Below are 72089 nucleotides of genomic sequence, written 5' to 3' on the forward strand. Positions count from 1 at the left end.
AATGTCCTGGCTTTTTGCAATAATGGCAGAGACCAAGAGGGTTTTAATTTTGTTTAGGGGCCTCCATTTGCTAGAGTTGAAAATTTAGGATTTTCGTGGTCTTACTTTAGTTGAATCATCCAGGATGTGGGTGAGCTGGTTGGCTAAATTAACTAAATCTGGAGAGGGTGTAGTTTCCCATTCTGTCCTGATCCTTTTAACTAGAAGAGAAAGATCCTGGTTCAGCTCATTAATTAACATAGAATTAAAGGCTACCCAAGTGGATTCAACATTCAAAGGAAGACCAGAATTTTTCAAAGACAATTTGGAGTTGGCCATAATAATCATGCACAGCTCATTGGGCTTCTGGGGACAAGCCTGAATTTTGTTTCTATCAGCGGGGTTTGAGAAAGCCCTAGCAATTGCCAAATGGAGTTACCTGGCAATTCCCTGATCCTGATCATATAATAAAGCAATGGTGATTTTTCTCCAGATTGTAATTTTAAAGACTTCTTGAGATCATCCCAATTAGCAGTTTTCATTCAGTGTTGGGCCTGGCCTTCACTGACAAGCATACGAACTAGCTGATATAAGTCAGAGAAACCAAGTTGATATGTATGAATGACTATATTAAATTCCTCAGCAAATCTGTGGGGAACCTTAGATACTTTAGGAAAAATTTTGACTGTGGCTCATAGTTTTAGTTCAGGGAACATAAGAAATTAGGGGTTTAGCATTTGGATTCTTAGAGAGTCTGATTTCAAAGGGACAGGTTTTAATAGATTTAGGGGAGGAGGAAGTGGGGAGATCTTTGAAGAAAAATGGAAGTTCAATGAGACATTTAGAATGAGGAAGCAGAGGGTATAGAGGAGGTGAGGATGGCACAGAATGGAAAGAGGAAGATGGCACCAGAGACAAAGAGGGTGGGGGAGAGGGAAAAGAAGCCTCAGAAGCTTTCTTGTTTTCTTTCAATAGTTTGCTTTCATTGGTTAATTTAGAAATGGTATTTTGTAAAGAGGAGATTCTATTTTTGAATGCATTTGGAAGCCTCCAGTTTCCGATTAAAATAGGGATCCCATTCGGTCTGTTTAATTCAATTTAATTTAATTTATTTAGCATCTTTATTGGAGTATAATTGCTTTACAATGGTGTGTTAGTTTCTACTTTATAACAACGTGAATCAGTTATACATATATATATGTTCCCATATCTCTTCCCTCTTACGTCTCCCTCCCTCCCACCCTCCCTATCCCACCCCTCTAGGTGGTCACAAAGCACCGAGCTGATCTCCCTGTGCTATGCGGCTGCTTCCCACTAGCTATCTATTTTACATTTGATAGTGTATATATGTCCATGCCACTCTCTCACTTTGTCACAGCTTACCCTTCCCCCTCCCTGTATCCTCAAGTCCATTCTCTAGTAGGTCTGTGTCTTTATTCCCATCTGTTTAATTTTAGAGCTGCAGTCTTCTAATTTAGTTCTGAGAAAAACAAGTTTTGGGATGTTGAAAGTTCCCCATAATGGCCACTGGAGTTGTAAATTACTTTTGGTTAAGTTGGCCCATTTAGCTAAAAATGTACATGAAGAGGGACTATAGTTTTTGAACATAAAACTAGCTGGGATCCCAGAAGGAGGATCCTCCTGGGAGAATTTAGAGAATTGGGATCCCATACTTTAGAACCTGAGGTTCAGAAAACAAATGTGGACTCACCAAAAGGATGATGCCTTAACAAAAACAAAAACAGGTACTGAATTAAAGTTGGAGCACTTAAACAAAAGGAGGTAGCTCAAATATTAGAGGAAACTTACTTACTGAACCAAAAGGAAAAAAAAAAGACTCAATGAAATGAAGAGTGCAAAGGGCTCAAGTGGGTAATCCACATGATTCTGGATAGTTTCTATTGCTATGTTGTTAGTTCCTTAGGGATTCATTGCCTACAGATCCCACTTCTGACACCAAGTAACATCAACCTTTTAAACAAAAAAGGTAAGTGGTTTATCCAGCAAAATCGAGTTTGTTAGTGAAAAACGGAGGAATTGCAATTTGGAACATGAAAACCATGGTGAACCATACGCAAGTATAGAGAACAAAGGAGAGGAGCATTCTTTATAGAGGAAGAGGAATTTGGAAGGGGCTGTTTTGAACAAAAGCTCATTGGAGGGAAGTGAGAGTTTGGGGTTGTGGCAGCCTCTCATTGGCTGCGTTGCTGCTGGGAAAGGAGAAAATCTTCCTTCTTTCTGCTAGGGTATGTCAAGTAAGCTGTGACAAGTGGTGTGTGAGAATTTCCCCTTCACGACTTCCCAACTCCCTTTGAATAAGGTTTTCCTTTATTCATTTTCATAATACCAAATACAAATATTCTCTTTGTGCTCCAGAAAATATGAGGAAACAGGACCATGATGAGGAGATATATGGAAGATATAATGAAGTGTCAAATGGAACTTCTAAAGTAGAGGAGTATAATATAAGAAATGAAAAATGCACTGGATGGGATTTAGAACAGATTAAACAGTTTAGAAGATAATACCAATGAACTTGAAGACATAGCAATAGAAACTATCCAAAAGAAAGCACCATGAGAAAAAGACTAGAAAGAAATGAATAGCCGTCTGGGATATCAAGTGGCCTACCATATGTACAATTGGAGTCCCAAGAGGAAAAGAGAGAGAGAGGAGGTGCTAGAAAAATATTTGAAGAAGTAAAAGTTTAAATTTTCCAAAATTGATGAAAACGGCAAAACCACAGTTCCAGGAAGCTCAATGAATCCCAAGTGGAATAAAAATAAAGAAAACTATGCCAAGGCACAGTATAATCAAAATTGCTGAAAACCAACAATAAAGAGAAAAATGTTAAAAGCAGCCAGAGTTAACACATACACACATATATATATACAGAGGAACAAGGCTAGGAATTACAGCAGACTTCTCAAACTATGCAAGCCAAAAGATAATGGAGACTCATCCTTAAAGTACTGAAAGAAAGAGAGCAGATTTCTTTACCCAGCAAATATATTAAAAATTGAAACCAAAATAATTTTTCAGAAAAGTAAAAACTAAGAGAAGTCATTACCAACAGATCTTCACTACAAAAAGAGTTAAATGAAGCTCTTCAAGCAAAGGGGAAATGAGACCAGATGGAAATTTGGATCTACCCAAAGGAATGAAGGGCACCAGAAATGATGAATATATGGGTTAATATAAAATACATTTTTTCATTTTTTTGGTTTTAAACATAATGGATGGTTCAAGGCTAAATAATAATCATTATTTGTGGGAAGATATAACATATGTAGATTTTCCTGACTATTCTTGTTTGTTTATTTTTCCATATTAACTTTAAAATAAACTTTACAGCTCCAGAAAAACATATTTTTTGATATTTTTATTCAAATTATATTAACCTTATACATTAATATGGGGAGAACTATCAACTTTATGATATTTAATTCTTAGCCAAGAATGTGGGAGGTCTTTCAATTTGTTCAGGTCTACTTTGTGTTTCTCAGAAGTGTCTTGTAGTTTTGTTTTTTATACATTTATTTATTTTTGGTTGTGTTCGGTCTTCACTGCTGCGCATGGGCTTTCTCTAGTTGCATTGAGCGGAGACTACTCTTCATTGCAGCGTGTAGGCTTCTCACTGCGGTGGCTTCTCTTGTTGCGGAGCACGGCACTCGGACTTCAGTAGTTGTGGCACATGGGCTCAGTAGTTGTGGCTTACAGGCTCTAGAGTGCAGGCTTAGTAGTTGTGGCACACAAGCTTAGTTGCTCCACGGCATGTGGGATCTTCCCGGACCAGGGCTCGATCCCGTGTCCTCTGCATTGGCAGGCAGATTCTTAACCACTGTACCACCAGGGAAGTCCTCTTATAGTTTTCTTTAGATAGATTTTGTACATCTATTAGGAAACCTAAATCTTAAATATTAGGAGCTACTGACTTGTGAAAATGAATTAGAAATGTAGACTAACTACCTCTGAAATTAAAATACAAATCAAAGGGGAAGAGTGGGGTTGATACTGTAAAGCTTGATTTACATGATTTTCCAAAGAAAAATATTTTTAATATAAGGTGAGCATTTATAAAAATAAATGAGGTGATTAACAACTATAATAAAATGGGAGAAGAAATGTAAAACATGCCTTTGTACCCTTGAATGAGCCATTTTCCTTGTAGTTGGTCTATTTTCTACTAAAATTAGCAATTTAGGTACTGTTTTTCTACTTTTTCTACCAATTACTGAGAACGGTGTTGAAGTCTCCAAACATAATTGTGGTTTTGTTTCTTTTTCCTTTAAGTTCTATCAGTTTTTGCCTCAAATATTTTCAAGATCTGCTTTTGGTGCACAAACAATGCTGTTAAGTCTTTTTGGTGAACTGTCCCTTTTAACATTACATACTGCTCCTGTGATATTCAGTGTCTGATATTAAAATAGTCATTCTGGCTTTATTTTTATTGGTACTTGCATAGTATATATTTTTTCCATCTTTTAACTTTTAAGCTTTATATTTAAAGTGGGTTTCCTTTAGTCAGCACATAGTTAGATATTAATTTTTAATCAATCTTTAAATCTGTGTTTAGATCATTCGCATTTAATTTAATTATTGATATGGTTGGATTAAAATCTATTACCTTGTTATTTTCTCTTTGCCCCATCTCTTTTTTGTTTCTTATTTTCCTGACTTTGAATTAAATATTTTTATGATTCCTTCATATCTCCATTATTAGCTTATTATTAATACTTAAAAAACTATTTTAGTAGTTACCCTAGAGCTTATAATTTACATCTTTAACTTATCACAGTCTACCTTCAAATATTACACTGCTTCATGTGCATGTAAAAACCTTACAACTGAATACTTACAATTCCTCCCTCACAATTTTTGTGCTATTTTTGTCACACATTCCTTTACATGTGCTATAAACCCACAATAATTTGCCACTATTTCTATTTTAGACAGTTAATTATCTTTAGAACAAATAAAAATAAGAAAAAATGTCTCATATATCACTTTATTTTAATCATTTTGTAAGATCTTCATTTTGTTGTGTAGATACCAATTTCTTTCTGATGTCAGTCCTTTTGCCTGAAAAACTTCCTTTAAGATTTCTTATAGTGCAGGTCTGCTGGTAATGAATAATCTTCGTTTTGTTTACCTTTAAAAAAATCTTTATTTCTCCTTCATATTTGAAATGGAGATATAGAACCTAATTTCCCACCTCTTGGGTGTGGGCCAGACATAGTAACTTGCTACTAACAAGTAGAATCAGATGGAAATGACAACGTGTGACTTGAGAGACTAGTCCTAAAAGGCCCTGTGTCTTCTCTCTCACTGCTTTTCTCCACAGTGGGTGACAAAACTACCATGCAAAGTCACTCCTGAATTTCTCACCCACAGAAACTTGGTGATAAGAAATATTTGTTGCTTTAAGCCACTAAATTTCAGGGTAGTTTGTTACACAGCAGTATATAATATTGGAGTTCTCTGGGTTTCCTGGATCTGTGGTTTGATGCTTTCACTATATTTGGAAATTTCTCAGTCATCATCTTTTGAAATGTTTCTTCTGCCCCAATCTTTCTCTATTCTCCTTTAGAGGTTCCAATTATATGTATATTAGACTACATTATATTGTTCTACAGTGGTTGGATGCTTTATTTTCAGTTTTAAAAACTTGCAAAATCAGCCTCATCATGCCCCCCGCCTTAAGTCACCAATCCAATCTGAGCAGCAGCCCCTTCTCTAAGGGACTCCATGTTCCTCTAAGCTCCTGAATTTTAATAATTCCAAACTCTTCCCTTTGTTCCCGCAGCCCTAGAGGGGTTAGCTGCTTCCTGAATTTGCTAACACTGTGATAGATTATTGTTTTCTTGTTATCTCTTCAGTTAATTAACAACTTATCATAAGTAATAATTTATTTTAAATTTTTCTCTGTTCAAGTAACAGGTATGTTTTCTAAACCTTGAATGAATCACAAATCAGTATGGGAAGTCCCAATAAACCAATCCTCAAAGCTGGGATTTTGAAACTGGTTTATTGTGTCCTTGGACTTGATTGTAGTACTGAGCTCCTTGCTAATAGAAAGTGGAATGTTGTGATCCGTTGCACGACATGGCAACACAATTAGTCAGTTTTACTCCAACTTCTTTGATTGTGGAAACTTCTGTTGGAAGAAGCATCTTACAGAACTGGTATTCAGCAGAGCAAACTTTGGGAAATGCTGGCTTCACCATACTTCTCTATCCAATGATCCTCCCTAAACACATCACTGCATGTTCAAGTTCCTGCTCCTGTTTTATCTTAATTAAGAATTTGTACTCATCATTTGAGCCTCAAAATCAATGTTTTACATCAAGTGTTTAGAGCTTTTCCTGACACTGAATCCAAACACCTCCCCAAAGGAACTAATAGGTTGTATTGCTTTATACATATCTCTAATATGATCATTGTCACATTATATCATAGATGTTTGTTTACATATATGCCTCACCCATGAGAACTGGAGCTTTTTGAGAAATATCCTTGCCTGATTCATCTTTGTACCTTCAACATGGTCAGAGTGTCTGGCATATAGTAGGTACAATTAATTTGTATGGATATCATTCGTGAGAAGGTTATGGAGACTAGCTGTATTTATTCATTAAGAAAAATTTGAGCACTTTGAATTTGCTGTTCCAGAGGAGAATAAACGGACATGCTTCATTATTTGAAATGAATTGTTTGTAGCATTCTTACTACATGTTACAATTTCCCCTCAAGTGTAGGAACTTCTTTTTTATTTTCCATTTTACAAATCTGTTCGACTTAGGCAAATAAATTCAGCTCCACAAGCATATACTGAGCAATTACTCTGTGCCAGAAACTATGCTAAGCCTTAAGTATACAAACATGATACATATAAATTCTCATAGCTCAGTGGGGAGACAGATTCGTAGTCAAGTAAATTTCAGTATCAATGTGATAAGTACAATAATGGAAGCATATATGAGTTGTAGGAGTTGTTTAGCGGAGAAGATAAGGTCTTTATGACAAGGAGTATGAGGAAAAACTTCCCAGAGATTTCTGAACTGGAGTTTTTGAAGGAGGAATAGGAGTTTTCCAATCGGATAGGAGGCAGGGGCACAAATAAAAACATGGAGGCAAAAAAATAGTAAAGCTTTCAAGAAGTAAAAGCAGTTTTGAGAGCATTAAGCACCAGATGGTTTGTGGCAGAAAATGAGGCTGGAAATTTAGGCAAAGGCCAGATCATGAGAAGAGCCTTAGATGCCATTCTAAGGAACTTGGGCTTATCCATCAGGTGATGGGGAGCCAGAGAAGGCGAATTAAACTTTTCCTTTTCTACATTAGAAAAAAGGTGTATTATACCATCTATTGAGCACGTATATCTCAGGCACTTTGCTGGGCACTGGTTTATTTAATAGGGCTGTACCTTTAAAGCTCTTCATAAAGGACATTTTTGTTGATAAGGTAGATAGCCTAGATTTCATTTATCCTCCCAAGTGATTCTTAGGATGAATTTTCAGGACAGTTTTTCTAATTCTGTTGCTAATGCCAAGACCAACAGTTTGAATTATTTCCACCAGGCAGAAGATTTTTCAGCAACCCACTTTATAAACTGTAATTAGTTTTCTATAAAGGGTAAATTATTTCCTTTACTCTCTAAATTTCAGAGCTTTCATCATATTTTTCTTACACATTATTTTCTATATGTTTCTATATAAAGTTAGCCCAAGGAAATCCACATCTTTTCAGCCTACAAACTCTTCTATTTAAATAAGTTCCAAAATGAAGGTAATAGGCATCAGGAAGGAGTAAGAAAAGTCCCTGGAAAGAAGAAATAATGCACAAAAGAGTTAAATTGCAAGTATTAGCTAAGTAAGCAATACTATAAGTGGAAGTCTGCATATTGAAACAGAATCTCATAGAGAATTTATATAGAGATCAAATGGCCATCAATTAATTCTATATTAGATGTTCAAGGGAACAAGTAAAACTTGAAATTTCAAAATCAGTGATGGCAAAGGAAAGAATGAGCAGTACCTTATTAAAGATGGTATTCTTATAATATACAAAGCAAGTTCCCAAATGTGTCTCATACCACTGGCCTGAATATTTGAAAAAAAAAAAACAAAAACAAACCTCACACCTAGGTGAAAACAAATAATCTGAAACTAGTTGCTAATATGTTACAAAACAAAAACTTTTAGTTACCCCATTAGAATTATTCTCTAACAAGAGAACCAGAGGCAAAGAAAATTGCTAACATTGCAAAGAATCATTAATTTAGGTTAAATATGGGGAGGAGTGGCTTGAAGGAGAAGGTTGCTCAATTTGGGATTAGATATTGTGAAATCTTTCTATGGACATCTCTAGACATAGGCTGGATTATAAACTGTATATCCTGCTGTGAACAAGGGAGCAGACAAGATTACTCAAGATCCTGTCGCCTGGTGATCTTTGGAAATGAAAGCCTAATTAACAGGCTCCCTAGAGGCAGGTCAAAGGCGTTCTTTTATCCCTACTGCCCTTAATCCCAGTTCCTTGATGCCTTATTCCTCCCCCTTTCATTCAGCGTACTCTAAAACTGAATACACATTGTGCAAGTTTCCACCTCTGCTTCTTTTACTGTAAGAGCATTAGACGACTGGAATTAAGAATTTTAAATCCCTCATCTCTAAACTGATGATATTTATTTTTTTCAAGTGTTTTGGAATAAAGTTTAACACTAAAAACTTTCTAAACTTTTCAATTGCACAACAAAATTTTTAATGTTAGACTCTGTAATACTACAAAGTCTTTCAAATATCTTTTACCAAAGTTATCTGATAAGTAATACTTTGTCAAATTTCAATTCGGATTGATCTCTAATTTCAAAGATTGTGTTGCATGCGATTGCTTACTTAGTTAAATTCCTGTTAGAATCATATTGACAGTGTTTCCCTTCTTTGAAACAGTTTTAGGATGAGCGTCTCTACCGTAGTACGCAGGGAATAGCAACTGATTTACGAGTTTTTAAACTTGACAGAATTATTTTGCAGATTTAAAGTAATTAATATCATTCCCTTGATGGTAAATGAGGCATAAAAGTTTTTTCTTGTTTTATATCCTCTTCCTCGCATGAAAAATTAGTTATGATAACTAATTTATGTTAAATTAGCGATGTTAACTAACTAATGAGGGTTCAAGAAGCTAACCCTCATTAGATAACGACTCCAATCATTATCTGAAATACTGTAGCTAGCCTCACGCAGGTTCGCAGTCATCCGCTCAGGGTCCTCTGCGGAACCTTGTAGCTGCACCTGATTGGTGCACGTGCTTGTCAGTCACATAGAGGGGGCGGGTGCTCAAAGCCCCGCTCTAAAAGAGACGCAGTGCTTTTACATCATCGCGCAGCGACCAAAGCAGGGGAGGGTGGGGTGGGTTGTGAGGGCTTTTCGGTGCTGGCGGGGGCGGCCTACGAAAGTGTCATGGCTACTGCCGCTGAGCTTAGTCGCCCGACCATCGGTGACAGGAGCCTAGAGCGGAGCTGCAGCCCCAACCTCTCCCAAGAGGTGGTCTGCGAAGTCTTTCGCTCCTTGCATACCCTGGCTGGACAAGTGAGTGGTGGTCTGTGGGAGAAGGGGTCTGGGAACCGTCTAGCCCCTCCCCCCTTTTTTCCTCGAGCGGAGGCAGGGGGCAGCGGAGGCCTGCGGGGTGTGGGACCCGGCGCGAGTAGCCGAGGCCGGGGGAGGAGCTCGGGCCCAGCCGTCTGTGGTCTGAGTGAGGATGGCCGCGCGGGTTAGTTCACGGCCGGTTGCAGGCTAGATTTCCTTGCAACTCTTCTCCCCAAGAGTGAGTGAGGCTAGTGTAAGTGAAAACCCGGCTCGGAGATGAACAGGCTTGGAGAGAATGGATGCGGAGAAGCTTCTCTGAGGGTTTGGGAGGCGTCTGGCGCTCAGGCTCCTTTTACTTCCAGTTCATTCATTATAGAAATTGATAGGTTAGTACGGCCTGCGATTTCTGGAAAAGCTGTCTCTTCGCCTTTTTTGGGTGATTTCCTCTTATGAGTCACTTGCTTTTGTTTATTTCTTTTTTCCTTCTGGCCGTTGCTTGCATCTCTTCCCCTTTAAAACGAGGAGGAAGAGAAAAGGAATTAATCTGAACTACTCATAGCGTAAAGTTGGCTGAGTTATCCGTGGTCGATACTGCTTGTATCACAACTGTTGTTTAGTAATTTAGCTATTAACTAGTTTAACTGGCTGATAAATAGCTTTTGTAGAAATGTCATAATAAAATCGGGTTTAAATAAAGGTACTCCTTACACTCAAGTCACTATTTCGTTTCATGATGTAAAGTGCAAAGCAAATTTTAAATGAGAAACAACTTGAAAATATGTTTGTTTGCTTTTAAAAAACAGATGTTTTTAATCTTAAGGCGGAATTAGGCATTTATGTTGAAGATAATGGTAACTTCCTTTATGAAAATAGAGCGTTTGATTTGTGAAAATTATTTTTAAAAGCCTTGGGTGAATGGAGAATCAGTCTCTTAAAACGTTATTTAAATATTTTTTAAAATCCTAATATTTGTTCTAACTTAAAAAGAGCATTACTCTAAGTTAAACATTCAGTTTGGTTTAATAGAACGATTATTAATAGAGTCGGCTAAAAGTTTTAAACTCACTTGTTTGTCAAGGACTTAAACTTTTTTTTTTTAAGACTTGGGGACACATTATTTCAGTCTCAAGACTCAAGACCTGTAAATGGTTTAAAAGTTTGAGAACTTTCTATGGCGTGGACATTGGAACTTTAAGGTTTTTTTTTTAATATCCTAATATCAGGATGAAAAAAGTTTATACTCACCTATAGTTTACGCAAGTTTTTTTCCCCCCACTGATGAGATACTTTTTAAAAATAACATTAAGAAATAAAACATTTCTTTTGAAATAGTTTGTATACTGAATTTTTAAAACTCATTAAAAAATTTTAAACATTCAGATATTCTGTAGGTAAAAGTAGAGATGTGATTAAAATTTACTTATGTCACCTGTCAAAAATGTTTAGAGTGAATATTTGGTGAGTTTTCATGACAGAGTGAAAGGACCATTTATACAAGTGTCAGAAAATAAGATCATCTCATCAATTAAATGCTAGCCAACTTGGTAATACTCTCTGTATTTCGAGATGTATTGTTTAAAGAATTAAAGCCCGAGTACTATACTTATAAAATTGCCCTTGGTGGAAATCACTATTTCCTTTCAAAACCAGTTTAAGGAATTTTTTAAAATGTATGTTGTAAAATGCCTACTTTATTCTGTATAGTATCGTGTTATTAGCTCTCCTCAATAGGAAACAAAGTTGAATGTTTAAAAAGTATTTTTTATCTCAGATTTCCAATTTTCTAATTTTAACTTTATTGCTTACCTCTGGTTGGTCCATTTTACCAAGCTGAAGAAATATTTATTGTTAGCTTGGATTTTCATATTAATTTAATAAAGTTTTTACTGAAATACATATTTTAAATAGGCCATATTAATGGCAGACTAATACATTTTTGACTGAATGGTTTACAAGTTCTACAGTGTAAAAATGCATAGAATTCATATTAGTAACAGGGAATTTGTTGAATAATAGTTGGATGTATTGGGATAGTTTTAAAGTTAATTTGTGACATTATTATGTGATTTTCTTAAAAGACCAAATATCTTTAACTGCACTTGAAAGCTTACATAATTTTGCTGAATTGAAATGAGAATATGATCCAAACATTAAATTTAATTTCTATAAGTTATTATTTTCTCTAGAAAATTTGATGCTTTGCTTTGGTTGAGGATTTGCCTGCATTATCCCCAAACTGTATTCATAAATTTGTTATAGTAAACTATAGATCCCTTGAGAACTGTAAAAGTATAGTAATAGTTTACTTCCATGCATAAGTTGTTGTCTAAGGAAATCTTTATAGGCATTAAATAATGTAAATTAAGATTAATGTGGTTATCTTAATATAAAACCTTAGTTAAAATAATGTAAACTAATTTTTGCCAGTGCAGCCTACACAAAACTTATTTCTTTACACTTGTCTAATATGGACTTTAAATATTTCTGGTCAAAAGGTGGTAAACTTCTGTCATGTAGCGTTCATTCATATAGTGCCTTTTTTGGGAACTTTGGATCTTTTCGGTTCTGTGTACATTGGTTTATATTTTTGTTTTATTACAATCACAATTTATAAGATCTGTATTTGAACTAATGTAACAGTTGTCTTTATTTTGTAGAAAACATGACTAATTTTAAATAAATGATTTTTGAAAAAATAATAGTTAACTTGATTCTGCGATGTAGTATATCCTTATAAACACATGTCCCTAGAAAAGTTTACGGTGATTCACTTTTATTCACTCAAAAGACTAGAGATGGAGGCTTTCCCTCTAAAATCTTCACTCATTTTGATATTAATTTTATATTCAGGTTCTTGGTAGTTTTCTATATACACTATTATTGTAATAGGTCACGGATAGCCAATTTATAAGAAATTTTCATACAATGAGCCCTCATACTTTACTAGAAAATACTGTTTAGCAGTAAGTCTGGCCTTTCCATCCAGTCTCTGGCCATTTATTTCACTACTATGGAAAACTATTTGTTTTTCAATTTCAGATTTCCGCAGCTAAATAATAGTTTAATTTTTATTTGAAGTAGATAAACACATTGCCATGTATCACTAGACTTTATAATATGTATGAATATAAATGTATGAATTGATTTTTAAATTATTTTTAAAATTCGTTAAAATTGAAAACAATAAAAATGTGATTCAGAAGACATCAGAGGAATGATATGTTTGTTATGTATTTATGTGCATATTTAACAAAAAGAAATGTATATATCAGAACTTTCATAAAGGTACCTGCCCCCTCTGTTTAATGCTCTGAGCTAGAAGCAGTAGGATTCTGAGTAGGACAAGACTATTTTCACCCCTATCCAAAGTTTTTTAGATAATGAATTATCGAAAAAGATGGTCCCGTTACACAGACCCAAGAATAGAATTAGAGTGAGGTGTCATTCTATTTTTTTATGAAAATTTCACGTTTTTTGGCTTTTTAAAGTGGTAACTAGGTGTAGAGCATTTTTATGTATGATTGAAAACTTGAGAACTTTGAGCTAAATGGTGTGTTATTCTATAGAAATCTTATTTTTGGACAATCCCATGTGTACAGCTTAATCTTGTAATTTTTTGTGATGTTGCTGGTTTGCCCCTTTGAAGCTTAACATCAGAGATGATGTGGTGAAAATTACAATCGATTGGAACAAGCTCCAGAGCCTCTCGGCATTCCAGCCTGCTTTGCTCTTTAGTGCACTTGAACAACACGTTTTATATTTACAGGTAAATTTCGTGTTAAAAATGTTAACTCGATATTGAGACTAGAAATTAATTGTAGTTAAATTGTAAGCTGTAGTATTTGTTAGCTCTATCTTAACACTGTATTAATAGTGGTATTAATAAAAGGTTACTTTGGCCAGATTGGATCCAAATCTGTTAATTTACATAGTGATCAGACAATTACAGGAATATAGCCCAATAGGCTGATGTGGATGTGAAGATTGAAAATGCAGTTCTATTCAATTCTAGACTTGCACTGAAAATTCAATACAGTTGCATCTATGGTAGGTTATAATTAAGCAATAAGACACGGCAGGTGTGTGTCATGCTATGATAATGATTCCATGCCTTGGGTGAGTTTGGAGGCTCATGGAGTGCTTTCAGTGGTTCAAGAAGTGGCATTATCCCAGCATGACACATCCTGGAGTGTCTATTGCAATTAAACAGTTTCAGCATAGTTTTTAAAAAGAAAGTAATTTCTGTGACATTAATGTCTCATATTAGTAAGTAGCCAGTCACTATTTTATCGTCTTTTTCTTGAGTTTGAAATAATTCATCCTTTATATTAAGTCAACACTGAATTGTTAATTTATAATAGTATTGTTATATTTTTTAGTATTTCAGTTCAATAACTGAACAGTATTATGACCTTGCTAGTTTCCAATTGAACATCTTTGCAGTTACAATTGATGCAAGTTTGCAGTTTATCTCTAATCAAAGTATAAAATATGAAGTGTCGAAAAGTTTACTTCTATTAAGATGTTACAAGGATTCAGAAGAGTATTTGGTATAGCAAATAATGGAAGCAAAATTGTAGGTATGAAATAATTGGAACACTGACAAGTGTTGGTGTGTTTTGATTAATGGAGTAGACATTTAATTTTCAGTCCTCTATTCAGTGACTTTATGGGAAATTTTAACTCTGTTTCATGTTAAAAGTAATAGTTAACCCTAGTTTTAAAGGGCGGAAGCAATGAGCTATAGGACTCAATTGAGGCCTAATTGTGGATGGGTCTGGGCGGGGGGAATGGGTAGTATAATTTACATTATACAACAGGGTTTTTTCCCCCTCTAGTATGGTGATAGGCATCTACCTCTTTTCAGCTATGGCTCTTGTTCGTTTTCTTTTTAAAAATTTAATTTCATGACCCAAGAAGATATCTTGCCATGTCAGGAGAAGCTTGAGTGTTCACTCAGCATAACACCTATATATTTCATGTCTATGCTCTCTCATTTACTTCGGCCAACTGCAGTTTCAAGTGGAGAATCTCCAGTGATATAGTGATAATACAGGGCTTTGCTGAGTGAGAGCACTGGCTCTCGTGTTAAGGAGGAAAAATACTAAGCCTTAGTATTCTGAGGAGGCATTTGAATGACATGTTAATTAAGTGGCATTGGTGCCAGAGGCTGAGGCTTTGATTTGGCACAAAATAAAAGATGAGTGACAGAATGATTCCCTCAAAGAAAATTTTAAATTTCCTCAGGTTTTCTTTTTCTTCTTTCCTTTCCTTTTTTTTTTTAAACAGATTTATAGCAAATGATATTGGTCACAATAGCAGAGGACAGCACAAACACTTACATGTGCTCAGATCTATGTATGATGTGCCAGCCTTTTAAATTTAGTTAATTGATATTGAATATTGCCTCTACTTAGCAGAAATTTATATAAATATGGTAAATATGTGATTAATTTTGATCAGTTTGAACCTCAGCAGATGGAATTGTGTTCTCAGCCTTTTTTAGCAAAACTTCAGCCTCTGATTAAAGAGGAGAATACAACTGTTGTTGAAGAAATAGGAAAAACAGAAACAGGGAACAAGAATGAAGTAAATGCCAAATTTCCCATTGGCGACCTACAGGAGGAAGAAAAGCACAAAGATTGTGATTTGGGAGATGTGAAAAAGACACAGATCCATTTTGATCCAGAAGTAGTTCAAATAAAGGCTGGAAAAGCAGAAGTAAGAAGTTGGGTTTTGGGGGGTGGGTGGAGTATTTTTTTTAATCTTACTGTGTTTGAATTAAGACACACATGCTTATTGTTTGTAGATTGACAGACGAATATCTGCATTTATTGAAAGAAAGCAAGCTGAAATCAATGAAAACAACGTCAGGGAATTTTGCAATGTTATTGATTGTAATCAAGGTAACTACCTAGAAGAAGTTAATTTTTGTAGGATTTTAATGATCTTTCATTTGTTTTTTAAAATGAATAACATTAAGAACACAGTTTTTAATTATTTCACAGGTTTATTTGGAAACTAAGACAGCAGTATTTCCTTCTGTTTAATAATACAAAATGGTTTTCATCTTGGTTATCCAAAAATCAAATAAATGCTAACGTAAAAAGGCAAATGTTTACCACAGGTGTAAAGATTGTTTTAAAGTTCCTTCAGGAAATGAAGATAAAGTGTGGGTGGTAGGGTGTCTCAGTCTCATTAGTAAGAAGGTCTAAGCTATATAAATTTCAAGTCTCTAAAGGTATTTATGAAATTATGATACTAATACATGAAGTGAACTTAGTAAAGTTAATACTCCTCAAGAGGGAGCAGTTTTCTCACTACTCCTTAGCTGTTTGAAATGTTTTATGTCATGATAAAACCAATTTGTCAACAAGACTATGGTGTCTTATGCTTTTTTCCTTTCTCTCATAGTGCATACATTTACTGTTTTTCATCAGATTCTCCTTTCCTCTCCACATGATTTTATAGTATATTTACAGATCTGCAGGTATGCTGCAGAATACAAAATTGCAAAGCACTAGCATAGATCATAGTCAGGCATCATAGTAATAATCAGAACAAGTAGTTCTTAGAAAAAATTATGGAGAAGAGTTCCTAATTGGAATGAACATTTTTCTTGTTGCCTCTCATATCTTGTGGCTAATTATTATGAACACAATTTTCAGATGAACCTAGAATTGACTCGTATCACATTGGTACACTGATTCTCTTAATAATGAAATAATACAGGCTCAAGGTGGGTCCTAAATGCAGCCTTTTCTACTATTAACATTATACATACGTATGTCTAGATTTGGTATATTTTACTGTTAGCTTTTCAGAACAGGTTCAGCAGTGGCAAAATCTCAGGTACTACAATCCAACTGCAAGCTACCCATGAGAAAGCGTTTGTTGAAGGAGCAAGCACATGTATCACTAATGTTATTCCTCTGTTCTCCCTGCTAACTCTATTATTATAAACCACCAGGGGATAGAAATTGACAAGAATTGAAATGCTCAGCAGGATTCCTTAGCCCATTCAATCCCTTGCTGGCTCCAAACAGTGTTGGGAAGAATTGCTGTGGAGAGTGACTAGCACTTATACATTCACTATCTTCACACCATGCTGAATTCTTCTCTAATGGGTCAGTTAATCTATATATTTGGAATATAGTTCTGGAATGGATGATAGCTTCTTTTTTTAACCCTTAGCCCCATGAAATGGTAGAAAGAGAATGGAGAGGTGATGGCCATTTAAACATATTTTCAGGTGTTTCAAAAAGAAAAGAAAAAATGACTCTAGTATCTATATATAAAAGATAGGTGGGTTTGGAATTTTATTCACAGTTCGATGTGTCAGCAGAACTATCTTAAGGAAACAGACTGAAAAAAATCAGATGTATTGTAACGTGTTAGTGAGTTCCTTTTAATACCTCTCAATTGACCAAAATATAAACAATGGGTTTTTTAAAAAATCAAATTCCCTAGGGAAAAAAAGAATTTTCCTTCATTATCTTTTACCATCCATTTTTATTACAAAATAATTAAGGGGAGTCTTTTAGGAAATTTACTGCAATGCATGGTTTTACTTAATGTCATTTTAAAGATTATTTTATAATATTTGAATTGTTTATATATTATGTTAATATCATTCCAACTTTCTCCCTTGGTTTATGATTTATTTGTTGATATATAACTTGAAAGAAACTATACTTTTCAGCTTAGAAAAAATTTGGAACAAAATTTCACATGGTATTATTTTTAAAATTGCGTTTTTTGAAAGGGGCAGTCTGGAAAGAGATAGCTTTTGTGATTAGGGATTTTTTTTAGATGAGCACTGGAAATCTAGGAAAAGTATAAAAGTATGTGTTGTAGGTTTCAAGGTCTTTTTTGTGTGGCGTTCTGAAATAAAAATATGTTAAAGGCATAATACTTTATATCACATGTTCACTAATATGATCAGTAATATCAAAAATGCTGTATTTTTTAAAAAGATATTTTAGTAAAAATACTGAGTTTTGTTTATTTCTATGTCTCTTTAGCTTAGAAATTTTAACTCTCTATAATATATAAATTATTTTCTCCAAAGGCCCAGATGGTTTTTAGGGATATTGGTATTCATTAAAAATTGAATTATGCCACCAAATGTTGAGGACTTTTCTATATATAAATCTGGAAATAGGTAACATTAGATATAAGTTTTAGAGAGTAAAGATAACTAAATTTTATCTTGTGCATGATAGTAATTTAATTACTGTTATTTAAAATGATATTCTCTGATTATGAGTAATATGTTAATATGTATTACTGAAGGGTTATCAAAATATCATACATTTGAAGTTAAGAATATATTTAAACTTATACTCATCTGAATTCTCCTTAGAAAATAGTTGTGCGAGAACCGATGCCGTTTTTACTCCTTACCCTGGGTTTAAAAGTCATGTAAAAGGTAAGTATCCATTATATAATATCTTCATCACTGTCAGAAACTTATTCTAGATTATAAGCAAAATGGAATAGAAATCACTTTCCTATCTAAATTTTATTTATTTTAAAACAAATCAAAAACTCTTGCCTTTCTTTGTACTTGGGTTTGTGGTTATGAAAAGAACATCAAATACTGTTAAGAAGAGAGACTTTCTGATTTTTGAAATGTAAATTTAATAGGCTCAAAAGTTTCTTAATTTAGTTTCTAGAGTTGTGAATACATATGGACCACAGACTAGACCTGAAGGAATTCAAGGGTCAGGTCATAAACCTAACAGCATGCTCCGCGATTGTGGTAATCAGGCTGTAGAAGAACGACTACAAAACATTGAGGCTCACTTGCGATTGCAGACAGGTAAGCAGAGTGCTGGGCAGTGTCCTGTAATGTATCTTTGCAAGTGGTTAAAGAAATTCCGATTCACTTAGTCGCCAGGTTTTCATTGAGCAGCTGTCATGTACGAAAAACATTGTTCTGATTGGTACAAAAATGAAGAAAGCCTAGTCCCTGCTTTCAAGAAATTTACAGTTCATGTGTTTACGCCCTTCTTCCTCCTCTTACACTTCTCAACAATATCCTGACTCTCTCAGTTTATTAAAGTCATAGCTGAAAACTAATGTAGTTTTTTTCCTGCCATTAACTTCATAACCATGACCATCTCTCACTCGTATCCCCCACTGTGCTGGTAAAAAGTATTAATAAGTGTAACCCTAGCTCTTTAAGATCTTCCAGTGAGGATAAGCATATAAATAAATAAGTGCCATTGGGGACTAACATTTATTAAGTGACTGACTAAATCCTAAGTGCCAGTCACTCTGAAAGTATTATACATATATCAACTCACTATTTAACAGCACCCTTGTGAGATGTTGGTGCTGTAATCATTGTCAGATAAAGGAACTGAAGTTTTCAGAGCAGCATGCCCAAGGTGGTAAGTGGCAACTAGAAATCAAACTTAGATCTTAACTGGCTGCAAAGCCTCAGTCTCCCTCCCGATTTAGTCACCAGATCCTGTTGATTTTATCTTCTAAATATCTGCAAAAAGCACAGAGGCATAAAATATGGTTCAGGGAATTTCTGAGTCCAGTCTATCTGGTGTATTTGTGGATGAAGGGAGAAGATGATAAGAGAATGAGTAAATCTTTGAGGATAGTAAGAGATTAGCATTAAAATTAACTCCCTTTCTCAGAACTAGATGCATTTACAGTACAAACTGTATAACAGGATTGACTGGTTTTTTAAATCTAATAGTGTCAAGTAGTTAATTTTGAAAAGTATCTGTTGAATGCCTACTATACACCAAGCACTGTTTTAGACAGGAGGGACACTGAGATGTAGTCACAGTTTCTGGCGTCAAGGACTTTATAATCTGTTTGGGAGAAAGATTAATAGCAAAGGGGGATGTTAAAGGGGCTGTGAGGGAAGGGTATGGTGGGGCACAAGGAGCCTCCATGTGAAGAGATTCAGGCAGTGCTTTGTTGACCCAGGGAAGCTTGAAATGGTTCTTGAAAGGTAGGGAGGTGAGGCAGAGGATGTTCTAGGTAAAGGGAGCAGCAAGAGCAAAGTCAGGTGAGTAAGTTATTCATTTTACTTTATTCGAAAGCAAGAACAACCAAGATCCTAAACTTTAAAAATTCTCAAAAAAATCCCCCCATATTTCTAGAGTTTTTATATTTAACAAGTTGATACTTTTGATATGAAAATTTATCCATATTCTTTAATTGCGTAACGATTGTTTAATCATGTATTTGTTCATTCAGTAAATATTGAGCACCTGTTCAGTCTATGCACTGATGCTTCCTAGGTTTGTGTAGTGTACAACCTGCACAGCCATACCCAATGAACAAAACATAAAGTTCTGCCCTCTAAGAGCTTACATTAGAGTGGAGAAACAGGCCATAAATAAGCAAAATACACAGAATGTTGGGGTAGTAATGGTTTGGAGAAAAATAAGGGAAAAAAGATAGGGAGGGAGTGCTAGGTAGGGGGAAGTGGTAGTACTGGTATTTTTTAAAGTGTGGTCAGAGAAGGCCTTACCGATATGGTAACTTTTGAGCCAAGACCTGAAGTTAGCAAGTGCAAGCCTTGTGAATACAGAGGTAGAGAGAATCACAAGTGCTAAAGTTGTAAGAGTACTTGGCCTAGTTGAATAACAGAAAAAGGGCTGAAATGGTATGAATGTGGGGAGAATGTCCAAATTGTATAGGATCTTGTAGACTATTGTAAAGGCTTTGGTTTTTAATCTGAGTGAAATGTGAAGGTGTTGGAAGGTTTTGAGCAGAGAACTAACACTATATGAATTGCATTTTAGAAGGGTTGCTGGCAGCTGTGTTGCGAACAGACTTTATGTGTGCAAGGCAGAAACAAGAAGACCAGTTTGGAGGTTGTGATAATCCAGGGAGAGGTGATGGTGGTCTAGACCAGAATGTTTACATTGGAGGTGCTAAGAAATGGAAGGATTTGGGATATAATCATAATCTTGAAATTTGAGTAACCTTAATTTTACCATACCCCTGCCTAGAAAGTTTGTTAGTTAAGAATTATGGTATTTTAAAGGAACCTCCGTACTGTTCTCCATAGTGGCTGTATCAATTTACATTCCCACCAACAGTGCAAGAGGGTTCCCTTTTCTCCACACCCTCTCCAGCATTTATTGTTTGTAGATTTTTTGATGATGGCCATTCTGACTGGTGTGAGGTGATACCTCATTGCAGTTTTGATTTGCATTTCTCTAAAGATTAGTGATGTTGAGCATCCTTTCTACCATATGACCCAGCAATCCCACTACTGGGCATAAACCCTGAGAAAACCATAATTCAAAAAGAGACATGTACCACAATGTTCATGGCAGCACTATTTACAATAGCCAGGACATGGAAGCAACCTAAGTGTTCATCGACAGATGAATGGATAAAGAAAATGTGGCACATATATACAATGGAATATTAGCCATAAAAAGAAATGAAATTGAGTTATTTGTAGTGAGGTAGATGGACCTAGAGTCTGTCATACAGAGTGAAGTAAGTCAGAAAGAGAAATACAAATACTGTATGCTAACACATATATACGGAATCTAAAAAAAAAAAAATGGTTCTGATGAACCTAGGGGCAGGACAGGAATAAAGACGCAGACATAGAGAATGGACTTGAGGACACGGAGAGGGGGAAGGGTAAGCTGGGAGGAAGTGAGAGAGTGGCATGGACTTATATACACTACCAAATGTGAAATGGATAGCTAGTGGGAAGCAGCCACAGAGCGCAGGGAGATGAGCTCGGTGCTTTGTGTCCACCTGGAGGGGTGGGATAGGGAGGGTGGGAGGGAGACGCAAGAGGGAGGAGATATGGGGATATATGTATACGTATAGGTGATTCATTTTGTTATACAGCAGAAACTAACAAAACATTTTAAAGCAGTTATACTCCAATAAAGATGTTAAAAAAAATTATGGTAAAGCTCCTTTTAAATGGTCTTCTGGGTTAAAGGAGAAAATATGGCATGTAAGGAGAAGTATAAATTGAAGAAAATGATATGACATATTACAGCCACTGAATTGAATTGTCAGTTGTCACTATGCATTTTCCTCCTCCTAAACAACTGTCAGAGTCTGTCAGAGATACAAGTTGTTCTATACAGGAACTATTCAATGTCTTGTAAAATGAATTTAACATAAAACAAAATGCCTAGCAACATAGGAAGCATAAATGGGGCTTGGGGAGAAGTGTAGTATAATAATATATCCCATAGAGTATATTATGAAAATGTTTGCTAAAGATTTCATTCTGTCTTACTCTTGTTAACTTATTTTCTTAAGTTTAAATAATTCCCATTCTTTTGCATAAGTGTCTTTGAATGGTATTTTAAGAATAAAAATTGTAAGAAGAAAGAATTATCCATAGTATCTCAGAATTTTTTTAAATGTATTTAGGTGGTCCGGTGCCAAGAGACATTTATCAGAGAATTAAAAAACTTGAGGACAGAATCCTTGAATTGGAAGGCATTTCTCCTGAATATTTTCAATCTGTAGTAAGTATAAGTGTCTGTAAGAAATAAATGTTATTTTAGGATTCATTATCACATAATTCACTCATCGATCTGCTGTGTGCAAAACACTGTTTTAATAGTTCAGTGATGAATGAACGTAGTTCTGAGTAAAGAGTTACCTCGTTCTTTAAAGATTGTGATTTTGAATATTGTATTATAGACTCAATTTTTTTTAAAGGGTTACTTTTATGGTACATTACCCAAATTCTCAAACTTAAGCCATTTTTGTGGCATAATAAATCAGCCTGAATAGTGGTGAGTCCTGTCACTCTGAACTTTCTATCTTGTAAAACAAAGACTCCCTCTGAAACCTTGTTCTCTGTTGTCCCTTCTGTCTCTCTAATCTCTCACTCTCTACAGACTCCTTCCCTCAGCTCATACACGTTTACATTTCTCCCCCATACGAAACAAACACACACCTCAATCTGCCACCCTACCTTTTTCTTTACCCTAACCACTAGACTTTCTGAAAGACTAGTCTATATTTGTTTAATTTCTCAATTCTAGCATTTATTTATTCATTCATTCTTATCCCTTTTACCAAGGACAGTAGAAAACAATTTGTGCTGATAAGCATCTTCTTTGTCATATCAGCATGTTTCAGACCAGCCATTCTGAGCTCCTTGTGTTAATTTCCTCAGTCTTCTGGGGTGATTGTACATAACAACTGCCTTTTCTGGGGCTTAGTGTTTGTTTGTTTGTTTTAAAGCAATGCCATATTAGAAAGAACTAAAGTAAAAGTGAACAAAATTTTTAAATTTACTAAATTTTTAATAAAATTTACTGAAACTCCTGTTTCTGAAATATTATGTAAGATAGCTCAGTTAGCATGGATCATTATAAGTCACTGGTGTAAGTGCGCTTAGAATTATTTTAGGAATAACAGCAATCTTTCCAGTTTCAAATTGGTATTAGAGTAAGGTACAAAGGTAGGAATATTTCCAGATGAAGAAGGCAAGTTGAGTAACCAAAGTGAGTAGTGAATCTTAAAGCTCAATAATTTAGAGACGTTTAGTGATTTACTGCCCTCAAATATAAAATGATGTCTATTAAAGTACTGAGGGCTGAAGCAAGGATTAAATGAGATAATACCAGTCAAGCACCTAGGCTGCTGTCTAGCACATGATAAAACCTCAGTAAATATTGGCATATATTTAATTTTAGAAACCATCTATGAAGTAGCTGTATAAACATGGATAAGTCATACAATTACAATATATCTTTAATTTTAGAAGACTTGTTGGTTGTTTTACATAATTACAAAGGTCTTTCCACTTTTAGAATTATTCATAGTATCTTCCTAGAAAACTTCATAGAGATTGTATGCCTTTTCCTACAACAATATACCGTAAGTTTTTCCCATTCAAGCTGCCTTCATTAAGAAATCCCTAGGCAGGTTATTTTTTCTCGTTCAATTTCATACCTTGTTAATATAATTCTTGTTAACAGTAGAACTGATCTTACAAGAGAGTATCGTAGTATTAGATGCCTCAAGTGAGATCTTGCCCCATCATTTATCTTTTCTCTCTGATTCTGATTTTAAAAGCTTAACATACACCTATTACTAAATTTAGTTAACAAAAGAACAAGCCCTTTAAATCATAATCTTATTTTGGGGGATCCTTTTTACACAGGATAGAATGTTTAGAATGTTTGATTAAGGAGGTAGAAGTAGATTGTAGAGGACCTTAAATGCTGTCCCCAGAAGTTTAAAGTTTAAATGCTATTGAAATCATTTGAGCAGGGAAGGGACTTGTGCAAGTGATATCTAGAAGATTTATCTATTACTGTTCTGGGAAATATATGAAAAGGGAGAGACTGAAAATAAGGAGACAGTATTATACTAGTTTAGATGTGAACTGAGATCCTGAAACAAGGACATGAGAGTGAGAATAGAAAGGATTAGTGCCATAGACAGTAGGAAAGAAAGGTTGGCAAATATTGATAATTGATTGAATATGGAAAGAGACAGGGAGCAAGAATGAGTCCAGTTTCTGGTTGGAAAAATGATACCATCATTGGTAGAAATAAAATCTGGAGAGAGAGATTTTTGGGTGAAATGTGAACTTAGAGTCATAGCAGGCTATGCAGATAGAAATATCGGGTAAGCTTTTCAAAATGTAGGACTTAAACTTGAGATAGTTGGGAGAGACAGTGTAGAGGTGAGAACATAGAATTGGTAAGAACACTGAGACTTTCAGAGGCCTAAGGTCTGAAACTAACTTCAGGGGCAGGAAGTGTGATAAATGTAAACAGGATTGGCATGGATGTGTTGGGTTGGCATATCTGTAACAAAACTAGTGCTTTAAAAGAATAGTTCCAAATATATTAAACAATCTATATTTGATTAGAAGGATCACTTCTGGATTAGTATCGGAAATGACATACACAAATTAATACTGAGCAACAAGCACAAAACACTGACAATGGTTTAAACATTCAGATTGACTCTGTCCTTAAGGCCTATGAATATGTATGGTACATATTCAGACCCAAAGGCAAAGATTTCATACCCACCCTTCCATAACAGATGAATGTGCCATCTCTAGGAGCTGTGCTTCTCGCTCAGAATGGAGCCAGCTCTAGGACTGTCCTTGCGCGTGAGAGGAGATGAACACACACCCTGCAGACGACATAGCACATTATTCACCGCTCTTACCTTCCTCTTGCTGGGAGTACACGAATGGCAATTGCATAGTTTTACGTATCTATTCCTCAGAAGTCTACGGAAAAGACTAGATATGTAGCTTCTAAAGTTAGAAAGTAAGGGAAGATTGAGCCTATTAAATTTCCTAAGGATTGAACTTTTGTTAGAAATTGAATTTATGAAAAGTTTTTAACTGAAATATGTCTAATCCAGGTTCACATGTAGATGAATTCTAAACACAGTTGGATAGAGATTATCTTGGGTAACCTTGAAGCACAGCATATGAAAAGAGAAACATTAACAGAGAAAAGATATAAATTGTATTTTGTTCTTAAAAAAAACCTAGATTATGTAAAGTTCTTTTCATTTATGAAACAGACATAAAATTCAAAAAAAAGTTAATGTATGTAAAGCATGAATTACAACAAAGTTAGTATTTGTTGCACGTTTTAAGATCTTTACCCATCACATTCAACATGGAAAAATTTGAATGTGGTAATGTTTTAAAAATTTTAAGGGCATTGCTTAACATACCATTTAAAAGATAACAATTTTATGAGTATTTCCAGAGAATTACTTACTGATTTTAAATTATGATCCTTGAAAACAGTAAGTGTAATGTTCTTCACAGGTATATTTCCACAGCACTTTGTTCATTTTATAGCACTTCTGACTTATATGTTTACACGTCTATTTTTCACACTATGTTTTCAGCCTCTGAAGGGCAGGAACTGTGTCTTGTTCATCTTTGAACACAGAGTGTAGTAGGCATGGAATAAATGTGCGAATGAATGGATAGGACCTGGCTGATAGTTAATTATTGGACTTTTAAAGTATGTTAACTTTGTTTGAAAGCACTGACTAGGTGGAATCTTAACTCTAGTCTGTAATGGTTAAGTCCCGGTTCTAAAGGGAAGCGTGGGAAGAAGGAGCCCTGAAGGCCACGTCAACTTCATGCATGCAGGCCGTTTACACGTGAAGGTCATGGTGGTAGCGTGAGGTGAACAAGTGGGTCTGGCTGGAAAATTAAATTGCAAACACATTTTGGAGGGCCTTGAAGGTCACATTAACCTGTTTGTAATTCCAGTGTCATTGGGGCACAGTTAAGTCTTTGCGAAAGAAACCTAGAATGGGTTTCTGTCTGGTGACATTGTGAAGTTGTGAGTTGGAGAGAGTTCGGAGTCAAAGAAAGTAGTTTAGGAAACATGTCATTGTCCATACCAGGGAGAAATGAAGGTCTGAATCAGGGCAGTGGGACTAGAAGGGAAGAAACATTTAAGGCACTCCATCTGTAACCCTTAGCAATTGGTTACCCTTTAAAACTGATTAGAAGTAAGGAAGGGGGTTGGTCATGAAAAAGGCCTCCTTACCACTGAGTTTTCTTAGAGCATGGGTTTTCTGAACCTCATGTATGTGTTTAATCACCTTCTCTTTGGGACACAGGCATTATAAATGTAGCTATAAATTACCTGCTAACTTAAAATAGTGGGAGAGTAGAGACAATTTTTAATTATCTCTGTCCAGCTGTTTAGTGTGTTGTGCTCTCAAATATTTTCTCTCAGGTACCAAGACTTGTTAAAATTTCTGCCTTTTACATTGAGATTTCCTTGTACCCAAACAATAAATGTTAAAGCTGGTCCAGTGTATCCACAACAGATATGTTTCTAAGTGTTCAGCGTGTTGAAATATTCTGCTCAGACCTAAAATAAGCCCCCAAAGGCCGCATTGTACTGTTTTTAAGTCACTGAACCACTGATGTCCTTGTTCTGATACTTTTCACTTTGGTTTCATGATATATTAATAATCTGATTGCTCAATGACATGGAAACTGTCCATATTTTACAGATTAAGCTGTTAGGAAAACAAGGGGAAGTATATTTTCATCAGGGTGTAAAAAACCACCTTGTGGGAAGGTAGGCGACTGAGTAGTGACCAAATTAAACATTAAGCCCTTACCTGCCCATAGGCCCCACCACAGGTATCCAGCTCAGTTTGGCACAGGAAGGAGCATGTTTATATAGGTACTTTCTTCCCCATATTTAATAATTCCAACACTTAACTGATTTCCCACTTATTATAAACTACTGATAAGAGGCATACTTCAGTATTCTTTGAAAATAGCTTTTGACACAAAGGAAAATCAGGATTTTTACTTTCTCTTGTAAATCACAGTGGTCACAAATGTTCAAGAGAAAATTTTGCCACCTATGTTGACAGTTTCTTTGTCAGATGTACTAATATACTAATTTGCCATTCAAGAGCTTGTGGTTCTGTGAAACTAAGAACAAAGTCTAGAAATAATTCATTAGGTCAGGGTTTAAAAAACACACAGCAGTGTGTTGGTGAGAATGTTATCAGCTTCAAGTAATAGAAGTTTATACTCAAACTGGTTCTAACAGTATGGAAATAATCTTATAAAATGTGAAGTTCAGCAGAATGCAGTCTTCAGGGTAAATTGATTTACTGGGCTAAAACATGATTGTCAAAGAACTGAGCTCTTTCCCCTCTCAGCTCTGCTTGGTGTTGGCTCTTTCCCCAGGCAGATGGCAAGATAGCTACAGTGCTTTCTGGTGTCCTAACCAGATAACAGCAGTGTCCAGAAGAACTGCCTCCTTTGAGGGCTTTCTCTTAGAAGTGAGGAAGTTTCTTCCAGAATTTCTCCCCCTAATCCCCAGCTGACTCTCCTTAATTATTGGCCAGAATTGGGCCCATGCCCATTTTGGTCACTGACAAGACCAGTGGGGTGGAATCAGTATTCCTCTGAGTCACATAGAGGAACAGTAGACAGCTGCTCACTTAGACAACCACAGTGTCCCTTATAGTCAATCAAGGGTGTGTGTGTATGTGTGTGTTTTCACCCCTTTGCCTGGTATTCTAAATTCTGTTTCCCTCTGTCTATTGCTGCTTCACTTGTTCAATATCCTGGGATAGAAATGTTAAAGAAAGGAAACTAAGTAGGAAATCCACAGAGCACCTCTTTCCACAATCACTCAGCCTCATTAGAAGCTGGGAATTAATGGGAAAGTGTGTGTAGTCGGGGACAAGCATGTTGCTGTGATGTTACTATTATATACTTTTAATACCATCTCTGGAGGGTAACTTCCAAAGTTGAAAAAGGCAGATATTAGTTACAGATAGTGCTAGGTGAGTTTGTGGGCTTTATTTCTGCCAGGGTTCTCCTTATTTTGTTCACTATTCTATAATGGAAAATTGTTTAGATTTTCTAAGCATTGATTACTTATTATTTTTTTACTTTTAATCTAGAACTTTTCTGGAAAAAGAAGAAAAGTTCAACCACCTCAAGTAAGTTACTACATTTTTATTTTGTTTCTGAAATAGTTTGATTGGTTTTATACCTTTCTTATTAATAAAAGTTTCTACTGTGGTTGTGGACTTGTTTGTGGATTTAAGGACTGAAAAAAAAAAAGAGCAACATAAATTAATGTGTTGAATTAGAGAAGTAATTTTAAGCGTGTGGAATGACTCAGATGGGCCAAATAAGTATTAAAATCTATCCAGATGTTAATTGTAGAAGAAAATATCAGTTACAAAATGCTGAAAAATAATAAATGCTCAAGTAATTTAAATCTCATCCCTTCCCTTCTGCCCCATTTTTTGATTGGGATGTTTGTTTTTTGCTGTTGAGTTGTGAGAGCCGTTTATATATTTTGAATATTAATCCCTTATCAGTCATATCATTTGCAAATATTTTCTCCCATTCAGTAGGTCTTTTTATTTAGTTGATGGTTTCCTTTCCTGTGCAAAAGCTTTTAAGTTTAATAGAGCCTTATTTGTTTATTTTTGCTTTTATTTCCTTTGTTTTAGGAGACAGATCCAAAAAATTATTGCTATGATTTATATCAGAATGTTCCACCTATGTTTTCCTCTAAAAGTTGTATGGTTTCCAGTCTTACATTTAGGTCTTTAATACATTTGGAGTTTATTTTTGTATATGCTGTTAGAGAATGTCCTAATTTCATTCTTTTACATGTATCTGTCCAATTTTCCCAGCACTACTTATCAAAGAGGCTGTCTTTTCTCCATTGTATAATCTTGCCTCCTTTGTTGTAGATTAATTGACCATAGGTGTGTGGGTTTATTTCTGGGCTTTCTATTCTGTTCCACTGATCTACGTGTCTGTTTTTTGCGCCAGTACTATACTGTTTTGATTACTGTAGCTTTGTAGTACAGTCTGAAGTCATAGAGCCTGATTTCTCCAGCTCTGTTGTTTGGCTGTTCAGTCTTTTGTGGTTTCATACAAATTTTAAGATTATTCGTTTTAGTTCTGTGAAAAATGCCATTGGTATTTTGATAGGGATTGCATTGAATCTGTAGATTGCCTTGTAATATGGTCTTTTTTAACAATATTAATTCTTTCAATCCATGAACATGGTATATCTTTCCATCTATGTTGTTTTCAGTTCCTTTCATCAGTGTCTTATAGTTTTCTTAAGTACAAGTCTTTTACCTCCTTAGGTAGGTTTATTCCTAGGTATTTTCTTCTTTTTGATGGAATTGTTTCCTTAATTTCTTTCTAATAATTCATTGTTAATATGTAGAATTCAGCAGATTTATATATATTAGTTTTGTATCCTGCAACTTTACCAAATTCATTGATTAGCTCTAGTAGTTTTTTGGTGGCACCCATAGGATTTTCTGTGTATAGTGTCATGTCATCTGCAAACAGTGACAATTTTACTTCTTCCTTTCCACTTTGGATTCCTTTTCTTTCTTTCTTTCTTTTTTCTTTTTTTTTTTGCTGTGACTAGGAGTTACAATACTATGTTGAATAAAAGTGGTGAGAGTGGACATCCTTTTATCTTAGAGGAAATGCTTTCAGCTTTTCACCATTGAGTATGATGTTAGTTGCAGTCTTGTCATATATGACCTTCATTATGTTGAGGTATGTTCCCTTTATGCCCACTTTCTGGAGAGTTTTTATCATAAATAGATGTTGAATTTTGTCAAAAGGTTTTTCTGCATCTATTAAGATGTTCATATGGTTTTTATTCAAGTTTGTTAATGTGTATCACATTGATTGATTTGCAGATATTGACAAATCCTTGCATCTCTAGGATAAATCCCACTTGATCATGGTATATGATCCTTTTAATATATTGTTGAATTTGGTTTGCCAGTATTTTGTTCAGGATTTTTGTATCTGTGTTCATCAGTGATATTAGCCTGTAATTTTCTTTTTTTGTAGTATCTTTGTCTGGTTTTGGTATCAGGGTGATGATGGCCTTGTAGAATGACTTCGGAAGCTCTGCAGTTATTTGGAGTAGTTTAAGAAGGATAGGTGTTAATTCTCTAAATGTTTAGTAAAATTCACCTCTGAGGCCATCTTGTCCTGGATTTTTGTTGTTGGGGATTTTTAAAATTACTGATTCAATTTCATTACTGGTAATTGGTCTGTTGATATTGGTATTTTCTATTTCTTCTGGGTTCAGTATTGGGAAATTGTACATTTCTAGGAATTTGTCCATTTTGGCATATAGTTTTTCATAGTAGTCTCTTATGATTCTTTGTATTTCTGTGGTGTTGGCTGTAACTTCTCCTTTTCCATTTCTGATTTTATTGATTGGGCCCTCTTTTCTCTTGATGAGTCTAGCTAAAGGTTTACCTATTTTGTTGATTTTTTTGGTTTGTTTCTATTTTTTTTATTTCTACTCTGATCTTTATGATTTATTTCCTTCTACTAACTTTGAGTTTTGTTTGTTCTTTTTCTAGTTGTTATAGATGTAAGGTTTAGGTTGTTTATTTGAGGTTTTTGTTGTTTCCTGAGATAACCTTGTATTGCTGTAGATTTCCCTCTTAGAACTGATTTTGCTGCATTCCACAGATTTTGGAATGTTGTATTTTCATTATCATTTGTCGGCAGGTATTTTTTTTTATTTCCTCTTTGATTTCTTCAGTGATCCATTGGTTATTTAGTAGCATATTGTTTTTTTAGTAGCCTCCATGTGTTTGTGTCTTTTGCAGGTGATTTTTTTGTTTGTTTGGTTGTTGATTTCTAGTCTCATAGTGTTGTGGTTGGAAAAGATACTTGATATGATTTCAATTTTCTTAAATTTACCAAGGCTTGTTTTGTAGCTTAGCTGTGATCTATCCTGGAGACTGTTCATGTGCACTTAAAAAGAATGTGTGTTCTGCTGCTTTCAGAAGGAATGTTCTCTGTATATGAATAAGTTCTTCTGGTCCAATGTGTCATTTAAGGCCAGTGATTCCTTATTGATTTTCTATGTGGGTGATCTGTCTGTTGATATAAGTGGGGTGTTAAAGTCCCCTACTATTATCGTGTTACTGTCAATTTCTCCTTTTATGTCTGTTAATATTTGCTTTATGTATTTAGGTGCTCCTATGCTGGGGTGCATATGTATTTACAATTGTTACATCTTTTTCTTGGATCGATCCCTTGATCATTATGTAATGTCCTTCTTTGTCTCTTGGAACAGTCTTTATTTTAAAGTCTATTTTGTATGATATAAATATTGCTACTCCAGCTTTCTTTTGATTTCCATGTGCATGGACTACCTTTTCCCATCCTTTCAATTTCAGTCTGTGTGAGTCTTTAGATATGAAGTGAGTCTCTTGTAGGCAGCACATATAGAGGTCTTGCTTTTTATCCATTTAGCCATTGTCATTTGATTGTGGCATTTAGTCCATTTATATTTAAAGTAATTATTGATATGTACTTGTTGACATTTTGTTAATTGTTTTGGGGTTGTTTTTTGTAGGTAATTTTTGTTTGCTTTTTTTTTCTTGTGACTTGATGACTGTCTTTAGTGTTATATTTGGATTTATCTTTCTTCTCTGTGTATATATCTATTACAGATTTTTGGTTTGTGGTTACCATGAGGTTTTTATATAGCAGACTATATATATATACACACACACACACACACACATATATATATACATGATTGTTTTAAGTTGTTGATCTCTTATTTCAAATGCATTTTAACAACCCTGCCTTTGTCCTCTCTTTGCCTCATGATTACTGTTTTTGATGTCATATTGTTACATCTGATTTTTTTGTGTATCCCTTAATTGTTATTGTGGATGTTAGATGATTTTACTACTTTTGTCTTTTAACCTTCTTACTTTGTGCATGGATGATTTACTACCTTTACTGTATGTTTCCCTTTATTGATGAGCCTTTTCCTTTTGTAATTTTCACATTTCTATTTGTGGCCTTTTGTTTCTGCTTCTAGACACTCCTTTAACATATCTTATAAAGCTTATTTGGTGCTGCTGAACTCTTAGCTTTTGCTTGTCTGTAAAGCTTTTGATCTCTCCATCAAATCTGAACAAGAGCGTTGCTGCATAGAGTATTCTTGGTTGTAGGTTTTTCGCTTTTATCTCTTTAAATATATCATGCAACTCCTTTCTGATCTACAGACTTTCTGCTGAAAAATCACTTGAAAGCTGTAAGGGAATTCCCTTTTATGTAACTTGTTGCTTTTTCCTTGCTACATTTAACTTTAATTTTTGCCATTTTAATTACAGTGTGTTTTGGTGTGTTCCTCTTTGGGTTAATCCTGAGTGGCATTCTCTGTGCTTCCTAGACTTGGATGTTTCCTTTCCCAGATTAGGGAAGTTTTCAGCTATTATGTCTTCAGATATGTTCTTGGCCCTTTTCTCTCTTTTCTTCTAGGACCCCTATAATGCAAACATTAGTGTGCTCAGTGTTGTCCCAGAGGTCTCCTGAGCTGTCCTCATTTCTTTTCATTCATTTTTCTTTTGTTTGTTCAGCATCAATGATTTCCACTACTCTGTATTCCAGCTCACTGATCCATTCCTCTCTTTCATTTAGTCTACTGTTGATTCCTTCTAGTGTATTTTTCATTTCAGATACTGTATTCTTCATCTCTGTTTGGTTGTTCTTTATGTTTTCTAACTCTTTGTTAATAACTTCTAACTTCTCTCTCTGTGCATCCATTCATCTCCTGAGCTCTTTGGTCATATTTACAATCACTACCTGAACTCTTTCTCAGGTAGATTTCCTGTCTCCACTTCACTTAGTTCTTCTTCTCGTATTTTATCTTGTTCTTTTGTCTGGAACATGTTCCTTTGTTGTCTCATTTTGCCTGAGTTGCTGTTTTTACTTTTATGTATCTGGTGGTTGGTTATGTTTCCCAACAATGGAGAATTGGCCTTTTGTTACCTGAGCTGTGTGCTCTAGGGGTTCCCCCTATGAGAGCTGCATGGGTCCTTCTGTTGCGGCTGGCTATGTGGGTGGTCTAGTAGGCTTGGTTGGCCCCTAGTCTGGTTGGCTGCCAGGCCCTGCCTTGTGTGGAGGCTGCCAACCACAGGTTGGTGGGACTGGGTCACACGGTGGCCGACTGCAGAACCCCAGGTAGCCCTGGAGCTAATTTTGCCCCACTAGTGGCTGGAGTCAAGTTCCAGGACACTCCAGGGCTGTTGCCTGCACATGGTGGGTGAATCCAGGTCCTGCAGCTAGTGCTGACCTACTGGCAGGCAGAGCCAGGTCCTGGAGTCTTAATTCTATGGCCAAGGTGACCCAGAGCTAGTGTTGCATCACTGGTGGGTGGGGCCGGTTCCTGACACAGTTGAGTGTGGCATCCAGGACATCCTGAAGCTTGTGTTGGCCTGCTACTGGGCAGGGCCAAGCTGGTCCCAGTTTAAAGTGTGGCCTACTGGTAGGCAGTCTGGGTATGCAGGCTGTGGAGCTGTGGTTTTCTTGTGGTTGGTGTCTGTCCCTTGGTGGGTGAGACTGGTTCAGAGGTTAAAGCAGGCTTCCAGGGCAGGGCCGGGGCCCAGGGGTTTCTGGGACTGGTGCCTGCCCACTTGTGGGTGGAGCTGGGTCCTGGATCCTCTGGTTGCCAGGGCTGTGTCCAGAGGTAGCCATTAGCTGAGGAGGTCTTAAGGCAGCCTGTCTGCTGGTGAGTGGGGCTGTGTCCCGGCCCATTTAGTTGCTTTGGCCTGAGGCATCCCAGCACTGGTGCCTACAGGCTGCTGAGCTAGAACGGGGCTGGGTCCTGCGGCTAATAATCTAGAGGGAGGATTCCACAATGCCACTTGCTAGCACCAGTGTTGTCCACATGTTAGAACAGGCTTCTAAAAATGGCTGGCCCACCAGCCAGTGGCTGTGTAACCAGGGTGAGCTACAACTAATTTCTGTCTCTCTGGATGACTCTGCAAGATCAGAAAGTTGGTCTGACCCAGGCTCCTGTCAAATTTCTGATTCTGCTCTGGATCCTAGAGTGTGTGAAATTTTGTGCCCTTTAAGAGTGAAGTCTTTATTTCCCCAACCCTGTGGGATTCCCAAAAGCCATCCCTGCTGGGCTTCAAAGCCAAATGCTCTGGGCTGGTCTTCTCTCTGCAGTATATGTTGGTTGTCTTATAATTTGTTGATGATTTCCTTTGCTGTGCAAAAGCTTTTAAGTTTGATTAGGTCTTGTTTATTTTTACTATTACTTCTTTTGCTTTGAGAGACTGATCTAAGAAATTGCTGTGATTTATGGCTGAAAAATGTTTTGCCTGTGTTTTTCTTCCAGGAGTTTTATTGGTGTCATGTCCTATATTGACGTCTTTAAACTATTTTCGGTTTACTTTTCTATATGGTGTGGGGGAGTGACTTGATATACATATAGCTGTGCAGCTTTCCCGCACCACATGCTGAAGAGACTGTCTTTTTTCTTTTTCTTTTATTTTAACATCTTTATTGGAGTATAAGTGCTTTACTATGGTGTGTTAGTTTCTGCTTTATAACAAAGTGAATCAGCTATACACATACATATATCCCCATATCTCCTCCCTCTTGCGTCTCCCTCCCCCCCTCCCTATCCCACCTCTCTGGTCACAAAGCACTGAGCTGATCTCCCTATGCTATGTGACTGCTTCCCACTAGCTAGCTATTTTACATTTGGCAGTGTATATAAGTCCATGCCACTCTCTAACTTCGTATCAGCTTAACCTTCCCCACCCTGTGTCCTCTAGTTCATTCTCTACATCTGCATCTTTATTCCTGTCCTGCCCCTAGGATCTTCATCATGATTTTTTTTTCCTTTAGATTCCTTATATATGTGTTAGCATACGGTATTTGTTTTTGTCTGACTTACTTCACTTTGTATGACAGACTAGGTCCATCCACCTCACTACAAATAACTCAATTTCATTTCTTTTTATGGCTGAGTAATATTCCATTGTATATATGTGCCACATCTTCTTTATCCATTCATCTGTCGATGAACACTTAGGTTGCTTCCATGTCCTGGCTATTGTAAATAGAGCTCCCATAAACATTGTGGTACATGACCCCTTTTGAATTATGGTTTTCTCAGGGTATATGCCCAGTAGGGGGATTGCTGGGTAGTTCTATTTTTAGTTTTCTAAGGAACCTCCATACTGTTCTCCATAGTAGCTGTATCAGTTAAACTTCCCACCAACAGTGCAAGAGTGTTCCCTTTTCTCCACACCCTCTCCAGCATTTATTGTTTGTAGATTTTTTGATGATGGCCATTCTGACTGGTGTGAGGTGATACCTCATTGTTGTTTTCATTTGCATTTCCCTAATGATTAATGATGTTGAGCATTCTTTCATGTGTTTGTTGGCTATCTGTATATCTTCTTTGGAGAAATGTCTGTTTAGGTCTTCTGCCCATTTTTGGATTGGGTTGTTTGTTCTTTTGATATTGAGCTGCATGAGCTGCTTGTAAATTTTGGAGATTAATCCTTTGTCAGTTGCTTCATTTGCAAATATTTTCTCCCATTCTGAGAGTTGTCTTTTCCTCTTGTTTATGGTTTCCTTTGCTGTGCAAAAGCTTTAAGTTTCATTAGGTGCCATTTGTTTATTTTTGTTTTTATTTCCATTTCTCGAGGAGGTGGGTCAAAAAGGATCTTGCTGTGATTTATGTCATAGAGTGTTCTGCCTATGTTTTCCTCTAAGAGTTTGATAGTGTCTGACCTTAGATTTAGGTCTTTAATCCATTTTGAGCTTATTTTTGTGTATGGTGTTAGGGAGTGATCTAATCTCATACTTTTACATGTACCTGTCCAGTTTTCCCAGCAACACTTATTGAAGAGGCTGTCCTTTCTCCACTGTACATTCCTGCCTCCTTTATCAAAGATAAGGTGACCATATGTGCGGGGGTTTATCTCTGGGCTTTCTATCCTGTTCCATTGATCTATCTTTCTGTTTTTGTGCCAGTACCATACTCTCTTGATTACTGTAGATTTGTAGTATAGTCTGAAGTCAGGGAGCCTGATTCCTCCAGCTCCATTTTTCGTTCTCAAGATTGCTATGGCTATTCAGGGTCTTTTGTGTTTCCATACAAATTGTGAAATTTTTTGTTCTAGTTCTGTGAAAAATTCCAGTGGTAGTTTGGTAGGGATTGCATTGAATCTGTAGATTGCTTTGGGTAGTAGAGTCATTTTCACAATGTTGATTCTTCCAATCCAAGAACATGGTATATCTCTCCGTCTATTTGTATCATCTTTAATTTCTTTCATCAGTGTCTTATAATTTTCTGCATACAGGTCTTTTGTCTCCTTAGGTAGGTTTATTCCTAGATATTTTATTCTTTTTGTTGCAATGGTAAATGGGAGTGTTTTCTTGATTTCACTTTCAGATTTTTCATCATTAGTGTATAGGAATGCAAGAGATTTCTGTGCATTAATATTGTATCCTGCAACTTTACCAAATTCCTTGATTAGCTCTAGTAGTTTTCTGGTAGCATCTTTAGGACTCTCTATGTATAGTATCATGTCATCTGCAAACAGTGACAGCTTTACTTGTCATCTGCAAACAGTGACAGCTTTACTTCTTTTCCGATTTGGATTCCTTTTATTTCTTTTCTTCTCTGATTGCTGTGGCTAAAACTTCCAAAACTATATTGAATAATAGTGGTGAGAGTGGGCAACCTTGTCTTGTTCGTGATGTTAGTGGAAATGTTTTCAGTTTTTCACCATTGAGGATGATGTTGGCTGTGGGCTTGTCATATATGGCCTTTATTATGTTGAGAAAAGTTCCCTCTATGCCTACTTTCTGCAGGGTTTTTCTCATAAATGGGTGTTGAATTTTGTCAAAAGCTTTCTCTACATCTATTGAGATGATCATATGGTTTTTATCCTTCAATTTGTTAATATGGTTTATCACATTGATTTGCGTACATTGAAGAATCCTTGCATTCCTGGAATAAACCCCGCTTGATCATGGTGTATGATCCTTTTAATGTGCTGTTGGATTCTGTTTGCTAGTATTTTGTTGAGGATTTTTGCATCTATGTTCATCAGTGATATTGGCCTGTAGTTTTCTTTCTTTGTGACATTCTTATCTGGTTTTGGTATCAAGGTGATGGTGGCCTCGTAGAATGAATTTGGGAGTGTTCCTCCCTCTGCTATATTTTGGAAGAGTTTGAGAAGGATAGGTGTTAGCTCTTCTCTAAATGTTTGATAGAATTCGCCTGTGAAGCCATCTGGTCCTGGGCTTTTGTTTGTTGGAAGATTTTTAATCACAGTTTCAATTTCAGTGGTTGTGATTGGTCTGTTCATATATTCTATTTCTTCCTGATTCAGTCTTGGCAGGTTGTGAACTTCTAAGAATTTGTCCATTTCTTCCAGGTTGTCCATTTTATTGGCATATAGTTGCTTGTAGTAATCTCTGATGATCTTTTGTATTTCTGCAGTGTCATTTGTTACTTCTCCTTATTCATTTCTAATTCTATTGATTTGAGTCTTCTCCCTTTTTTTCTTGATGAGCCTGGCTAATGGTTTATCTATTTTGTTTATCTTCTCAAAGAACCAGCTTTTAGTTTTATTGATCTTTGCTATCATTTCCTTCATTTCTTTTTCATTTATTTGTGATCTGATCTCAATGATTTCTTTCCTTCTGCTAATTTGGGGTTTTTTGGTTCTTCTTTCTCTAGTTGCTTTAGGTGTAAGGTTAGGTTGTTTATTTGAGTTGTTTCTTGTTTCTTGAGGTAGGATTGTATTGCTATAAACTTCCCTCTTAGAACTGCTTTTGCTGCATCCCATAGGTTTTGGGGTGTCGTGTTTTCATTGTCAATTGTTTCTGGGTATTTTTTGATTTTGTCTTTGATTTCTTCAGTGATTTCTTGGTTATTTAGTAGTGTATTGTTTAGCCTCCATGTGTTTGTATTTTTTACAGATTTTTTCCTGTAATTGATATCTAGTTTTATACCGTGGTGGTCAGAAACAATAGTTGATATGATTTCAATTTTCTTAAATTTACCAGGGCTTGATTTGTGACCCAAGATATGATCTATCCTGGAGAATGTTCTATGAGCACTTGAGAAGAAAGTGTATTCTGTTGTTTTTGGGTGGAATGTCCTAGAAATATCAATTAAGTCCATCTTGTTTAATGTATCATTTAAAGCTTGTGTTTCCTTATTTATTTTTATTTTGGATGATGTCCATTGGTAAAAATTGGGTGTTAAAGTCCCCTACTATTATTTTGTTACCATCGATTTCCCCATTTTGGCTGTTAGCATTTGTCTTATGTATTGAGGTGCTCCTATGTTGGGTGCATAAATATGTACAATTGTTATGTCTTCTTCTTGGATCGATCCCTTGATCATTATGTAGTGCCCTTCTTTGTCTCTTGTAATAGTCTTTATTTTAAAGTCTATTTTGTCTGATATGAGAATTGCTACTCCAGCTCTGTTTGTTTTCCATTTGCATGGAATATCTTTTTCCATCCCCTCACTTTCAGTCTGTATGTGTCCCTAGGTCTGAAGTGGGTCTCTTGTAGACAGCATATGTACGGGTCTTGTTTTTGTATCCATTTACTCAGTGTATGTCTTTTGGCTGGAGTATTTAATTCATTTACATTTAAGGTTATTATCAATATGTATGTTCCTGTGACCATTTTCTTAATTGCTTTGAGTTTATTATTGTAGGTCTTTTCCTTCTCTTGTCTTTCCCGCCTAGAGAAGTTCCTTTAGCATTTGTTGTAGAGATGGGTTGGTGGTGCTGAATTCTCTTAACTTTTGCTTGTCTGTAAAGCCTTCGATTTCCCCTTCAAATCTGAATGAGATCCTTGCTGGGTAGAGTAATCTTGGTTGTAGGTTTTTCCCTTTCATCACTTTAAATATGTCCTGCCACACCCTTTCGGCTTGCAGAGTTTCTCCTGAAAGATCAGTTGTTAACCTTATGGGGATCCCCTTGTATGTTACTTGATTTTTTCATTGCTGCTTTTAATATTTTTCCTTTGTAGTTAATTTTTGATAGTTTGATTAATATGTGTCTTGGCATCTTTCTCCTTGGATTTATCCTGTATGAGACTCTCTGCGCTTCCTGGACTTGACTGGCTATTTCCTTTCCCATATTAGGGAAGTTTACAACTATAATCTCTTCAAATATTTTCTCAGTGTCTTTCTTTTTCTCTTTTTCTTCTGGGACCCCTATAATTCGAGTGTTGGTGTGTTTAATGTTGTCCCAGAGGTCTCTGAGACTGTCCTCAATTCTTTTCATTCTTTTTTCTTTATTCTGCTCTGCACTAGTTATTTCCACTCTTTTATCTTCCAGGTCACTTACCTGTTTTGCCTCAGTTAACCTGCTATTGATTCCTTCTAGAGAATTTTAAATTTCATTTATTCTGCTGTTCATCATTGTTTGCTCTTTAGTTCTTCTAGTTCCTTGTTAAACGTTTCTTGTATTTTCTCCATTCTGTTTCCAAGATTTTGAATCATCTTTGCTATCATTATGCTGAATTCTTTTTCAGGTAGATTTCCTCTTCGTTTGTTTGGTTTGGTGGGTTTTTACCTTGCTCCTTCATCTGCTCTGTGTTTCTCTGTCTTCTCATTTTGCTCAATTTACTGTGTTTGGGGGTCTCCTTTTTGTAGTTTCTGTTGTTTTTGGTCTCTATCCCCCTTCGGTAAGTTTGGTTCAGTGGGTTGTGTAAGCTTCCTGGTGGAGGGGACTGGTGCCTGTGTTCTGTTGGATGAGGCTGGATCTTGTCTTTCTGGTGGGCAGAAGTACATCTGGTGATGTGTTTTGGGGTGTCTGTGAGCTTATTATGATTTTAGGCAGCCTCTCTGCTAATGGGTGGTGTTGTTTTCCTGTCTTGCTAGTTGTTTGGCATGGGTTGTCCAGCACTGGAGCTTGCTGGTTGTTGAGTGGAGCTGGGTCTTAGTGTTGAGATGGAGATCTCTGGGAGAGCTCTCGCTGATTTATATTATGTGGGACCAGGGTGTCTCTGACGGACCAATGTCTTGAACTCGGCTCTCCCACCTTAGAGGCACAGGCCTGACACCTGCTCAGAGCACCAAGACTGTGTCAGCCTCATGGCTGCTAGTTTTGGAGGGTCTCCTGCATGGGTGGGGGGCAGTTGTTGCTCACCACAGGGACACGGACACTGGCAGCAGAAGTACTGGGAAGTAGTCCTTGGCTTTAGCCTTCCTGGAGTCTGTCATTTTCCCCACCAAAAAAAACCTGTCTTTTTTCCATTGTGTATTCTTACCTCCCTGGTCTGTAGATCAATTGACCATAGGTGCATTGGTTTATTTCTGAGTTCTCTGTTCTGTTCCATTGACCTATTTGTCTGTTTTTTTGCCAATACAGAGCTGTGTTGGTTATTGTAGCTTTTTAGTATAGTTTGAAGTCTGGAAGTATTATACCTCCAGCTTTGTTCTTTTCCTTCAGGAGAGCTTTGGCAATTCTGGATCTTTTGTGTTTCCATGTAACTTTTAGGTTTATGTGTTAGGTCTGTGAAAAGTGTCATAGGTATTTTGATGGAGATTGCATTAAATCTGTAGATTGCTTGGGAAGTATGGCCATTTTATCAGCATATAGGTCTTTCACCTCCTTGGTTAAGTTATTCCTAGGTTTTTTTTGTTTTGGTTTTTTGTTTTCGACATGGTTTTATATGGGCCTTTTAAAATTTTTTTCTGATATTTCATTATTAGTGTAAAGACATGCAATAGATTTCTTTATATTAATCTCATATCCTGCTACCTTACTGAATTCATTATCAGTTCTAATAGTTTTTGTGTGGAGACTTCAGGGTTCTCTACGTAGAGTACCATGTCATCTGCAAATAGTGACAGTTCTAATTCTTCACTTCCAATCTGGATACCTTTTATTTCTTTTTCTTGTCTGATTGCTGTGGTAGGACTTCTAATAGTATGTTAAATGGAAGTGGTAAGAGTAGGCATCAGTGGCTCGTTCCTGAATTTAGCTGGAAGGCTTTGAGCTTTTCACCCTTGAATATTCTGTTGGCTGTGGGTTTGTCATAAATGCCCTTTATTATGGTGAGATATTTTCACTTTGTGAGTTTTTATCATGAATAGATGTTGAATTTTTTCAAATGCTTTTTCTGCATCTATTGAGATGATCATGTGTTGTCTTTCCTTTTGTTAATATGGTGTATCACATTGATTTGCATATGTTGAACCATCCTTGTGACTGTGGTATGAATCCCACTTGATCATGGTGCATGATCCTTTGAAGGTATTGTTGGATTCGGTTTGCTAATATTTTGTTGAGGCTTTTGCATCTATATTTGTTAGAAATATTGGCCAGTAATTTTCTTATTTTATAGTGTCTTTTTCTGGTTTTGGTATCAGGGTGATGGTGGCCTCATAGAATGAATTTGGGAGACTTCCCTCCTCTTTGAGAGGGATAGGTATGAGTTCTTCTTTCTATGTTTGGTAGAATTCCCCGGTGAATCCGTTTGGTCCTGGACTTCTGTTTGCAGGGAGTTTTGTGGGGTTTTTTTTAAATTAGAGATTCTATTTCACTTTTAGTGATTGGTCTGTTCAAATTATCTGTTTCCTCTTGACTCAGTTTTGGCAGCTGTGTTTCTAGAACCTTGTCCATTTCTTCTAGTTTGTCCAATTTGTTGGCATATAACTGTTCGTAGTATTTGGTATCAGTTGTTATAGCTCTTCATTTCGTATTTTGTTTGGGTCCTCTTTTTCTTGGGGAACCTGGCTTGAGGTTTGTTGATTTTGTTCGTCTTTTAAAAAAACCACCTCTTGGTTTTATTGATATTTTGTATTTTTGTTTGTTCTTTTCCTAATTATTTTAGCTGGTAGGTTAGGTTGTTTAGGATTTTTCTTTCTTGAGGAAGGCCTATATCCCTATGAACTTCCCTCTTAGAACTGCTTTTGTTGCATCCCATAGATCTTGTAAAGTTGTGTTTTTCATTTCTGTTTGTCATGGTATTTTTTGATTTCTTCTTTGATTTCATCATTCATCCACTGGTTTTTTAGTGCATGTTTTTTATTCTCCTTTTCCTGTTTTTGTCTCTGTGGTTGATTTCTAGTTTCATACCATTTTCAGTAAAAAAGATACTTGAAATAATTTCTGTCCTCTTAAATTTGTTGTGGCTTGTTTTGTGACCTTATGGTCGGTCTATCCTAGAGAACATTCCATGCGTGCTTGAAAAGAATGTGTATTCTGGGTTTTTTGGATGTAGCATCCTGTACAAATCAATTAAGTCCAACTGGTATATTGTGTCATTTAGTACCTCTGTTGCCTTACTGATTTCCGGTCTGGATGAGCTGTCCTTTGATGTCAGTGGGCTGTTAAAGTCTCCTAGCATTATAGTCAACTTCTCCTTTTATGTCTGTTAGTATTTGTTTTATGTATTTTACTTAACTTTCTTCTAAATTCATAGAGGCAGAAAGTTATCTACTGTGGTCTTCTTGAAGGATTGTTTCTGCGTGGGGACATTTCTGTGTAAACTGTATCCAGTGTCTTTGGTGCAAGGGATGGTTTTAGTATGGATGACAGCCATGTCTTTCCTCTGGGTGTGCTGGCCATTATCCCCTTAATAGGGGATGTGGTTGGTGTTGGAGTATCTAAAGCCTGTGCAGGGTGTGAGGCAGGGCTTTCTCTCTGCTGTTGCTGTCACCGCCCTGTCAAGGGTGGGGTCTATTTCACAGTTGTTGTAGAAGCCCAGAGGGTTGGGTTAGATCAGGCTTCTTTAACCTTGAGTGTGTGCCCTGCCCCAAGAAGGTGATTGCTGAAGCAAGTGAGGCCCAGTGCAGTCAGAGAGAACCTATGCACTGCCTGTGTAGGTGTTCGTGGTTCTGCTTAGAAGCAGCCCAAGGCTACGTGTTTTCCTCTACTGTATTCGTCTGGGATCTAGTGCAAAGGTATGGCATGGAGGAGTGTTGTGACTGCAGGAATTGAGGTGGCTGCACTGCTGCCTGAGATCTGGGCTGCCTCCGTGGCAGTCTTCTCTTAGAATCTAGCACTAAGCTGCAGTGTGGACTGGACATTCCAGGGCACTCTCGCTAGGAGATGAACCACTGTGTTCCTGAGTGCTCTGACAATGGCTGCCGCTGCCCCACCCGGATCATACTCTAGGCACCCTGTTCTGTCCCTGCATCACTAGACCATCTTTTTCCCAGTGTTCAGTTGGCCCAGACCTCTCAGTCTGTGGTGTGGAGTGAACAGGGCCGGGGGTGTACACCCCTTCGGATTGGGAGGTGTAATGAGGCAGCATCCACCAGTGCAAGGCTCTCTCCACCTTGATTATTGGGAAGCCAGCACATGTACTCCTCCTGGGTAGAGTCTAGGTTTCTCCAGCCCTTCTCTCTGTCCCAGTGGATTTCCCAGCAGGCAAGGGCACTTCTCACCCCTGTGCAGGACCCCAGGACTGGAATTCAGGATTGTGGCCTAACCTGCTTGCTCCCCAATGCCAGGGTCCACCCATGCAAACCTTCTCTTCCTTACATATTCCTCCCAGGGGTACCCGTCCTGACCTGATGTGTTTTATTTTCTGTCGTACCTGGTTTTGCAGAGATCTTCCTTGCAGCTGTGGTTGTACAGTTCTTCTGCCAGGTTCCAGTTAGTTTTCCATGAGAACTGTTCCACATGTAGATGTATTTTTGATGTGTTTGTGTGGGGAGGTGAGCTCCACATCCTCCTCATCTGCCATCTTGATCCCCCTCTCCTTATTTTTTTGATTGTAAAATTTTGAGTATATTTGAGAGTATCCATTTTTTCCAGGAGAGGTAGTTGATTGCAGTTAATCTATCAAAAGAGAATTTCTAGTTATTTTAAGCAGTTAAACTAGTCCTAAATACTTTTTTTTTTTTTACTATTGATTATGAGAATAGTCAGTCAGTTGAAAAAATGTTTTTACAATCCTTTCAAAAAGTATAAAAGTTCCAGGAGAGCTTAGTCATTAGAAAAGCAAAAGTAAGAAATATTTAAGCCTTGTTATTTTATGCCTTTAAATTTATAGTATAGTCAACATTAATATATAGTTCAGTTTTTAAATTCTCATGAGAAAAAGGTATTTACCATGCTTTTGGATTTTTATATATTTATAGTACATTTAGAACTTTATCTGCATTAAGATACTTCAGCAATTTGTTATTGTTTACAGCAGAACTATTCACTGGCTGAACTTGATGAGAAAATTAGTGCCCTCAAGCAAGCTCTGCTCAGAAAATCAAGAGAAGCAGAATCTATGGTGACGCATCACCTTCCATGAAAAACTCCTCTGTTGTCATTTTACTTTTTTAGATATGTGTGTATAACTTACTTACTTACATAGCCATTTAATTAATTGCCGTGTATTAATGTAGACGTCCCTCTGAAAGCAAGGTTTATTTTCATGTGAGTCCACTTTGCAGCAAGCAATCTTCAAATATTCCAGTGTACTTTAAAATAGTTAATGCATTGAAAATAGCAATGTTGGAATTTATTCCCTTCTGTTTTAAAGGAGGTATTTTGGAAATTGAAAAACTTAATTTGAAAGTACATCTTCATGTGTATGTGTGTGTTTACCACAGAAAGGAAGATTTATTTTGAATAGTGATATTTAAGAAGACTTTATATTTGTAACATTGATACTAACCAGTTTTAGTTTAAACCAGTACTTTGTACATAATAGGCATTCAATAAAAATTTGAAGTGAGTTTTAAATGAATGCATATATTCTTTTCCAAGTGTCAATTTAATCTAAATAGTAGACCATACCTTTTATCCCTTTAGACTGTGTGACCTTAATCTATTTCCTTAGCTGTAAAATGTAGGATAATATATCCTACATTTGTTATGAACAGTAGTTGAAATCATACATGTACAGCTTTTGAAACTGGCCTAAAAGAAGTGCTTAGTAAATGTTAGCTATTATTACTATTGACTAAAACCAAGTGTGTCTTTGGAAAGTAGTTAAGATGTTACAACTTATATAGTTCCTCTCCCTTGAGAGCCTCACCTTTTTGGAGTGCCCCAGTTTTATATTAGGCAGCACATATATTTCCATAGTTGCAAACTAAACATTTAAAAGATGCAGCTACTACTCACACACTTATGATCAATTAATCTATGACATAGGAGGCAAGAATATACAACAGAGAAAACACAGTCTCTTCAACAAGTGGTGCTGGGAAAACTGGACAGCTACATGGAAAAGAATGAAATTAGAACATTCCCTCACACAATATACAAAAGTAAACTCAAAATGGTTAAAAGGCCTAAATATAAGACATGAAACCATAAAACTCTGAGAACATAGGTGAAACAGTCTTTGACATAAATTGTAGCAATATTTTCTTGGATCAGTCTCCCAATACAGAAGAAATAAAAGCGAAAATAAACACATGGGACCTAATTAAACTTGTAAGTTTTGCGTAGCAAAGAAAGCCATCAACAAAAAGACAACATACAGAATGGGAGAAGATACTTGCAAACGATGCGACTGACGACAAGGGGTTAATATTCAGACTATTTAAACAGCTCATAGAACTCTATCAAAAAAACCCAATCCAATCAAAAAATGGGCAGAAGACTTGAATAGACATTTTTCTGAAGGCAGAGATGGGTAACAGGCACATGAAAAGATACTCAACATCATTTCTCAACAACTAACTACCAGAGAAATGCAAATCAAAACTACAGTGAGGTATCACTTTACACCAGTCAGAATGGCCAGCATCAAAAAATCTACAAACAATAAATGATGGAGAGGGTGTGGAGAAAAGGGAACCCTCATACACTGTTGGTTGGGATGTAAATTGGTGCAGCACTGGGGAGGTTCCTTAAAAAACTAAAAATAGAACTGCCATATGATCCAGTAATTCCTCTCCTGGGTATATATCCAGAGGAAACAAAAACACTAATTTAAAAAGATTCATGCATCCTAATGTTTATAGCAGCACTATTTACAATAGCCAAGAAATGGAACCAACCTAAGTGCCCATCAACAGATGATTGGCTTAAGAAGATGTGGTAGATACACACAGTGGAATATTACCTGGCCATAAAAATGAAATAACTGCCATTTGGAACAACACGGGTGGACCTAGAGAATATCATGCTTAGTGAAGTCCAACAGAGAAAGACAAATACTTATGACATCACTTACATGTGGAATCTAAAAAATTACAAATGAATGTAATATGCAAAACACAAACAGACAGACCTAGAAAACAAACCTGCCGTCATCAAAGGTGAGGGGGAAGTGAGGAGGGACAAATTAGGGGTATGGCATTAACAGAAACTATGTGTAAAATAGATAAGCAACAAGGATTTACTGTATAGCACAGGGAATTATACCCATTATCTTGTAATAATCTATATTGGAATATAATCTGCAAAAATAATCACTTCTGTACACCTGGAACACAATATTATAAATCCACTATACTGCAGTAAAAAAAAGTTTTTTTTAAAGCAGGTATAATCAAGGAGCAGATGTTTAGCTCAATAATTGGTTGCAAGAATCAGAAATCTACCTAAAATAGCTTGTAAAGCAGAATTGTTAAAAAGCATCAGAAATCTGGAATTTAATTGCAGGAAGTATAGCTTGACAGTGTGGCATCCAGAAGGTTACCAGTGGTTTGGTTCATCTCTTTCTCTGTGTCTCTAGCTGCCTCTGGCTCTGCTTCTGTCTCTGTCCCCTACCCTCCTTTTTTTCTGCTCTCCCTCTCCCTCTGTGTCTCTTTCCCTCTGTCTTCCTCATTCTTTTTCTCTTACACATAAGCATCTATGCATCTGCTTTATTCTCTCTCTGTGAACTGGTTTCTCTGAAGGCCTCTTCATTTCTGCTTCCTCACATGGGTGACATGTTAGCCCTGTCTCCATCACCTTGGCTTGTTCATGCCTTTGAACTTCCATGGTGCACACTCTGAGCCCAGCTCTATAGAGCCTCGCAACTCCATTGACCCTTGCCTGCTTACCTGTCTTTGTATCTTAGTTCAGGTCCTTCAGAAACTGAATCTCAATGTCATCAGGGGTCTCAGTCAGTTGTGGCCAGGATGATGGGGCAGGACCTCTTCATAGGAATATGCACTGTACACACAGTCTTGTACCATGTTTGTGGAATCCTTGAAAATGGGGTCACCTGGTAAAAAAAAAAAAAATGGGACTTTAAAATCATTCCCAAGAACTGCATGTGGACAAGTTGTTTCCACTAATGTCTTACCACTATATTTCTTCTCGGCAGAACAAACTTATCCTTCAAGATAATCTTGCCTAATGTCATCCAGTATTATAGGTACAGCAACAAATGTCTGCCCTTCAGTCTCTATCCAGTGCTTGTAACCACCATCCTGACAGAATGACCTCTGGGTTTATTGGCACATGGTACTACGATCACATCAGCAATACAGTAGGAAAAACCTCAACAAAAATTATCGATTAGAAAAGGAGGATGACTTAGAGGTGGGGAAGAAACCTAGAAAACAGGATCATATACTGGTCACTAGTCTGCCCCTAAATAAATACCACAAATCTGTTTCTTGGCTGTTAGCAGTAGAATATGTTCCTAAGTCATGTCTGACAGTCCTAGGATCTGGCCATTAGAAGGATTTCCTTTTTCTGTTATCCTTCAGACTTACTCTTCTGAAGGACATTAGAGAGTCCTCCTGTCTACAGTAAGTAATGTCTGGTGCCAGCATCCTTTTCTGCTTGAGTCGGAGCCTCCAGAAGAGGCCGTTGGCGTGAGTTGGTGTAGTTGCTTGTTTAAGACCCGTTCTTCTGGTGATAACTACCCAGTATTTCAGTGGGCTTTCAATCGTTGTCTTTCTTGAGTGCATCACTGACTAAAAGGTGATGCCAAGAATTTCTGGGGTGGACTGGGGAGCGAGTAAGCTTGCTCTCTTAATCACCAGGCCACCTAATGACCATTCCTTCAGGACTTTTTGTTATTCAGCTCTTCTTAGACCCCATTATTCTTAATGGCTCTGTTCTCAAGAGAATAAAGGAGGAAAAGTGACTTGAAAGAGGATTGGATTGTAGGACAGGAAGCACTTCTTCCCTAGTCTGCCCTTAAAAATCCCTCCCCTCCACAGGTTACATTCCAATCTAGGGACGTGTTTTACTAGGGTTTGGAAATTGGGGGCTGGGGGTTCATCCTGTGGAAAAGGGCTGAGCTTCCCCAACTAGTGTAGCTATCCTCCTTTCAACTGCTAGGCTCCTGAGCCCTGAGCTTTTCTAAATTCATGAATAATATCCGGATCTTACCTTCAACAATCTCAGCAGAAAAGAATTCCCTTTATGAAACATAGATATGTAATTTCCTGCTTTTTCCTATTTACTTTTAGCCCGACAACCTGGTACAGAAAACTCGTTGCCACTGACTTTTTAAATTATGTCCAAAGGGAATTAACACATTCCTCCATTTCAACATTTGATTACTTAAATCTGAAGCTGTGGCTTTAGTGACATGTGGCTTGGGCCCAAGAGATTTGGGGCAGTTGTTTAGGTATTTTGCCACCTCTTACCTCTATGCCACCCGTTTTCTATGGAATTGGGAATTCTCTCTCTCACCCCTGCCTTCACCCCATCCCTCTGCCTTGACTCCACAGCTAGTTCTACACAGAGCCTATTACAATCCTATTCCTGGCACTGATTTCCGTTTTAGGGATTTCTTGTTTCCAAGAAACAGAAAACCAATTCTGACTTAAGTAAAGGGGTGTTGTAATAAAGAACGTGAATAATTCAAATTGCAGGAAGTTCAGCCAGGATTGGTTACCCTCTTGCCCGCACTGGGGCATGTTGTCTGGATTCTGCATACCTGCTTCACTCTGTAGCTTGGCTTCTCTGAAAGATGTCTTCTTTCCTGCCTCTTTGCAGTTTGATTTTGCTCGAGACTTTGGGCTCCATGGTGCTGTTAGCTTAGACGTAGCCCTTTGGTTCCGGTGTCCCGTGTTTGTTTCATATGATTCAAAATCTGGAAAAAGAGGAACTCATATTCTCAACTTGGGTCAGCTGTCCACACTCGGGCCAAGTTATCTTTGGCTTGAGTGTTAGGATCTAGAAGAACAAAAATAGCCACACTTGCCCAGCCCAATGGGGAAAGAAATCATGGGCTGGGAACTCTGCCCCTGTGATCTCTGCCGCCTTATAAAGTTTTTAGTTCTTTAAGAAGTACCTTTTTACCTGTTACTTTAACTGAAAACGTTTTATGATTGTTAACCCTAGAGACACCATCTGGGTCCACTGGACAAAATTTTAGTTTTTGTTTTGTTTTGAGCAACTAACTATTTATAAGGATCGATTTCATGACTTTTGCTTTTTCTTAATATTCTCCCAGGGATAAAGAGAAAGTCTACTTTTTTTTTTTTTTTTTTTTGGCGGTACGCGGGCCTCTCACTGTTGGGGCCTCTCCCGTTGCGGAGCACAGGCTCCGGATGCACAGGCTCAGTGGCCATGGCTCACGGGCCCAGCCGCTCCGCAGCATGTGGGATCTTCCCGGACCGGGGCATGAACCCATGTCCCCTGCATCGGCAGGCAGACTCTTAACCACTGCGCCACCAGGGAAGCCCGAGAAAATCTACTTTTTAAAAATATAATAAAATTCATTATATCTTTCAATCCCTATGCATGTCCATTGGACCCTTTTATAACTCTAAGATACATTATGGAATCTCAGTGACTTAATTTTATTCAATTTTTCCTACATCTTTTGAGATATTTCATTAGCTCAGGAATTATTTAATCATTACTAATTAATTATACCCATGTAATTATTTTACAATAAATGATCACTATTACTTCATCCTTAGTTTTCATATCGCATTGCCCCCAGTATTAACATCATCTTTTGAGAAGGTATAAAATTCTGGAAAGACACCAGCTTTTGAGTCTTTCTTTTTTTTTAAAAGGCTTTCAATGAGTAGTACAGTTGAGAGTTTAGAATTTTTCATTTTGACCATAATGGCAAGTAGGAGAACATTAACGGAGGAATTTTCACAATTATTAAGAGAATCAGAAGGTGAATGCAAAGAGAGGACAGTCTAGATCCTAATGATGTGATGAAACTGATCATGTAGGGAAAACCTCAGACCATGAGTCTTCAGGTGCATATTCTAAATGAGTTTTCTCAAACTCACGAATGGATGAGTGAACCATACATTTCTAAGGACAACAAGCAAATATGGTATTCTCATCCACTTACTCAACAGAAAGCGCTTCATCATGCAATATTTTACGACAAGGACCTGGACCATCTAATTTTGCTAAGTAGATAGTTTGGCAGTATTCTTTCACCTTTTATGATGTTTAGCCACCAAAATTTACTTGACATAGTTCCTAAGTGAAATATGCTGAAGACAGGTATGTACACAAATGTGACTGAAAGTAAATAAATGATGTAGAAATGAAAAAATTACTGGACTTATTCTAATTTGTATTTTAAATCAAAAAATTAAAATGTTTTCCAATCATTGCCATCCTTCTTCAAAAAATTATGTCAAAGTTTTTTAAAGTATTGCATTTTGGTAATGCACATGCAAGAAGAACCAGAGTAATGATAAGCCAGAACCTAATAGAAACGTATTTGAAATCTGGAGTCATAATTAACAAGATGGATATATTCCAGGTTCATGCATGGCAGGTAATGAGCCGTTAGTTACCTTCAACTGACATTACTCATTTCAAGTATATATAACTTCAAAGCCAAAAAAAAAAATGAAATAAAAATTGTGTTTACTGTGTTAAAATTCCTTTTAAAGTTTTAAATTAGGCTATCCCTTTATACTTCTGTAAATTATTCATAATATGACTTAAAATATATAGTTTTAAATTTTAAGATTAATGGACACAGATGGTAATGGTATTTTTCCTGGTATATTGAGAATTAAGATATATTTTTAAAATATGAAGAGCTTTATAAAATTCATATGCCAATATTAATTTTTATAATAGTAACAAAGTAAAAAAATTATCATGTATTTAGGCAAGATAAAATCACTTTCCAAGATTTTTTTTTTAATGGTTTCAAGAAATTTAAAGACATGAAGTCACTTACCCATGCAGTTTCTCTAGGAAACTTTAGTCAAGAGGAATGAATAAAATTGTGAGAAAATCCTTGGGTTGCAAAATATTCACATGCTTATGCTTTTTTAAAAAGTAAACATTTAAGTTGCTTTCTCTACGTAAAAAGTTGGTACACTTTCAAAAACAACCCATCGTTGTAGGACAAAATGCTTCAAATATTCTTTACTCATTTTTTATAACTTGTAGTCTTGGTAAGCACAGAACTGTCTGAGAAATTTATTTTATTATAAGTACTATTTTCTTGTCTAAATGGCCTTCCTGGGATGACCTTAATCTACACTGCTATAAATCACTAGGAAATAGAAAAATTTTCCAAGTTATTAAAATTAAAAGTTTGAATATTAATATAAGTTTAGACTATCATACAGGAGTTAATAATAGATCTTTGCCATTCCAGAACTGTGAAATTAGCCCCTTTTTAAAAAAGTATGAACTATTTCAAACATACAGAAAAGTACAGACAATAATATATCAAACAATCATTTCCCATCATCCCGCATTAACAGGTGTTAACATTTGCCATTCTTACTTCAAGTTTTTACTTTTAAAGAAATAGGCCAAGTGGAGATACAGTGAAAATCAATCAATCTCCCTCTCTCAGAGGGAACCACAATCCTGAAGTTGGTATGCATCATTTTCATGCACTTTTTTTAGTACTGTTTTGTTTTTAACATGTTATTTTAATTGTATCCTACTTAAAGCTTGCTACTTTTCACTGAACATTGTTTTTGAGTTTTAACCATATTGACTTATGTATATCTACTTTACCTATTTTAACTGTTACTTAGTATTTCAAATATATGAATAAACTAGAGTTTCTATGTTCATTTCCCAACGAGGGACATCTAAGTTATTTCCACTCTTTTTACTTCTTGGCTGGTACCCTGAAGTACAGGTGGTAGCCTCTGGAGTGGGTAGATTTCCAAAACACATAGCTTCCAACCTTGGAAAACAAGCTACCCTAGAGATTTTCTGGAATGTAATTTTAAAACAGGGATGCAAATTAACCAGTCATTTAATACAGATAGAACCAGATATTTCAAACGTTAGATAGGAAAGCTTAACCAAGCATAAAATGTATGCTCAATTTTTAACTGTGAAAATTCTGTTTCTTTCCTGTATCATCTCAGTTGATTTAAACATTTAAGGCTTAATAGCATGGGAAGTATGCTTTAAAATTCACTGTTGCTAAAGAACTTCAGCCTTCACGTGGCAGCCTATTAAATAGCTGCTATTCACCACCCTTTATTCCCCCTTGTTCTTGGAACTGTGATCTCATTTTTCTGTCTCAATAGATAGACAAGCATAGATGACCTCTCATGCCAGTTAACAAATGTGGAGGAAAAAATGTGACTGATGCTTGAAAAGTCATGGCCTCTGACCTTTATTTGCCTTTATAAACAAAATTGGGGAAAAAAAAGAATGGAATTGAAAAGGCATTCTGTTAACCTTAGTCTGCTGCCTAAGGCTATCATCCTAATGTAACACTATGGTAAAAAAGGCATTATGGAAAATTCATTTATTCACTCAACTTATATTAAATAACAAGCACAATAAAGGGGCTGGGTATACAATGATACGCAAAACAGATGCAATTGCTGCCCTCAGAAGCCTGAAGCAGTATATGTCCTTATCCACAGCATTGACAACAGCCCTAGTTACTTCTTTTCAAGAAAACTAGGGGGATCTGGAAATGCCAGGAAGCATAACTAACATGACCAAGAGAATGTATGAATGAAAATAACCAGAAAAGCTCACCATTAGGATTTGTTTATCTGTAATATTATGCTGCTTTTGTATGCAAATTACAGAAAACTCTTACTCAACTGGCTTAAACAATGAGAAGTTTGTTATTACACATAAAGAGAAGTCCAAGATAGGTTAATCCACTAGTTTCATTAAAGACCCAGGTTCTTCCCATCTTTCTGCTCTGTCACCTATAAGCCTTCACGGTGGCAAGATGGCTGCCACACTTCCAGGCATCACATCCAGATAAAACAATGTAAGTAGGACAGCAGAAGAAGCTGTCTTGTGATACTTCTTCTCAAGTGTCTCTTTTTTTATGAGACTTCCTCTTTTTACATCTCATTGGCCAGAACTGCATCCCATGTGCCTTCGCAAACCAATGACTGTCCAGAGGAATTACATTTCCATGACTGGCTTAGACTAATATAGTTCAGTTTAAATTATTGAACACCTACATGCCAAATGTCCTCTACTTTTAACTGAAAAAATAAGTAAATGAACAAACCAAATAGAGGACAGGTATTGTGTAAAGCTCAGGGATATACAGACAGTGATGTAAATGGGAAATTAAAATCCCTGTGTTAAATAAATTGATCAACTAATTTGCTTTTAATGTTTCCATGTGACTCTGTTTTGCAACAGGGGAAGAAGGTCAATGTTGGGAGATGCCTATTTCCCCATTAAGTCTTTCTCATAATTTCTTGGTCTCAGAAAAATAATTACAAACCTGAAACTTCAAGTGGGAAATAATAGAAATTAGGCATCGCTCAATATTTAAACTCTTGTTCATTTCATCAATGAAACACCATTACTGAACGAACATTTTCGTCCCTCAAGAAATAAAAATATGTCTCTGACTCTGTTTTATATTGTGCCAACAAGTCAAATTTTATGTTTTATGTCAGTGACGGAGTAGAAGGAATTCTTCTTGTATTAAATAATACTGCTGACAATAGGAAAGTAATCCCTTTGGTTTATGTTTTCAAGTTACCTTCTCATACAGTAATCTGAATTGTACCACGTTCTTACTCTAGGAAGGGGTAACCTGCTGCATTGATTCCTCATTTTTTTAGATGTGAGAACTGGGATGTGTTGAAAGGTAAAAGCCTTGCCCAAGGGCTTCATGGCTAAGTAGTTACAGAATCAGGATTAAAACCTAATTACTTCTCCTAACCCAAAGCTTTTGGATCAGTTTAGCAAAGTTTCATGTAACTTAAAATTATTTGACCCTCTAAAACCTTTTAAAAGAGTAAAAAAATAATTCAGAATCTCTCTTCTGAATAAATTCAAATATAATGTCTTCTTTTAGACCTTATCCTTTCCAGTGTAGCCCCAGCTTTTAGGTCCCTGAAATCTAGGAACTTCAGATATATTAGATTCAAAATATTTGTTTCAAATGTTGCTATCACCTTCCCCTTATTAGAAACTGCGACATATTCCACATGAACCCAGAACGTGGCAAGCCTTGGCCTAGACACTTGTATGAATTTAAATCCTATTTACATCTTGATTCAGAAACAGCCAAAAGTCAAATTTAAAAAAAGAACCAGATTACCTAGAATGGGATCCTCAAGGACAAATTTGAGAAGCATCTCACTAAAAGGATCATTGTATAGGAAGAATGACTCTTCCCACTTTCCTGGACTTCAGGAGGGTTAAAAGTGAAGATGTTTTAAATCTGCCACACTTCTTTTTTTCAAAAGTGAAGGATAGGTGACAGGAAACTAAACACAGCAACGGGTTCAAAGACAGATATTTTCTAAGTAAAACTAGAAGGAAGGAGCAACAATTTCCTTAAGAGGATGGTGAGAAATCGTTTCTCCTTGGGAATGCTGATTTACGTGGAGATTACAAAAAGCACAAAACTGACATCTCCTGCTCAGACCAGACTCCTCTCCCCATGGCGCACTCGGATCACCCCTGAGCCGTCCTGAGTCCCAGCAAACTCAGCACTTCCGAAACTGGACTCCTGATCTTTTCCTCTGACCCCTTCCCGTCACATCTTTCCCATCTCAGAGATGGCCACTCCCTTCTTTCTAGGCCCTCAGATCAAAACCCACCTTTAACCCTTACCTTTCTTTTATCCCCCGCATTTAATCTGTCAGAAAATTCTGTTGTCTCTTCAAAATATATTCAAGATACAACCATTTCTGTTCACTTCTCCGCTACCACCCCAGTCTGAGCCACCATCACGCCAGTCCCCTGGGTAACTGCGAAATCCCCTGTGCGTCTCCCTCCCTCTGCCCTGGCTCCTTCGTCTCTGTTTTCAACCCAGCAGCCAGAGTGATCCCTTAAAGTCAGGAGTCAGTTCACATCACTTCTTTGCTGAGAGCGCTACAATGGATCCTTAGTTCACCCAAGAGAGAAAACAAAATGCTTCCAGAAGTCTACAGGGCCCTGCAGAACCCGCCTGCCCCCGTCCTTCTGTGACGGTGTCCTCTCCACTCCTCGGCCTCAGACACACTGGCTGCCTTGATGCCCCAGTGTGCTCACCATATGCCCACCTCTCGGCCGGGAATGCCTTCTTCAGATTGTCCCACATGCCCTGCACCTCCTTTGCTCAAACATCACTCTCGATGACATCGACGCGCCAGAAAAAAACACCGGGCACCATTTAAATTTTCATTTCAGATAAGCAATAAACGGCCACCTACATCCCACAAAAACTGCATGGAACACATGGACACTAAAAAAAAATTACCCAGTGTTTATCTGAAATTCACATTTAACTGGGTGCCCTTTTGTTTTTGTTGTCTTCTAAATCTGGCAACCCTACAGTGGATTCTGTCCCCACCCAAGTACATCCTGCCTTCCCTCTACCCTCACATTCCAGATTCCTCTCACCTGCCCTATTTTTGTTCCTTTCCTCCCAACAGTTTCTTCTAACAAGCTACATAATTACTTAAATATCACATTTATTGTCTGCTCCCTCTTCTGGAAAGTCATCTCCATGTGAGCTGTTCCAGTGTAAAAGCAAATTTAATTTGTGATCGAAGAATTTCGTTTTTCACCATATTTGTTTTCCACCGTGTTGAAGGGTTGAAAGCTTTTTTTTATGAAAACACTTGGAAAAACACGGGCACTGCTATCTCTCCCTCCTTGCTATTTGCACAATTTAATACATATGCACGTATGTTAATATAATTGATTTCCACTTAAAGCTAACCGGCTGCTGTAAACTGGAGAAAAGAGGTTTGTCTTCCAAAAAATACACCAGACACACAGCTGACAAAATAGAAAATTCCCATGGGGGAAAATTACCTTAAAAAAGAAATCCAAACACTGTGATTGAATTTCCCAATTATGCCTTTCTTTGATAGCCACCAATTACAGATATATATTTTAAATTAATAAATGAACTTTTTTTCTGCAGCTAGGCGGCCATCTGTTGAATTCTATAGCTTAATAAAAGCTATAAAATATGTGACCACCTTGTTCTTTGTTGATTCCTTCATATACTTATTCATTCAACTTACAGCTGTTGTTCGGCTGCTGTATGCAGAGCACTGTGTCAGGTGGGGGGATGGGGGGGGTGGGAGAAAGACCCTTGAGAGGGAAGAAGGACCCAAGTCCAAAGGGCCCAGTAAATCAGCTTAAGGAGCCGATGGAAGGAGCAGGGGAATGGCCCTGTCAGACTTGCTCCTTAGAAAAATTACTCTGGCTTCTGGCTAGAGCATGGGGATTAGATTACTATTGTTCCCTACATTACACTTAAGAAGTTATTATTATAAACAGGGTCTTAACCTTAAACCTCTGGGCCTTCAAGTAAAAATTTCAGAAAAGGGCCCCTTTGAAGAAACCACAGTAGGTCTATTTTAAATATCTTACTACGGTCTGTCTAAACGTAGTTTTTAAAGTTATTATATAAATAGGAAACATCTGCAATTGTATTCGAGTCTGTGAATTCTGACTAATGGAGAAGAGTTTAAAATGGAGAAAAAGGAAGAAAGACCTGACATGAACTAACAATTGGATTTACTCAAGCCAGACAGAGGATGAAGACCTCATGCATTATCTCGTTTAACCCTTACAGTCGGCTGAAAGGTTCTTGTTATCATTATCCCCCTTTGCAGATAATGGATCTGAGATTCAGAAAGGTGAGTACGGCCCTCTGCAAGGGGCAGGGTTGGCTAACTGGCCCTCACCCTCTCTAAGCCCATGTTTTTTCTCTATAAAAAGCTGCAAATACATTTATGATGCAGCTAAGTTAGGCAGCAGATAGATTGGGGAAAGGCTGAGGTAACCTTGAATAACAACAGAATAAAAGGGGGAAAATGGTCAGCTAAAGCAAAGGCAAACATTTAATTGGAAAAATAAACTATGAGGAATTATCCTTTTGATAAGAGAAAGAAAGGCAAATTTTCTTCTCAAATGAAGAGATATGGAATAATGGAGAGTATCAACTTTGAATTTTGGGGAATATGACAAGTACAATCATAAGTATAGTTTCTATTGAATTACAGAATTCAAGAGACGGTCTTCTTGCTGAGGTACTAATATTAAAGGTAAAATGCTACAGAGAAGAAATCCACTTATTAAATCATTTAACACAACCCCTCTCACATAGACTGTTTGTCATTGGCCAAAGAGGTTTGATCAGCACCGCATCCTCTGAAGGCCAGCTGCTTTAGTGTATTTGGCTACCTGGCAAGGTAACATGCCTTGCTACAAGGAATGCTGGGCCTCCCGTCTCCAAAAGGAGCATTCATCCAGGCTTGTGACAAAAATTCTAGAATACAGACTCTCTTTGGAGGGAGATCCCGTCACTCTGAAAAAATCACTTCATGCCTTTTCAAAGACACAGGCTAATCCAGGGCCAGGGGGCCACCAATGGTTACAGACATATTGAGATTCCAAGAGCACAGGAAATGTCTCCTTCGTGAAACCAGCCTCCCTACTACCTTGTGGAGGTCTTGGTTAATCTGCATGGTTGCATCACGACCCACTCACCTTATGAACTGGCCAGTCAGCTACCAAAACTCCAAGGAGTGGAACACAGATTTGGTGAACTTCGACGGGGTGGGTGCAAGGAGAAAATGCTGGCCCAGGGTAACCTGCCTCAAAGAGAAGGCCAGCTCTCCAGGGAGCAGTGAGTCCATTTAGGTAAAGAGGACAGGGCTGCATATCCAACAGACCACGGACTCTTGTGACCACAGTCACTGCTCAGTGTTTCTTGAAGAATTGTTGAGGTGTTATGAAAAGTAGGGATTAGGAGTCAGGCCCCAAACTAATGCTTATTGAACAAGTTTTCCACTGGCTATATCTGAACAGGCTAAAAACTGCTCAGTTGAACAAAGTGATTATTTATATATTTATATATCCTTCGTATATATTGATATAGTATATATATACACACACACACACATATGTACACCCTTTCCACGGGGCATAGTGTGAGCCATGTGTGAGCTTTTCTAAATATGGGTGGATGTTTTTGTGCCTTTCTACTTATTAGTAAAGCAGCAAAGAAAAAAGATGAAAAAAGGAGTGGGCGGGGAGAGAGGCAAGGCCAAATTTAGTAATTCTCTTCACCCCTATCTGGCCTCTTGCAGACAGCATCACTTAGGCAGGCAGGCCAACCATAAATCAGTACACCTGTGGCCTGGAGGTGGCCTTTATCGAGGAGTTTGTTTTTGTTGAGACAAAGTCTAACTGGCGTTCTCTCCCTGGAAATGGAAGTGGGGGAGTCTTTGAAAATTCCGATGCAGTAAAGCAGCCACAAGTACACTGGATGAGGACAGGAGGGAAGAGAAACATTCCAACTGTCAGAGTGTTTTGCGGATAATTAAAGCGAGGACCGTGACTCACAGCAGGGGGATTTGAACGTACCTGGCACGGGGCTTGACTAGAGCTCTCTCAATGTCTTTTCCTGTGCAGTTATGCTATTAGCTTTCAGAATATCCTACGTGGGGAGAAACACTTTTCTTCGAGCTATTCCAGTTTTCAATTATTAAAGAGCTTTGAGTTTAAAAGTTCACCCCCAAACCCATCATGTTCCCATCTCAGGCGCCCCCTTGTCTAATGGGTAGTAAGGAAATCACTCTTTCAGACACTACAGTCCACATTACTTAAACATCCACCTGCCCTATTTTACACAGGGAATAGGCTATGCAATAAACCTATCTGATCTTTTCTTTATTGTCTGCCTCAGGAATGTGTGCAGGGTTTTCTTCTTTGCTATAGGAACAGATTTCTTCTTTGCACTGTAGAAAGTGATTCACCTCTAGGAGGCTAATTTCTTATAGTTGAGTGCAGGATCTTAATAAATAAACCAAAAAGTGAAGTGCTATTCTGAACAGCCCTCACACCAGCAGGAAGAATCAGTGAATGAGGAACCATAGAAGACTGTTCACTACATACCCATTTACTCCAAAATGTTATTTGGATCAGCATTGGATTATTTTTTTTTTTAAGTAAAGTATAAGTGATTCTTCTTTCTGTATTAATTAAGAATGTACACTACTCCTCAAGTGTTTTAACTCCTCCAGTGCCAAGCTTAAGTCCTCTGGATTAATCCTGATGCAGGAAGAGCTTTGAAAACAGCAATGGTAAGCAACAACCCAGAGTGATTAAGAAATCAAGATGTGTGTAGGTGCTGGTAAAAAAAAAAAAAAAATACGCCAAAAGATAGCAAATGGAAATTAGAAAGATAGCCCAGACATACTGTCAGAACAAGCTAAAAATTTATGGCTTCAATATGTTAGATTTATATCACATCACGCTTCAGAAGACGCTGTGGGAAGGAGGGAGGTATGAAGGACATGAGAGATGCAGAGCTTTTAGCAGAGGGCCTAGCACAGAGTACGTCCTCAAAAAAAGAAAAGTTGCCTGAAATAAATAAAAAACATTGACAAAAGATAGGGATGGAAAGAAAATATTTTTCCTGCAGTCATTTTAAGTAGTTTTGCAGCACAGAAAGGAGATTCAAGGTATCTTTTGTCCAGGCTGGTAACATCTGATGAGGTTCTTAGGTATACGTATTAGTCAGCGTTCTCCAGAGAAACAGAGCCAATAGGACAGACAGAGAGATAGGCAAGCAAAGAGGCAGGCAGATAGATATGAGAGATTGGCTCACATGATTATGTAGACCAAAGTCCAGTGATCTGCCATCTGCAAGTTAGAGGCCTAGGACATGTGGTGGTATAGCTTCAGTTCAAACCCAAAGGACTGAAAACCAGGAGTCTCATGTCCAAGGGCAGGAGATGATGAATGTTCCCGTTCAACAGAGCACAAATTTGCCCTTCCTACAGCTTTCTGTTCTATTCAGGTCCTCATCAGATCAAATGATGCCCACGTGCACTGGTGAAGGCAAACTTCTTTACTCAGTCCACTGATTCAAATGGTAATCTCCTCCAGAAACATCCTTACAGACACACCCAGAAATAACGTTTTCCCAGATACCTTTAGTCCCGTCAAGTTGACACATAAAATTAACCATCATATTATAACTCTCCACTTACACAGCCCATTTCATTTTAATTAAGCCGTCAAATCATTCCTACGGCAAGATAATGCTCCCTTTCTGTAACATAAGCCTGTTTATTCATGCATAGGCTTTTCTCGTTTTGGAGAATTGATGGCCAATGGCTTTCTCCAAAGCCATTCTGAGAGGGTGCCACTGGGATTTTCAACCCCGATCCTGTAAATTGGAGGCTTCCCGGACAGGGGAGGGGACAACCCACATGCAGTGATGTTGAAGTGTCTTATAGGAAACAGAACCAGAACCCAAAACCCATCTCTCAGGGATTACCAGTAATGATCTCCCCGACAGCCTCATGGCTGGAAAAGTAATCTCAATGAGTCTTCCTTTTATGGGAGAAGGACAGTCTCAGAAAAACTAGATGTTTCAGATATTGCCTTAACTTTATCCCAACATGCATGTTTTCTTCATTGATAGGTTTTTCATGGCAGTGATGCCTAGTTTAAGACTCTCTTGACAAACACCCATTAGAAAGCTTAAACACTGTTTCCTTTGGCTTCTCTCAAGGTAAGTCCCTGACCCCAGGTTCAGTACTGATTCCTTTAAACTAAACACATACTTACTTTGCTCCTAGGATAGTCAACGTTCACTTTTACCTAAGCATAACTGAGCAATTGGATTTTTTAGTTTGAGTTCGAGAGTGAAAAACAAATACATGCTAATTTTATGGAATAATCTCTCTAGAAAGGAGCAAACCATATCCAAACAATCCCCTTTGTAGACCTCCAATTAAACTATGCCTGTGTGGGACAAAATACTCATCACAACTGGGAGTAGAAAAGTATTGTTTCAAACCTATTATGTACAAATCATCTAATTTTTCAAGGTCAATGAGTGTAATTTGCCCATCTTTGGTTACTAAAGGGGTTATATATGATGAACAAAACTGAAGAGTTCGTCCATTTCATTTCTGTTGTTGATTCACCCACATTTGTTTGGCTTTTATGTCCATGTAATTGATTTATATAATTCTGTCCAAAGCACATAGGCAACTGCTCATGACCACTTGGGAACCATTGAGATTATTATTGTACTGATGTTTATTCAAGGCCAAATGCAGAGAACATAAAAGGTGTGATGTTCAACTAAGCATAACAATATCATGAAAAATCTACTTGGTCTCAGCAGTAAAATAGAGTCTGCCTACCAATCAGTTTCATAAGTGCAAGTGAATTGCTTCTGTCCATGTGGCTGGACTAGCTACCCAAATTAATAACGGCACAGTGTTCTAGTTTCACAATATACTGCACACTCTCCAAGAGCACAATAAAAGGACAGTCATCTTCAATGCTACTTGATGATAAATTTCACACTGAAGACTTCTCACACTTTGAGTCAGAGGATAAAAAATTATAATCATCTGTTAAAAATAAGTAAATAGATATACGTTTGATAACCCAGAGTGCCATAGTCCACTCAAATAGTTCATGGACAGCACTGATTCTAATTTTTTTCAATGAATAGATTTTTTTCCACTTTAGTAATATACTATGTTGAACCTCACACCTTTATTGTCTTGCTTTGAATTATAATTAGTACCACTGAAATACCACAATGTCTATTCAGAACCTTTCAGTTTTCTTTTCTAGAACTTTACTATGCAAATGTGTGTATATATATATATATATAGTTTTTTCTGTATTTAGATTTGACATTTGGATAAACCTAAACAAGTTTAAGGGCCAGAGTTTAGTAGGTAAATACCAAAACACTTTTTTTCTTTATGCCACCAGAAGCTAATTAAAGCTGTTTCCCTAAAATCCAGATCAGTTAAAAATGCTTTGGAAGGACTGGAAGGGCGTTTTAGTTTTTCTCCTAAGTGCTAATGATCAACTCAGTCTACAGTGCAGACCAGAGAGGTCAAGACACTTCAGATGTGTGCACAAGAAGGCCAAGCTTGGGAAATCTGGATACCTGAGTGACTGGGAGAAAAAGCAAATGATCTGTAACCCGGGGTAAAGATCAATGTGGCTGAGATCTACTAGAGATTCACCGATACCATTTTCTTTCTCTGGACGTAAAGGAACACTACACTTCTCAGACTCCTTTGCAGTTAGACAGGGATCATGCAACCGATTCTGGCCAACAGAACGTGGGTGGGAGTGATATAAGCCAAAGACATGATGTAAGCCATTTTCTGGCCTGGCCCTAACCCACCTGGTCTCTTCTTGCCAGATCTTCTCTGAGGTCAGTCCACATTTACATGGAAAAACTTAGGTCTACCTTAAAAATCAGATAGAATTTTAGGCTGAAATTCTCTAAACCAGAAAGCCTTGGAATCCTTGAAGAATGAGAGCTGTTTAGGCCAGTCTCACAAAAGCTATGGGCATCACAATAAACTCCATTTTTAAAAGACTCTGTGTCTCTAAAACTGAAAGTCCCACTTATAATACACACAGTACTGAGTGCCAAGAATTAAGATACAATAATGCAAAGAGGTTTTAAAAAACTCTACCAGATGTAATGAAAGATGATGGTGCAGACAAGGCAGAAGTCCAAATGCTTCAGTTTCACCCTTCTGAACATCAGTGTTCTTTGAATAGTATGGTTGACGCAGAAGGTAAGGGTGACCTGGCTGAACCTGGAACAGCCCACAGTATTCCCTAGGTTGTATTTTTTAAATAAAACCCTAAAATGTAAGATGTTTTTATTGCTTCTTTCTATGACACTATCCAGACAAAACAGTTTCAATTATTTTAACCTCCCTTTTATTCATTGCAAATGAATGGTAATTTATTACATATACATTAACTTATTCGTATCATAAGATCTATACGTTCTTCTCACAAGCACCTATCACTAGCCTCTTTCTCTAAGTAGAGGATTATTTAGCTTTATGGAAATGTAAATAATGCCATGTTTTATATATATTAATATTTAAAGCCTCAATTTAAAAGGCTACAGATTTTACAATGAAGGGTAAGATATTCAACAGCTTACTCTAAAGTGTACTTTACGTCTTGCATTTAAGTATAGAAGTTATCTTCTTTACTTGAACATTTATAAACTCAAATCCTTTGAAATGTTTTCCTTCTTGTATTTAACGTAGCCCGTTCTTTTGCTTAGAAAGATATATTGCCACATTTATCAATTTTCTGAGAAGTTTCTCAAACAACTTTACCTTATAAAATGCTACTATCACAGTGTAACAATAATGCTACAATGAAATTATATATTTTTGTAACCCTTCTCCCTTAAGTGAATAATTAATAGTTAAAGAATAGTTTCTTCCTACAGAAAGCTTTTGAATGGCACGGTCGGTCCATAATTCTACCCGATAACCTCAGAGAGTGAATAAGCCTGTCACTAGGGCATATAATCCTCCAGGCGAAGAAGAAGAAAATGTGTTAGGACATAATTAAATACTTTTGGGGAAAATAGAGGAAAAGAAACTTCATCTTTTGTCAAACACACTTTTGTTAACCCAGACTTTGCCAGATTTGCAGCATGTCAAAACTGGTCCTTTCCTTAGCCATTTAAGTACCAAGAATGCCCACTCATTGTTCACGACTAGTTTCCGCTTGCATGTGACAAAACAGCTAGTTGGAGAGTCAGCCTCGGTCAGTGTCTATTTAGGGCAAAATGTCAAAAAAGAATGTCCTGCATTTGGGACTCAACAATAATGAACATGGCTAAATCTGAAAATTAACAAAAGAAAGTGAACAGCTTTTTAAATTCTGAAGAACATTAGATTCTGGTGTCCTTTTTGTTCTGATTGTTGTGGCTTAACACTCTGAAAAGACCACCTGTTGGGCTGCCATTTTGTGACTGTACTAAATGCAGCGATTGCATAAAAGAACACTTTCCAAAATAACCCGGCATTATTATTCACTTATTTTATAGTAAATCTGCATTCAAAACCTGCATTAAAATATGAGGCTTTTCCCCTAAGTGAAATTTAAAGCTATAAGTTTGACATAAATGCATACTCAACCGTAAATGCTTGATTTTATGGTCAAATGCATTATCCTTAAAAATGAGTACAAGGAAACCTTTGATATGGCAATTAGAGAGTATGTTGAATGAAGTGAAACACTCAAAAGTGGTGGATGCCAGACAGGGAATCCCCAAGGAAATGACACAAAACTGATAGCATATAATTGTTAGACTGACACAGAGAGGCATAATGTAGTTGGAGAAAATTACTGTTGCCTATTAAAAGAATATGATATCCCGAGCAATACTGAAAGCATATTTTACTAGAACAATACCTCCGAATTCATGAATAAAAGAAAAACCATGTATGTATACGTATAGCTGATTCACTTTGCCGTACAGCAGAAACTAACACAACATTGTAAAGCAACTATACCCCAATAAAAATTAATAATAGATAAATAAAAGACAAAAGAAAAGCCATGCCCCAAGCTCACTGGCTTTGCAATTCACTTCTACTAAAAATCCCTTCTAGAACACAGTGGAAATAAAAATATTACTAAGTCCAACTGATGAAAATGAAAGTTTATGATGCAAGTGACAACTAAGAAAATACAGAAAGAGAATACGAAAGTGAAAAGAGAACCTCTTCCTAAGACAGAAAGACCATTTCCTGTCAAACTTTCTAATAACCTTTTTGAAATACACATTTTGCCATTGAACATGACTGCTTGTACTGAAAGACATCTGTGTCACGTGAACAAATATTTTGGACGCATGACTCTATTTTCAGTTTTGTGGCTACTTTAGAATAGGGTGGTGAGGAGCAATTCTGTGTTCCATGAGTTTTAATGGTACAGGAGCCTGTTAGAGTTCATGGATTTTCTGAATTTGGAAAGCATAGTATTTACAAAATTTTTTTAAAATACTACTTTAAAAAGTTTCTAAGATTTCCTAAATATTTCACATTTCAGGTTATTTCTGATTATAGTCTTTTCCTTGAGATGATTTGTTTCATTTGTTTTAAATTTGCTCTATTTAATGACCTAGAGTAAGTTCCATGGAATGTACGAGTGTATTGTCACAAAAATAACACGTCTTTATCATTGAGATACAGCCAAAAAGTCTTTCCCTAAGTTTTTCAAAGTTTCTATTTGCTCAAGGCTTGACTTCTATAAAATGTTTTAAAAAGTGAAAATTTATTTCTATGTTGTATTAAAAAAGAACTTTTCCTTCTAAAGGAAGAAAAGTAAAAGTACTTTCCTTAAGCCTTACTTCCAAAGTAGAAAAGACCACGAAAAAAGAAATTCCAAGTTGATTAAGTTTGTAAAAATTTCATTGTTGATTTATGCAAAATATATTGTCATATTAATCAATTTTCCAATAAGTTCCTTAACTTACAGAGACTCTTGTGAGGTGTAAATTCAGAATATTTAATCAAAGTGTGAGTTTAAAAAAATCCCTCTCTGAGTATATTTAAAGGAAGACTTACGTCTAATAAATAAGCACATTTGGATTTTATACCTTTCTGACTTTATATTAGATGATGGTATTTAAAGAAAAGCCTACACATCTTCCACACTCACAAGCAAACATAATCCCTGTTTTCCGAAAATATTATTTTTTCCCGTATGTTTCAGAGTATTTTATTGGGGAATATAACATCAAAAAATAAACATGTGGAAGAATATAGCAAAATGCAAATATTCATGAATAGGGACGGTACTGTAATGAGATAACTCTCATTCATAAATTTGGGATTTTCGTGGTGAAAAATTATGAATGCACCCAAATGTCATGGGCGTTCATGTGTCTGGAAGAGCTCAAGATACTGAAATAATATGGCAATTTAAAATTTTAGTTGATCTCTTATAAGTTTAGCTTCCTAAAGATCCGTTTTCCTGACATGAATGTCATTCAGTGGAATACTCACCACCCTTTCATAAGAAAAATGATATGAAAAACTGACAGAAGACATCATGTCATGTCTAAGACATGTCAAAATCTAGTGTCAGAGACCCTAGGAAGTCAGTGACTTAGCAAATTAATGCAATATAAAGCTGTTTGTGGAGCTGTTCTACATCCAGACTAAAATATACTTTATTCTCCTAAGGAGAAAAGCATCTTATAAATACCTCAAAAAGTAGGTAAAATTATATAACATATAATAAATTAATATGAGTTCCTTGTCTGCTAAGACTGAGTTCATGGACCTAGTTAGACAGAATCATGGCTAGAAACTAGAGCTTATGTAGACAAATAGGTTAGGCTTGGGAAAAAAAAAGAGAAGTGTATCATTATGAGAGTCACAATATACCTGGAATGTCAAGGGTTAATAAGAAGTAAAGGGAAAGTGAAGGGACAGGAGAGATGAGGAAATAAGAGAAACGGAGCAGATGAAAGAAAGGATTCAATGGAAGGTATTGTTGGGCACAGCTAGGTGTCAGAAACAAAACTAGAAAAATGGGAACCACTTCGGAAGGAAGATAAAAAATAAATAATGAATGTATACCACATAGTAAAAAGAGAAAGAAAATAAGAAATAATACAAAGGCTTTCAGGCATTCCACAGAGCATATCTGTGAAAAAAAAAAATAAAGCAAGCAAGCAAGAAAAGAAACAGTGAAATTGAAATTTTCTCCAAAGGTATCTCATCTAGAAGCCTTCATTGTGCCTTCCTTTTCACATCAAGAATTTAATTTTGCATTCCCTTTGTCTGTCTTGAGCCACATTTCTAGTTTATTCCATGGATTTCTTTTCTTTTTTTTTTTTTTTAAAGTTCTCCTTATTGGCTAAAAGAGGGGAATAAAAATCAGATCCCTGCCTAGCCTCTTTGTCCCAAGTTTAGGAAAGATGGGAATGTGTTATTCATCGATGTTTGGGTATCTGCTCATTTTCTCTCCTGTACCATAACAGCTACTGTTTCCATTTTCTTTAAGAGGGTCTCCTTACAATGCTAATGCTAACAGACTCTACACTATGAATTTACCATTAATCAATAAAGCTCCTTCTGTATGTTCATGGAATGGAATATAATAAGTTGAACTCTTCAACTCCAGGATTGTGGTTCTCAGCTGAGGATACATTTTATTTCTGGCCCTCTGGGGTCTGTCTAGGCTTCTGCAGGAGGTTGGGACCTCCATCAGGAGAGGTGGCTTATTTGGACTACCCTAAACTTCTCCCTGAATAAATACAAACTCTATATTTGACTGGAAGGAACTAAGTCCTTTTCTGACGCTTTCTGCTGGTTTCGTTCCAGGGCCACACAAGCTTACCAAACTTCTGTCTGTATTTGCAGCGTGGGGTTAATTCCGACCTGAGCTAATCAGTTATCCAGAAGGATACCTGGCCAGTCACTTCCCTAAACTACAGCACACGGGAGCAAGGACTAGTACCTGGGCAACTGCATCAAGTTACCAACTGTTTCTCTAACCCTAGTCACATTCCCTGGGCAAGAAACTTCAGTCTCTCTGTCTATAAATTCCAGGGTATCAGTTAGTTCTCACTTAACAGGCGTGCCACAATTATACAGACCCATTCTCTTCCACTGACCAACAGTACGCGACATTTGTTGAGGCCCCATGGAATGACGACGCTCCCCTTCAGCTGCGGATGCCCAACCCTACATATTCGCCTCCCGCTTTTGTCCATCCCCGACAAGGAACTTCAGTCAGCAGTCCTTATCCCCAGCTTCTCTCTGGTGCCCATGGCAACCCCATCTATTAATGCTGAAATGTGACTGCAGGGTTTTTTTTTTCTGGAACCTTTTTGAAATGAACTGTTGATGCTGCAGTTTTTGCACATCTTTCAACTTGTGCAGAATTCACAGCCGGAACTTACCAGCCTGAGTCCAGTCAGGTTCACTAAGACATACTATCTAAAACCTGCCATTTAACAAAAGCCTTTTGCATTTCAGAATTCATTTTCCTCCTTTCACCATTTTCTCTTAATTGCTATAGCAGAGAACTACTTTTGAGAGGAAACTCTCTTGCAAACCCTTACTTTAAATTTAAGTCAACACACACATACATAGTAAGCGTGTGTGTGTGTGTGTGTGTGTGTACATGTGATACATGAAGGAATATGCATTTAAAAGCTCATACATATTCTACATCTAGAAAGTTCTACGTAACTTCAACTTACTAGTTCTCTAAGCTATCATACTAACCGGATTGATATTAGTTAAGGACAGAACCCTAAAAACCTCTTTTGCAGCAATATATTTTAAAAATTGCTTATAATTTGCTCATTTGCAAATTCTTTAAAATCGGTTTTTGAAAAGAAATGACACAAACATCAGTTTCTACGTAGAAGTTTGCTAGCGTCCAGGTAACGCGTGATACCATTTCCTGGTTTAACTTTCCCTTTCACAGAGTATTCTCCTGATTTAGGGTACTCTCACTTCCACCGGGAACTGGGCATTTACTCAGTTTATCCATTTTTGCTTCTCTGATACAATTATCATTATTCTTTTAGCTTTTTAAAAATCCCGCTTTAAAATCGTATTCATTTAATGTGTCTGCCTTTAAGAGATTAGAACTCCTATTACTCCTTCATGTGTATATCACCTGTTAAGGAAACATCTTTTATAAACTGCAATAGAATGCCAGTTAATGGGATGAGCCAGAACTCCATCCTGGAATCACCCACCTCTGAAATTCAGCCACTGCACCGCAGGCCTCTCACTGTTGTGGCCTCTCCCGTTGCGGAGCACAGGCTCCGGACGCGCAGGCTCAGCGGCCACGGCTCACGGGCCTAGCCGCTCCGCGGCATGTGGGATCTTCCCGGACCGGGGCACGAACCCGTGTCGCCTGCATCGACAGGCGGACTCTCAACCACTGCGCCACCAGGGAAGCCCTCAGCCACTTCTTGGATAAAAAGCAACAGCTGTGAGAGAGCATAGCCTTGCTAACATTGCACACCTGGTTAAGTCAGGCAAGAACTGGAAAGAGTTTCTACCTGAATTTGCAGGGGTGAGGGGGAGAATTTTAAAAGCTGAAGTGTAATGACCCCTCATGGGAATTTGAGTCCAAACTCAGGGTTAAATCTTGCCTCATAATAAAAGATGGATAAGGTCATTATAATCAAAAAGAGGGTCTGCCGAGCACCAGGCTAGGGCATGTCTTTGGGCTGGAGAGAAGGGCTTCCTCCTATAGCATTACTGAGGGTCCCAAGCACAGGATAATTTCATTCTCATCTGTGCAGACCCAAGCTGAACCTACAGGAATATAGGCAAGACCCCGTGGGCTGCAGCAGTTGTGGGGAAGCGGTCAGTCACCCCATAGGGAGAAAAGCCTTCTGGCTGCTTTCAGGAAGGACTGGCACAGGCAGGAAGAGTGAACCCTGACAGGTTTGCGAAGCAAGGGCCAGGTAGTTACAGTAAGAGATAGTCTTCTCCCCCGAACTGCTCTATTAATTATCCATGTGGGCAGGAATTGTTTCTCTTGAGCAGTTACTGATACAGATATTCAAACAGTTAATGAAACTCCATCTGTATAGGGGCTTCCAAGTGGGAGTGCAGGCTGAATTCATTAGTTTCAGACGTGAGGCTTTCTCTTTTTTTTTGTAAAGCCAGGAGAAAACCCACAGTCCAAACAAACAGCGTTTGTAAAGTTCTGAAAAGACACTGCTACTGGAAATGAGGAGGAAGAAAAAGGAATAAATGCTTTCCAGCAAAGCCTACTTTCTTTAAAATGAAAAACAATGGTAAAGGTTTCCATATGTAATTAAAACCTCATTCTGAAGTTACCATTGCCACTGGCTCCTAAAGGACTCAATTAACAGGAAACTGCAAAGAATATGGTATTTCTTTGAGATGCTTTAAGAAATACTACCAGGAAGACAATAGGTTGGACAGTAGCTTCTACCTCCAAAAGATAAGCAATTATGGTTCCTTCCAGGGTAGAAGAAAAGGGAGCAACGCTAAGAAAAGTAGGTTTGTAACGTGAAATTAGATTTTCAAGGGTGCATATTTATCACTAGACCTACACTGAAATTCAGGCTGAAAATGATACGTTCGTACGAAGTCCAAACGTAAGAAAATTCTTTAAAAATAAACCACAATCCCTCCCGTCCCCCGCCGTTCAGAATATTTCACCTGAGAAAGGAAAAGCGCTCACTCCACGCACACTTGACTGAGGTCTCCTTACCCAGAGGCTTCCTTACAACTGAAGATGGTACCCAGTTCTGGTAACCATCTCGCCCCCGGAAGGCGGTTTCCAGGTGTCCCGGATACTATGAGGTTTAATTTCAAAGTACTGAATGAGGCTTCCATACGTGTGTAGCGATGGTAAAAAGAAGAGACAACTTCTGTCACTCTGCATGTTAGTGAAGTTGACAACCAAGCAGGGCAGCCATCTGTGACTTGCTTAAGCCCTGCTTCAGGTGGCTGCCTCTTTGAGTTGCTAAAAATTGGATCTTAGAAATTCAGTATCTGAAACAAGCCGCTGCATAGCCAGGGTACGGACAGACTGGAGGCTCGCCTACCCTGCCGAAACTGGACCACCATCCACACCTGGGAAGAGGCAACAGCAGCATTGCTGTTAGAGCTAATGAGCAAAAGCCGGGACACCTGGGATGAAACAAAATTAAATTATAAATAAACAAATACCAGCAAACTACCTGTTCGTCTCTACCTGGGAGGACCTTAGGAAGGCTAAACAGCGCCTTCATTTCTGGGCTTTCCCTTTGAAAAGGGAAGCAGACACTGGGAATCATTCCTTCTTTTCTTACAGGCTTTTTTTTTTTTTTTTTTTTTCTTGGTCCTTAATGGAGATCTTGAACTGCAGAGCCGCCGTGTCAGAACTCAGATGGTTAACATTCACTTCTTGCTGTTTTATTGCATATTACTGTGAGCGCCTGAGCAGCGGGAGCAGATTCGGGCAATTACAATCAAGTCAGGGCGCACGCCGCGGCGGAGCAACACGAGCATGATGAGGATACTGATGAGGCACTTATCGAAAACCCCACATCATCCACGCGCATCAGCCACAACATGTCACCCCAAATGAGGCATCAGCTGCCTTCAAAAGGCTCATTGCACAGTGTTTACCGCTTCCCTCGGACCCACTTTTGATTTTACGGTCAGAGCTGGGTTCAAACAGCAGCTGTCTGGCAAAGGCAGGTCTGCGGCTTCTAGCAGCTTCCCCGAGAGTCCTGGGGCTTTGTCTGGGGAGATTTGGGGAGCAGGTCCTGGAAGGGGACGTGGGAAGGCAGAGAAGTTTCCAGGTCCGTTTCTCTCGAAGAGGAATCCCTTTCCCAGAAGGGGCCCTTGATTAATTTCAAGCACTAGCACACAGTGCTGGCATAATGGGGGTGGGGGGAGGGAAGCCAAAGAAGGAGACTTTTACAGATCTCCTTAAAATAGTAACAGGGTGGGTGGGACCTCTCACGCAGACAGAAGTCCTAGAAAGGTCAATCAATCCATTTGGGAAAGACAGGTCCACCCAGGAGAACCGTTCAGGTGGTGACAATTTTTACTTTGTTCATTATCAACTCATTCTTGGGTGGTTTTGGGGGGAGGGGGCGTTTATTAGTAATTTATAGGGAAGACTTTATTTCAAAAACACTGTTTTCTGCTATGGAGGAAGTAGGTATATTCCTAGTAAGGCTCCTTAAACTATTCTTGGTCACTTTGGGTTAATGCAACTTGCAGCTAAATACTTGGGGGAACGTATTTGTTTACACTGGAAAAAAAAGAATATGAAAAAATCACTGCCATCTATTTTTCAATCTATGTCATTCCTGGTAGGGAGAGACATCAGGCTGATACATTTTTGTACATTTTTTAAACGGTTGCATTAGTCAATGTTGTTTATTTTGAAGCTAAATGCTCTTGACTTTGCAAATACTCCTCCTCCGGTAAAACATTTTCCAGTTAGAGCGAGATCAGTTGAACCAATACCAATAGAAGCCACCCAGACTTTCCATGTTTTACTCTTTTGGAGACTTTTCAGCACAGCCGCACCTCCACACCCACTAGCGTGTGACATCTCAGTCACCCAAAGCAGTGGGAAGAAACGGCAGCACATGGCTTC

General features: G+C 37.3%; 1 protein-coding gene and 1 long non-coding RNA gene across 6 annotated transcripts; one reads left to right on the plus strand and one right to left on the minus strand.

Moving 5' to 3' along the window:
- Positions 1–9375: 9375 nt before the first annotated feature.
- Positions 9376–44591, plus strand: MBIP (MAP3K12 binding inhibitory protein 1). Of its 5 annotated transcripts, none has more exons than XM_067737314.1 (9): positions 9376–9569; positions 13213–13332; positions 15063–15287; positions 15376–15472; positions 17932–17997; positions 18238–18390; positions 21960–22057; positions 27987–28025; positions 44050–44591. In XM_067737314.1, exons 1-9 carry the CDS (start codon positions 9441–9443, stop codon positions 44155–44157), a joined length of 1035 nt encoding a protein of 344 aa, XP_067593415.1. In that variant the 5' UTR covers positions 9376–9440; the 3' UTR covers positions 44158–44591. The 5 variants fall into 5 exon arrangements, with proteins under 5 accessions (XP_067593415.1, XP_067593423.1, XP_067593429.1 ...); XM_067737322.1 differs by having other exon boundaries at positions 44053–44591; XM_067737328.1 differs by having other exon boundaries at positions 15189–15287.
- On the minus strand, positions 23966–47010 carry LOC137224621 (uncharacterized). The gene is made up of 3 exons (XR_010943410.1): positions 46850–47010; positions 43447–43691; positions 23966–24698 (listed from the first exon to the last, which is right to left on the minus strand). It is a non-coding gene; the product is annotated as an uncharacterized lncRNA (long non-coding RNA).
- Positions 47011–72089: the final 25079 nt, after the last annotated feature.

The sequence above is a fragment of the Pseudorca crassidens genome, chromosome 1 (assembly GCF_039906515.1).
Source record: "Pseudorca crassidens isolate mPseCra1 chromosome 1, mPseCra1.hap1, whole genome shotgun sequence".
NCBI lineage: Eukaryota > Metazoa > Chordata > Mammalia > Artiodactyla > Delphinidae > Pseudorca > Pseudorca crassidens.

Coding starts and splice junctions, on each gene's coding strand:
- MBIP (XM_067737314.1), top strand. CDS start 9,441: ATGGCTACTGCCGCTGAGCTTAGTCGCCCGACCATCGGTGACAGGAGC. Junction 9,570..13,212: donor TGCATACCCTGGCTGGACAA/GTGAGTGGTGGT, acceptor GCCCCTTTGAAG/CTTAACATCAGAGATGATGT. Junction 22,058..27,986: donor CTGAATATTTTCAATCTGTA/GTAAGTATAAGT, acceptor CTTTTAATCTAG/AACTTTTCTGGAAAAAGAAG.